The 72,089-nt window shown below is 40.4% G+C and overlaps 2 protein-coding genes and 1 long non-coding RNA gene across 4 annotated transcripts in view; all 3 read left to right on the top strand.

Annotated features, from left to right (window-relative positions):
- Nucleotides 1-5,598, top strand: part of LOC139911855 (uncharacterized) — a 16,681-nt gene extending 11,083 nt beyond the window's left edge. The window contains exons 13-16 of the mRNA XM_078289832.1: nt 2,016-2,189; nt 3,192-3,365; nt 4,123-4,169; nt 4,400-5,598. Of these exons, the coding sequence (XP_078145958.1) occupies nt 2,016-2,189; nt 3,192-3,365; nt 4,123-4,169; nt 4,400-4,998 (994 nt within the window). The 3' untranslated portion in view covers nt 4,999-5,598. The remainder of the gene's footprint in view (nt 1-2,015; nt 2,190-3,191; nt 3,366-4,122; nt 4,170-4,399) is intronic.
- Nucleotides 5,599-21,825: 16,227 nt separating this feature from the next.
- Nucleotides 21,826-69,058, top strand: dcbld1 (discoidin, CUB and LCCL domain containing 1). 2 transcript variants are annotated; one of them, XM_078289941.1, is made up of 15 exons: nt 21,826-22,034; nt 41,691-41,906; nt 49,106-49,252; nt 50,130-50,181; nt 50,892-50,964; nt 57,788-57,921; nt 59,397-59,419; nt 61,699-61,929; nt 62,760-62,881; nt 63,341-63,488; nt 64,412-64,510; nt 64,638-64,722; nt 64,815-64,864; nt 65,337-65,453; nt 66,475-69,058. In XM_078289941.1, exons 1-15 carry the CDS (start codon nt 21,944-21,946, stop codon nt 66,990-66,992), a joined length of 2,106 nt encoding a protein of 701 aa, XP_078146067.1. In that variant the 5' UTR covers nt 21,826-21,943; the 3' UTR covers nt 66,993-69,058. The 2 variants fall into 2 exon arrangements, with proteins under 2 accessions (XP_078146067.1, XP_071755560.1); XM_071899459.2 differs by having other exon boundaries at nt 59,379-59,419.
- Nucleotides 44,306-46,184, top strand: LOC144542758 (uncharacterized). The gene is made up of 3 exons (XR_013507444.1): nt 44,306-44,622; nt 45,197-45,266; nt 45,792-46,184. It is a non-coding gene; the product is annotated as an uncharacterized LOC144542758 (long non-coding RNA).
- Nucleotides 69,059-72,089: the final 3,031 nt, after the last annotated feature.

The following is a 72,089-nucleotide window of genomic DNA, read 5'->3' as shown; positions in this document are numbered from 1 at the left end:
TTGGAAGTGTCTGGGTCTTTCTCCGGTTCTGTACTCAGTACTGGTACACGAGATCTGTGAAGAAATTACCTAATAGGCCCGAGTCCCTCATGCTGTAGCTCGATGGAGACCAGCCGCTGGGTTGGCCAGCGCTACACCTTATTGTTTTGTCAACATGATTTAAGTGTAACATTGGTTTTTCACGCCCCCCATTCTATAGACATGGGTGTGAGCGGAACCATATCTGGCTGACTTCTTGCGTTGTTACAGTCGCCCCCTAAGCCAATAGAGCCCTGTTAGAGGGCGAAGCCTGTGTGAAATAGAATGATAGTTACATCTTGCAACTCTAGTTCTATGATCACAGGCGGAGCCCTCTAACAGCTCGCCCTGCCGCTCCACAAGTCGCTGAAGACTTAGTGGATGTTGAATGAGGGGCTGCTCGCCATTTATAAGTGCGAGGCCCCATAGGGGGTGTATAGGCTCATCCTGATTGGCTGAGCACGTGCATGCAAATTTTCAGTGCGCTGAGGCGACTAGATGAGTGGCTAAGCCCTGTCAGAGGGCTCCGCCTGTGATCATAGAACTAGAGTTACAAGAAGTAACTATCGTTCTGAATAGAGCAGCTAGGATTTTAACTAGTGCAAAGAAGAGATCATGTATCCCCAGGTTTAGCATCTCTCTGCTGGTTACCACTTAGATACAGAATTGATATTAAGATTTCACTGATCACATTTAAAGCATGGCTAGTTTTGTCCATGAGTTACACTGCAGAGCTCTTAGTTCCCTCTGAGCCGGAGACCAAGCCGGAGACCAAGCTGAGATCTTCTTTCTTACTTTCCCTCAGTCTAGACTCAAAACTGAAGGTGAAAACATGTTTGCCATCAGTTTCCCTAGACTGTGGAATTTTACAACACTTTAAATCTGCTTTATATATCTTACTATTCTTCTTTGTGGGTTTTTTTGTAAAGCATAACATAGCATATACCATTTGGTGGAGGCATTTATCCAAATCAGTATACAGAAGTTATTGTTTGTCTTCTTCACTAATTCTTCTTCAGGCTGAGTGGCTGTAAGCTGTCAGAGAGAAGCTGTGAAGCTCTGGCCTCAGTTCTCAGCTCCCAGTCCTCTAGTCTGAGAGAGCTGGTCCTGAGTAACAACAACCTGCAGGATTCAGGAGTAAAGCTGCTCTCTGCTGGACTGGGGAGTCCACATTGTACACTGGAAACTCTCAGGTCAGATCCATTTACTGTTTTTTTCAATTGACTCGACACATTTCTGCAAACTAAGATCTGTGCTCTCAAAACTCTGTCAGGTCAGGATTCTTCAATCTCCAAAGTGCGACCCTGCAAGTTATATATCAGGTTTTCAGAGCGATTTTACATCGGCATTTTCAATTTCAATTTCATTGGATAGAAATTTTTGGAATTGTCCAGCACGTTTTATTCTGATCCAGATTCATACACACAGCCATGAACATGAAGGATTTAGAGAAGATCATCCATGCTTTAATATCATGTCATTAGATTGCTGCACTTCTGTCTATTCCTGTCTCAGCCATAATTCACTGTCACATCTGCAACTTGTTCAGAATAGAGCAGCTAGGATTTTAATTAGTGTTAAGCAGAGATCATATATCCCCAAGTTTAGCATCTCTCTACTGGTTACCACGTATATACAGAATTAATATTAAGATTTCACTGATCACATTTACAGCATGCCTAGTTTTGTCCATGAGTTCCACTGCAGAGCTCTTAGTTCCCTATGAGCCGGAGAACAAGCTGAGATCTTCGGGTTTTTCTTACTTTCCCTCAGTCTAGACTCAAGACTGAAGGTGAAAACACATTTGCCATCAGCATCCCTAGACTGTGAAATTTTAAAACACTTTCAATCTGCTTGATATGTCTTACTATTCTTCTTTGTGGCTTTTTTGTAAAGCATAACATAGCATATACCATTTGGTGGATGTATTTATCCAAATCAGAATACAGAAATATTTTCAAAGTTCTTGTTTGTCTTTATCACTAATTCTCCTTTAGGCTGAGTGTCTGTATGATGTCAGAGAGAAGCTGTGAAGCTCTGGCCTCAGTTCTCAGCTCCCAGTCCTCTAGTCTGAGAGAGCTGGACCTGAGTAACAACGACCTGCAGGATTCAGGAGTGAAGCTGCTCTCTGCTGGACTGGGGAGTCCACACTGTAGACTGGAAACTCTCAGGTCATATCCTTCACAGTTTTTTTCAAGTTGACTTCACACATTTCTCCAAACTAAGGTCCATGCTGTCTCTGCTCAGGATTCTTCAATCTGTTCAACACATTTCAATCCTGCTTTACATGCAGGTCAATGTCAGTAAATAAACACCTGACCTGCGTAGGATTTAGTCTGCTTACATGATGTTAAACTAGTTGTGATGCCAACATTTATGACTGTTTTGTAGCCCCTGAGAATTACTTTCCATGAAGATATTTGACTATTTCCTTTCCTTCAGTTGCTGAAACCTAAAATAGCAGAAAGGACTTCTAAGATTCTTTCACAAATTGAGTTGAAGACTCTCAAACTGAACCAAATGAAGCCACAGAGCTGATCACTGGGTCAACTGATTGAGACAGTTACATTTTTCCCACAGCACAGTGGGACAGGTCAGGTCAGGCAGTCAGTCAGTCAGCCAGTCTGGGACACTTAGTGAGATGATGCACTTTGTCAGATGGCCTCTAGAGGGCGTCTTTGACTGTGAGATGCAGTGTTTCCCATACAGAGGCACAAAATCAAGTTGGTCAGTGTATAGAAATTTATCTAAATCGATCTCTAATGCACACATCACATCATGTTTGTCATTTGGAGATGCGCAGACCAGCAGCATTGTACTCAATCCACAGAGTCTCCCAGTGTGAAAACAAAAGTGAAACTTAACATTCCCCAATTTGCTCCAAATTTGCCACATGCACACGTCTTCTGCTGCCCTACAAACTTTAACGGTAGGTAACGTTATTATCTGGTATTTAAGTAACATTATGGAACTAGGTAATTGAACAGTGTCGCAGTGCTTCAGTGCATAGAATTGAACACACACGCCGTGGGTCTGTACAGGATCTGTGCTTGTTTTTCCTCCTCTCTGTTCTTTGACTGTATTGTCAACTATTTTCACAGCCGTATACTAAAAGTAGCTAACATGTAGCTTGTTGTGTTTGTGTGTGTGTGTGTGTGTGTGTGTGTGTGCAGGCTGTCAGGCTGTCTGCTCACAGAGGAAGGCTGTGCTTCTCTGGCCTCAGCTCTGAGCTCCAACCCCTCCCATCTGAGAGAGCTGGACCTGAGTTACAATCATCCAGCAGCCTCAGGAGTGAAGCTGCTATCTGCTGGACTGGAGGATTCACACTGGAGACTGGACACTCTCAGGTATGGAGAGGCAACGTCTGCTAGAAGGCTGAGAGCTCACACACATTTTCTCTGTCAGACTGGCTGCGTCCACACAGCAGCTAAATACAGCTGTCACTCCTCATTGGAGCTTCATCCTGTTCAGTTCACACACAGTTCAGTTATTAACGAGAGTGAAGCATTCTACAACCAAACTCACTGCCTGAAAAATTCAGGTGCAAATTATATGCGCTGAAGTGTTTAGCTTGTTGCTAGCAAAAATACTACTTAGACTAGAAAACGGTTACAGAAATCATCGGGCCCAGTGCCATTAGAGACATAAATATATGTAGGTAAAAACGTACCGACTTTGGAAATCCTGCATTAAATGTAGACTCTGACAGAGACGATTATGTGAAACCCCATTCATTTTCCCTACGGAGAAATTGCTATGGAACCGTGAGCCATATTTGGGCATGTGGGCATCTGACTTACGAGGTCTATTGGTCTGAAGTAAATGTTACTATGGTTACAGACATTATTTACATAGTGTGGAGTGACTCCTGTTACTCTACAAACACAGTCTAGTCATTTTACTCCTCTCTGCTCCAGTCTGTACCATACATATGAGCATTCACTCTGATTCATAAATTCAGTGAGAAGCTGAGGAATATTGTTTAATGTTGAATGGTGGATATGAGTGACGGCGTCTGGAAAATCACTCATATGGAAGGTTATGAAGGTTATTTGTTCCATTATCAAAGAGATTATGCTGGTCTGACTTTATTTAACCCCCCAGTGTGGACCATGGTGGAGTGCAGTGGTTGAAACCAGGTCTGAGGAAGTGTAAGTGTGTATTTAGTTTTATTTGTGAAAACAAAGCAGCACACATTCAGTTTCTATTTAAATAGAAAGCTAATGTGTGACATCTATTCATTCAAATCCTACACTGATGTGTCATCATGAAGCTTTTAAGAAATGAACAGTCAATGTGTTAATAAATCAACCAATAATAAACACAACAGGTCTATTACATGAGAAACTGCTGCTGTATTGAGTCTTGTTCTCTCCATCAGATGCCTGTGAACTCACACTGGACCCAAACACAGCTAACAGAAACCTCTTCCTGTCTGAGGACAATAGAAAGGTGACAGAGGTGACAGAGGAGCAGCCATATCCTGATCACCCAGAGAGATTTGACTGCTGGAAACAGCTGCTGTGTAGAAATGGTCTGACTGGTCGCTGTTATTGGGAGGTCGAGTGGAAAGGAAAGGTTTCTATAGGAGTGACTTACAGAGGAATCAGAGGGAGAGGAAGGGGTGCCGACTGCAGACTTGGAGGGAATGACAAGTCCTGGAGTCTGTACTGCTTTGATCATCGTTACTCTGCCTGGCACAATAACAGAGGAACAGACATGCATTCCCACTCCTCCTCTGACTCTGACAGAGTAGCAGTGTATCTGGACTGGCCTGCTGGCACTCTGTCCTTCTACAGAGTTTCCTCTGACAAACTGATCCACATCCACACCTTCCACTCCACATTCACTGAACCCCTCTACCCTGGGTTCTGGTTTGGGTTTAGGTTTGGGTTAAAGTTTGGTTCCTCAGTGTCTCTATGTCAGATTGAGGAGAGAAACACTCATACTGCTGACCAAAGACAGCTGCAGAAATTATAGTTCACTCTGGACGGGATCTCACACACACACACACACACACACACACACACACACACACACCTACATCCTAATGTGAAAATAGTAATGTTTGTGTTTTCATCAGTGTTTACTAAATAGAGTGTATTCTGTGTGTTGGGTAACTGAACAGGATTTTAACAACACAAACGTACAAGAATGTGGACATTTTATTGTGAATATGAAATGAATGAGAAATTAGAAGAATAGAACTTTATTGTCCACCGCAGTGGAAATTTGTCTTTGGCTTCACAGGTTGGTTAAAATAAACACAATAATACAACACACAAAGACAATATACATTGTCCAACAGTTCCAAAACATAAGAGCAGTGATGGAGAGTGGAGTTAGGAGTTCAGAAAGGTGATTGCATTTGGGATGAAGGACTTTTTATTCTTGGTTGCTCTTACAACTCTATAGCACCTCCCAGAGGTAACAAAACAAATTCCTGGGAGAGTGGGTGTGTTGGATCAGACACAATTTGTTGGGCCTTACGTCCGGTCTGATCATTATATATACTAGACCGTTGTCTCTGATCTTTGCCTATAATTTTGCTGGCCATATTTACAATTCTGGTCAATTTATTCCCCAAGTTCCCATACCATGCTGACATATTAAAAGATAAAACATTCTCAATAAGGCTTTTGTAAACCAACTCTGGTTACCGCTGATAACCAGCTCCTTTGTCTTACTTTCATTAATGAACAGAGCACTGTCTTGTGCATTGTCTGAGCATTGTCTATATGCAAACTCAAGTGGGTCAAACCATTCACATTTACTTAAAATACTAGTGAGCGCCACTGGTCTAAAATCATCGAGCTGTGTAGCTCAATGAATCAAGTTATGGTTGTTCATCTTAGAGTCTGTTATTGATGATTGACAGGTTAAACCTGCAATAAGTGATTTCAGACCCTATAACAACTCCTGAAACTAATGTGTGCTATGTGGAGATTTCCTTGAGACATAATTAGGGTTGGGGTTCGTAAGCATTTTATCGAATCTGAATCCAGTATCGAATCTGCTTATTGAATCTGAATCCTTTCGAATCCCTTATCGAATCTTTGTAGGTAATTTGCAGGGCTCGAATCTAACTTCTTTCACCACCGTCCCAAAAGCCCCAGAAACCTATTTTTAACCGTCCCAAAGTAGGCTACGCATTGTCCATCCCAAAATAAATATTATATTTTAAATTTTTTTTAAATCAAGTTTGTCTCCCTACACGCACATTTTGATATTTGGTAAACAAACAAAATGACTTTTAACTGCCACATGATTATTATGCTCATTAATTTAGTTAGGTATATATTTTAGCTTATCTATTTATATTTCGGTATTCATACGCAATTTGTTTGTTGTTTGTTGTCATTTATTTATAGTGGAAAGTATAGCCCTATATTATACATTTCATATATGCATTTTACATTTGATTTTAATGTGTCTTTACTTATTCAGATTTAGATATTTAAATGGAAAACTTACATTTACAGATGCTTTCTCCTGACTTTCGATGAGGTGAAGTCCTCGATGATGTCATCAAAATCCAGGGAGATCGTAAATCCATTCTCAATTGCCAACAGGGCAAAGGCGTTCAGTTTTTTTTCCCTTACTGTTGATCTCAGGTACGTTTTCACACGTTTCAACAAAGAAAACGACCTTTCTCCTGAACAGTTTGCAATCGGTAATGTCAGATACATACGAAGGCAAATGTACACATTAGGGAAAGCATCCCTCAGGCCTAGCTCTCTGAGCTTCTTATACATGTCCATGACTGATTGTTCATTTTTCACCATTGAGATGAACTGGCAAAACTCTGCTGTAAAGTCCTCCTCAAGATCATGTGGGTATATTTCCTTCAGATTTTCTGTCGCTGCATGCATTTCTCCAATGTCCATTGATTTGGCTTTTGTAAGGAAAAGCTCATTCCTCCACATTTTTGTATGCGTCTTTGGATAGTCACCACTATACGTTTTAAAATGTTGCGCCAGTATGCTCTCTCAGATTCCACTTGCTGTACTAAATTTGAATCTATTCGTGCATTTTTATTTCCAAACGATGACAGACTGAACACAGCACTGCGAAGGTCCATAGAATTTTCATGTTCATGTAAGCGACTGGAACAGTTTTTCCAGTCATTAAATCCAGTGGTAAATGCAGTGTCTCTTTTACTGAACAACTTGCAGCAATAACAGAATACAGAGCCAGTAAACGGCGAGTATACTAACCATTCTCTCGACAGGATTTCTCCATTTAGTTTTTTCCTAAAGAAATGTTCCTTAGTTAAGCTTCGGTTAGTGTCTCCATATATTCTCAGTGATGCAGAAAAATCCCCAATATTTTGACAGGGTTTGTCTGATGCAAAGTACTCACGCATTATGTTGTCAATTTTGTCCCACTTTGCTGGGTCAGATGAATAGCTTGCTATCACCCTGTCTGGGTCCAGAGGTTCTGTGAAAAAAACGTTTGGCTCACATTCTCCCATAGTCTTGTCCTGTGATGTTGATGCTGATGTTGTTGTTGATGCGTTGTTGTTTTTGTCTTTTTTTTTTTCATTGTTGTTTTCATCCGTTGTCCATCCTTGTTGCTTGTGGTGGTGTTTTTGTGTCGTTGTAGAGGAATCATCCTTGGTATCTGTCAAAGTTGCGACCCACTGCTGCTATACTGCTAATGTAACGGGGCTAAAATCACCTGCCTCTGCCGCCGAGTCGTCGGGTGCAGCGGAGACTCCGCCCTCCTCCTCCGCAGCGGAGGGTCTTGCAGTTGCAGCCGGTAATTGAGGCTGGCTTGTGGGCTTTGAAGAGCCCGAGAGAAACTTGTGTAAAGCCCCTCTCTGTCGTTTTCTTTCTTCCTCTTCATTTTTCTTTTTTTTTGCGCTTTGCTGTACCTGAAAGCATACCGAAAAGCTGCTAACAGTTAGCCTATATGTCGCTGCTGCTAACATACAGTGATGATCTCCACTGAACCGGAAATACTTTTTCCCGCACATTTGGCGCTAATGTAACTTTGTATGTTTAAAAAAAATAAATGAATAAATAAATATATAAACATTGAAATCAAGTTTTAGATCGGATTTTTATATTTTTAAAATATTTTAAAATAAATATGTGTTAAACATTATTTAATGTAGGCAGTTGATGTTCTTTACCCCTCTGTCTGGGCCCCCTAGTGGCAAGGAGGCCCTAGGCATGTGCCTAGAATGCCTGTGCGTAGATCCGGCCATGGCTGTAGTTAACCAGCTACATGAAGCATATGCAGTTCTATGCACCTACTTACTATTGTATATTTATTTATGTCGAAATTCTCAGTTTACAGACTGATAATGTCTATTATCTATGTAAATGGAATTGAGTCTATTTCCAACCAGGCGTGTTTCTGGGCACTCTATAGGGAGATCAACCATATAGAAATTTTGCTATGACAGAGTCTAGATACTAATAACTACTTGCAAACTCAAGTAAGCCTTGGTGTTTCAGTAGCAAAACTTGTGTCTAAGTTGCATAATGCAAACCTATCTTTATACACTGTTTACATAGGACTCCATTTGATCAGAGAGCTCTAATATTTATGTCATGGCTAAATGTTGTGAGGCGATTCACCATTGATCCAGTGTAGTCCAATCCCATGACATAAATCAGTACGTGCAGCAGTTTAATAATCGCTACAAGCAATACTATCTACACTGAGGCAACAGCATGTTCATTAACTTGGACTATGGTCTAGATACCTAGGGCAGAGACAGGGACTCTGTCCTGTGAGTGAGTACCGTCCTTCGGATGAGACGTTAAACCGAGGTCCTGACTCTGTGGTCAATAAAGATCCTATCGGCACTTATCGCAAGAGTAGGGGTGAAACCCCGGTGCCCTGGCAAAAATTCCCCCCAAAAAACAGGCCTTCCTTCCATCATGGCCACCTAATCATCCCTCGTTACCTAATTGGCTCTTTCAGTCCTCTACTCTCCACTGAGATAGCTGATGTGTGGTGAGCGTTCTGGCGCAAAACTGGCTGCCGTGCATCACCCAGGTGGGTGCTACACACCGGTGGTGGATGAGTTGAGTTACCCCCCTCCACCCCCCCCCCCCCCCTCCATATGTGAAGTGCTTTGAGTGCCTTGAAAAGCGCTATATAAATGTAATCAATTATTATTATTATTATTATTATTATTAGATGTGTGGCTTTAGTCAATGTTGTCAGAAAGTACTCACAAGGAAGAGACATTCAAAAAATTTATCTGTATATTCTGTAAGACTGGCTTGTATAATTAAAAACACTTAGTAATACAATATTGATATTTGTGACTGGAAAAACATATAATGCTGTTAAAATGTAATAACCAAGGTAAGGTGGAGAAAAGTAATTTGAGGGCAGTGGACTACTATGTGATGACAGATAAGATGTATTTAAGAGATGATCCAAGACAAATTGTTATATGTAGTGCAAAGTAAACATACGTCGGTCTGTGACCGATGTATGGACCATCTCACATTGAAAATGCTCAGCATTAAGTTCAGAATAAATCTCCTTACCTGGTTAAGCATGAGTAAAACCGCAGAGGCACAGGCTGTCTGGCTAGTGATATGTGGGATGAACTTGACTCCCTGTAAGAAATACAAGATAACGCTCAACACACAATAAACACGAGTGGAGCACAAATCACAAATGCAGAGTTTAGTCATTTTATTCCCCTCTGTTTCATGATCTGTTTGTTTTTCTTTTGTTTTTAACTGTTGTTTTTTAATTCTTTTTGTTAAGCACTTTGTAACTTTGTTAAGAAAAGTGCTATATAAATAAAGTTTATTATTATATATTATATATTATAGTCTATGATTTAGCAAACCCTTCTATCTTTAACTAAGTTAACTAGGGATGCCGCGATCGATCAGCCAGCAATCGGAATCGGCCGATATTCAGTATAAATATGAGATCGGAGAATTCCGATAATGCTTTATAGTCGCCGATTGCAAAAACCGATCGATGACACAAAACACGTGAGCCATTTCTCTTCTTGAAGTTCTTGAATTCATATTTCTTTAGGCTACATGTTAATTAAAAACACAAATCTTCATGGACAACCAGTAACGTCACAGTCCGTCACGCCCGCTACTTCCCCTCATTTAATTCTCTGCTTATTTAATGCATCAATTCATCGCATGCCATGTGTGTTTGTTTACATAATGGTCTGCACTCTGCACCACTGTCCGCGTTGGTCAAGACCCTAACAGCGGAGAGGCAACTGAAAAGTCTCATTTCTCTCTCTCTTAAGAACATAGAAAACAAAAACAAAAAAAGACTGAAACGGATATATATCTTCAGAGGATGTCTCCATTTATTTAACTCGACTCAACAACACAGGCAGGTGGCAACAGTCTGACTCTTGTGCTTCGGTTATCTCACTAAATCATGTTGCGCTTTAATGCGCTACCTAGAACGCACATGGTTTTGTGTACATAATGATCAAGTAAATATTGAGGTAGAAAAAAAGAAAATGTTGATACTTTTTAACCAGGACTCAATTTGATGGATGAAATGTATGTAAAATGGAAACTGACCTATAATCCTGCTATACCAGCTGCTATAACAAAACAAAAAAACTATCTATGGCCGATCGGTATCGGCAGATATGGCTCATAGACGATCGGCGATCGGCGTCAAAAAACGTTATCGGGGCATCCCTAAAGTTAACTTGCCTAACGTTATGCATGGTTTGTCCTTAGGGGCCTTCGTAGTCCAGTAGTTTTGCTATGCTTTATTTACAAATGTGTTTCTGTCACCCTCTAGTGGTCGGAAAATCGCTTATTGCAGCTTTAAAATATCTTTCTTTTGCAACTTTGTTTTATTTGGTATTTTATTCTCATCTCATCATTCCAAGCTAAACATCTATCTAGTTTTCTGTAATTGTTTCTCAGAATTAAAGTTTAGCCTAAATGGGGCTGCAGTCTTCTATTCGATGAGTGGAACTTCCTCAGCAGTATCTCCTTCCATTCTTCTTTTAATTTTCTACTGAGGTCATTCTCAAATGCCAGCTGGATCAGATGGGCTTTCCGTCTATGCAACATGCTGCGTCTGTGCTCAGAAAATACGTTCTTCAACATGGAGAAAGAGTTCTCGCACATAGCAGTTGAGGCCCCAAATGTCAGTGCGTGTTTGAACGCAGTCAGCACCACTGGCATTGCACTGAAAACGCTGGAGTAATCTGAAACAAGTTGGCCCAAAGTCACTTTCTCGTCGTCCTGGCCTGTGCACCGAGTTTGCAAAACGTGCAACGGTGAACTGTGACTCAACCATTTCGGTCTTCGTTAAATCCAGTAGTGGTTTCACTTTGCCGGCATCCAAAAAATTCTCACTGCCAGGGTCCAATGCATCCAAAGCTGCCATGTACTTGCTATTACGTTCGCTGAAACACAGCCATTTCAACGAGAATAGAGTCGATAATGCCAAAAAACAGCCGCTTGCACTCCTGTTCAATGTTCACTTGGCGCTGACCAAGACTCTCAGCCACCACGTAGTCTTGTAGAGACTTGCTGGCCTGTCGCTGCCGTTTTGGAACCACATCATCTGCACCTACACTGTCAGCCCACAGTTTAGCAAATTCAGCATCCGATCGTAGATTTTCAATGCAAGGAGAGGCACTTTGAATGAGCCGAATTGCAGTGATTAGATCCGTTTGTTCGGCTTGCAGCATCCTATTAGGTGGGTCCATCAGCCCCAATACTTTGTACATCACACAGGCAAGAAATTTGAAGGTCCGTTCTGTGATGGCCTTGTGAAGTCCAACAGCTTAAATTTTCACATCAGCACTTGTTCTTGTGGTTCCGATTTCTTTCAGGAAGTCCACAAGCATGGTGTGTGATTTCAGCACCACGGAGACCGTGTCAAGGTGTCCAGTCCACCGTTGATCCAGTAGCCTTTAAAGCTTCTCTCCGTTATACTGAATTGCACACGTCAAAAAAATCCCCAACTGCGCTCTCTGATGAAATAGCATGCACGACCACCAAATGTAATTGATGGTTAAAACAATGAATGTAGGGCACTTCTCTGTTTAACTTATTTTGAATAAGTTTCTGCATGCCTCCTTCTCTTCCAGACATGATGGAGACATCAGACTGAAGACATCAGTTCAATGATATTATTTTGAATTTCATGTGATGTGTATGTAGCATTTTTTGGAATTGTACTGAAAGCCTGCACTAGCTCTTGGTTTTGTCTCAGCGTGTAATCAAATAGTGACAGAAACAGTCCACTGCCCACTTCACCTTTGTTATCAACTGAATCAATGGCACCCCTCAATGGCAGTTCGTTTGAGACGAGGAATTCAATAATGTCTACAATTGCAGACACGTACAGGCGGTTTCGAGAAAGCTGATCGGAATTAACCGGGGTTGAAATCTCCTTGCCTGTGGAACATCGCAATTGCTTCTCTTTCCAAATAGCCACGCATGCTTGATGATCTTTACTGTTAGCATGTCTGCTAAATCCCTTCGCCTTATCAGTAGCATGCTTCCAATTGCTATAACCAGTTCTTGTGAAAACTGAGTCACTCCCTCCAAATTTCCTGCAGGGAAAGCAAAAGGCCGAATCTGCTTGCTCTGAATATTCAAGCCAGTCCCTCTCGTTGTACCAATTCGCTGAAAACGATCGCTTACAGTCATTCTTATGCTGTTGTTTCTTTGGAAACTGCTTGAGACGAACCTGGACTGGCTTGTCATCGCTGAGGTCCTCTGGCACACTAGACTGCTGCAAGTGCGACGGCGTCGGAAAGTCCTTGCTGCTGGCAGGCTGCTGCGAGTGCGACGGCGTCGGCGAGTCCTTGCTGCTGGCAGGCTGAGTGGTGACAGAGAGCGACTGGAGCGGGCCTGTGTTGTGGAGCCCAGGACCAGAGGTGGTTGTTGCAGTAGGAGGTTCTTTCTTTTTAATCCATTTCCGAATGTCCATGTTGAAATTGGGGGAAAAAATAGCTAGCTAGCCAATCTTCATAAACGTCTGTAGTTCTTCCTTGCGCGGGAGTCAATGTAACGCAACGTAACTTGTGTCTTGACTGAGGGGGCGGGTCCCCTCAGTCGGGGTGACTCTCTGAATTTTTACACACACCGTTACAAACACATGTGAGTTTGGAGCAAATTAAGTTCACTTTTGTTTTCACTGTAAGATTGAGTGCATAGCTACAGTCTGCTAGTGTTTCTCACACAAGTGGATGGGGAAGAAAGGCTTGTGTGTGTGTGTGTGTGTGTGTGTGTGTGGTGAGTTTACAAGCAGCAGCTGCGTGAGCACCGGTGAGATTAGTTTCTGGTGTGACAGAGAGCATAGCGTGACGCGCAGCCTTACAGATCGCTTTACATCAATTTCTATATACTGACCAACTTTTGATTTTGTGACAGCTCGTGCAGATATTGTGGCGGTGCAACACAAATAAACCTATGACATGGGAAACAAGCCTGCCGCCATTTCGTTTGAACAGACAACAGGCAACACACGCTTTCACCTCTGACCTATGACTAGTTCCTGTTTACTACCCCGCCCCCTTGTTTGACGGACAGCCTGCAGCACCTCCTACATATCGTAATGTTCTGAAAAACCATGAAGGTTCAGGGCTTTCAGAAGTTTGTTTTGGGCGGTTCTCAGAAGCACTTCTGACAAAGCATATCCAAACCCTAAGTCAGTTTATACAGAAGCTAGCCCAATTGTTCACATAAAAATGACGGCCGCTCCATCCATCCGAGAAGCATCGAGCTGCAGCCGAGGAGAACAAAAGCAGATTTAGACTAGCAGATTCAGACCATTGAGACCAACAGTTTTTGACAATGCGTGTATAAGGCATACTGTGAATTTGACATCCTTATGTGGCTTTATTATAGACTTTAGTTTTTATTTGTGTAAGAAAATCATAGTTGTATACAGTCTTATGCAAAATATTACAGCCTACAACAAATTGTTTTAAAAACCTTTATTGAGGTAGGATTTTAATTATATTTTTGACCCTCCAGAACACACAGCAAAAACTGAATTTGTGAATTTTGCTAGCCTGTAATAATTACATTAATAAGGAATTCTGTCTTAGTAATTTCCATAAGCGCAACATAAATGACATAGTGTTTTGTGACATTTAAAAAAAAAAAAAACACCCCTTGACACAAACCAGTCCACCAGTTTAACCCAAAATGCATTAGTAATTGTACATGAAAAAAATAACTTTTCTCAACTCAACTCTTAACTCATTTTTACAAAATATACATTCACATAATGTACAAAAGTTTGGTCAATATTGTAATGATAAGAGCTGTCGTGATGACAGCTGGTTCAATGTCAAGTTGAAGGTTTTACGACAGTAGTCGTGGTTGGTGACTCAAGTAAAGAACTGAGAATGGACTCTGAGTTGTGATTATTGACTTATAACAATACAAATATGTGTTACATATTTAATAATAAACACTAATAATTTATCATTTTAAAAACAACTTCTATTGATGTGCATTTTTAATATTTCCCCTCCAGAGTTGCATGATTTATATTATTTCCCCTCCAGAGTTGCCATATTTCATGTTACTCTGTGCATGTCAAATTGTTAATAAATCAACAAATAATAAACACAACAGTTCTATTAGATGAAAAGCTGCTGCTGTATTGAGTCTTGTGTTTTCTCCATCAGATGCCACACTGGACCCAAACACAGCACACAGAAACCTCCTCCCATCTGAAGACAACAGAAAGGTGACAGAGGTGAGAGAGATGCAGCCATACGATCACCCGAGAGATTTGACCTCTGGGAATAGGTGCTGTGTATAAATGGTCTGACTGGTCACTGTTACTGGGAGGTCGAGTGGAAAGGAGTGGTTTACAGTGACTTACAGAGGAATCAGAAGGAGAGGAGACAGCAAGCTTGGAGGGAATGACAAGTCCTGGATTCTGTACTGCTATGATGATAGTTACTCAGCCTGTCACAATAACATAAACGCACATACAAACCCTCCTCTCCTCTGACTGTGTATCTGGACTGGCCTGCTGGCACTCTGTCCTTCTATAGAGTTTCATCTGACTCACTGATCCACATCCACACATTCCACTCCACATTCACTGAACCCCTCTGCCCTGGGTTTGGGTTTCTATCCTCGGTGTCTCTGTGTCAGATAGAGGAGGGAGAGTTGCCTCCTGTGTAGAGAAACACTCCTACTGCTGACCAAACAGCTGCTGAAATGATAGTTCACTCTGTACAGGATCTCTCTCTCTCTCTCTCTCTCTCACACACACACACACACACACACACACACGTTTTAAGCTAGAAAGAGAATGAAACAAAGAAACAGACAAAAGAGAAAGCAGAGAGGAGAGAGGCAAAGAGTTTGACAGCTGTGCTTCGGGGATCTATCCTAAAGTGAGAGTATTGCACTTGTATGTTGCGGCTCATTATAGCAGGTAATTGTTGGCCTGTTCCAGTTTATGTTGTGTAGCCAAAGTAAATATATGGTGATGCAGTTCTGTTTTCAGCCACTAGAGGGAACAAAAGGATCACTTGTTAGTGCTGAATCTTCTTATGAGTTTCATACAGTAGTTTATTCTAATGCTGTAGCTTTTTCAAAAAGATTGTTTATATTTTAATTGTAAATTGAACAAAACATGTATTTCATTTAGTTATTTTATTTTATTGGAAAAATACAAAACACACTATCCAGTTAAATACTATCAAATTTGTGATATAGCCTACCAATAAAGCCACTGTATAAATCAACTGCTGAGAGAGAGAGGAGGAGAGAGAGACTTACCATTGCAAATTTGAGGACTTGAGACTTGCTTGACTAACATTGATAAAAGACTCGACTTGACTTTGACTTGGTATTCATGACTTGAGACTTGATTTAGACTTGAGACAGATGACTCGAAAGGACTTGACTTTTTTTTAAATTAAATATTTGCATTTTTCTAGATATTAAGAAGTTACGTTTTGTTTTTGAAACATGATTGGGTGACTTTTAGTTCAGTGCGCGCAACCCAGGCTTAAAAGACAGTGTCTAGCAGGACCTAGAAAACAATGCAAAACAGGATTGAGCTGAAAGCATGTTGAAAGGATTCTCCCATACCTGCGCTGATTTTCTCTCGAGCCTTATATTACCAGACCGTTTCTGATTCAGACAAGACAGCTTATGAATTGACAGCTTTTCAAGACATAGCTTCATACTCATTCCGATCACTTTCCTTATCTCGCCTCTTATCGCACATGCTCGCGCATTTAACGTAAGTAACGTCAATTACGTTACCCTTTTTTCCGGGAGGATTCGAATGGATGTGCTTGTTATTAACCCCGGGGCGCTCGGGCCTGATGTAGGCGGCGCAGCTCGTTTTTATATCAAGTCCTCTCCGGGCCAGTTTCGGTTTACAGTGGTGAAAATTACAAATGCACCCAATCATTGCGGGGGCAAAACAAAACGTCTTTTTCTGACACTTATGGAGTCGTATGTTTTGATAAAACTGTTGCTTCATCAGAAAGAACAGCAGTAAAGAAATAACCGACACAGGTCCATCTTTTAAAAACGTAAGCCCATGTTGGATTCGGTGTTTTGCGCATGTCAGAAACTTTTATTCTGATTACATACTGTGGAGCATGTAAACGCACATCTCAATGCGATCGTTATATTTAGCGCTCATGTAAACACTTGCGTGGCAATCTTCCTCCGGAATGATTTCATTCAGAATGAAAAAAAATGTCTCATGTAACCGCAGAATGGTCTCTCCCTCTCTCTAATCAACTGTGTGACAAATGCAATCCTGCGAGATCAGGCAAACAAGATGGTATTTTTCCTTGATGAGGATTCAAATTTCAGTGTTCTAAATTTATGGATGTATTAGTCTACACAATCCACAGCAGAAAATAGTAATCATCAGATAGAATAGGCTACTATGTTTCATTTTCGCGCAATTTGAACAATTGTCTATACAGTAGGTACTCGGGTGTGCCGCATAATAAATACAAAGTGGGAAACTGTTGCGGGTATAACAATCTATTTCAACATTCAAAGGGTCTTAGATAAAGATTTAAAAACTGCAATGATCATCCAGACATGCTAGTCACCCTCTACACCTAATATCAGTCATTTCAACTCTCTATTTTAACGTCACTCACTATCCTCTATGTTGAAAACTGTCAATGGAAGGCCTAATTAAAGGAAAAATGACAAAATGCTTAGAGATTAATAGCATACCAATATTATATGCTACCATATATGTCTGTTTTAATGTAGTAAGTGATTTTAAAATGTCAGTAGTGTAACCTAATGTAACCAGAGCAGTCTATATTTTTAGGAAGGAGGTTGAAAAGAAAAACATACCTGCAGCTCACAAAGGTAGCAATAGCTAGTGATTGGTGGACACACACTATATTACAGTCATATTCCCATTAAGTTAGTGAAGACCAACAGAAACAGAAATTTCTCAAGTATCAACAACTACTAGACATTTACAGTATCTATACCAATTGGTCCCATCATCATGTTTTGTCTGAGAAAACAATCTATTTCATTTTATCAACAAAACTATTTTGTTTAATATTTTTTGCCCAAACTAATATCAAAGTAGTACTGATAATGTTTTTAACAACATGTATTTTGCACTCAAAAGAGTATTGATAAGTATTGGTATCGATAAGCAGTATCAATAGTGGTATTGGTATTAATAAAATCCTAACCATACCCATCCCTAGTTGTAGAGACTAACTAACTAACTGGTGCAGTTTTCTCATGACATGGCTCGCCATTGTACCCCTTTCTCTCTTGTTTTAAGCACTTCTTTCATGGTGACTTGACTTGTGACTTGCTTGACCTGAGCAATGACTCGACTTGACTTGTTTGAGTCTAAACACAGTGACTTGGGACTTGCTTGAGACTTGAAGGTTAAGACTTAAGACTTGCTTGTGCCTTGCACATGTGTGACTTACTCCCACCTCTGCAGATTGGCAATAAACTACATTCTTCCACCAATTCTGGGACTCTGGCTGTTGACTTGGTGGGACGGGATAGGCAGCTCACATACACAACATAGATTATTCTCAGATTGTTTTTTTTAATCTTTCACAATCACATAAATCAATAAAACCAAAGTCAGTTTCGTGAAAGCTTTTATCTTTTCCATCAAAGCTAATTGAACCTATACCTCTTGGCTTTGCTAGCAAACAATCAAGGAGAGAAACTCAGCGGAGAATCTGGAAAATATACGAGATTCAGATACAGCGATCCTTCCTGGTCACCCAGTGAGCTGTTTATGAGAGCAGTGAACTTCAATTCTGTTACTTTTACGGTTTAGATTAGTCAAATTCTCCCTACGTGGGAGTCCAGACTGAGGCTGCCGATCTTTGGACGCGCCCTGTTGTTTGGACTGATCTATGCGATCGGCTTCAGCCACCCACCGGAGCTCCCCTGCACGTTACAAGCCTTCCACCAGATGCTCGTGTCCTCGAACAAAAAGAAGCTTTCGTCCAAACTTAGAGCCCCCGGAATAAAGGCGCTTCCCTGGGCTCTGTGCGCCAGGCCTACAGGCCTTACCTGTGGATTCTTCCCAGACTTCCTTCCCTCAAGCCTTTTACCTAAATCTTTCTCACCCAAAGGAAATGCGAGACAGTGCACCATTGTTTCATCAGCTGCCATTTAAATACATGCTTGACAACTAAAACTGTGCCGCCTTTTCCCCTTGGAAAATGGCCGGTGCATTGAATCGACATGGAAACGCGTTGGTTTTTTTTCACTCTGTGTTGTTGTTATGTTTGTTTATTGTCTTGGATCACGCTGTTGTTGCCCGTCTTGAATGTCAAGCTCATTGCACCTTTAGCAGGGCGGTCGCTCGCTCACTGAAATTTCACTTAATTCCTGTGAGCCCTTTTCACCACCGGGCATTGTGCCATTTCATAAGACAAACCTGAAATATTCATATCAAATATGCCCCACCCGCATTTCACATCTTTTCCTCATTTGAAAGAGGCTCAGTTTGTATCCAGGATCTGTAAACTTGCTGAATTGCTTGTCTACGGAGCCCCTCTGGTGACATCTCATGTTAATAAAATAATGCGTGGCCACGACTTAGTAATGTGTGGGAATGAGATAATTATGTCATGGCCATGACTTATTAAAACGTGGGAACAAGATCCTTATGTCGTGGCCACGACTTTGTAACCCGTGGGAACAAGATCCTTATGTTTGGTACTGAGGAGTAGCCGTTGTCCACATACAGCGCTGTGCGCCCTTTCAGCACCATGGAGTAGACCTGATTCTCGACTGTTTTGTTTGGGTGGCAGTAACAGATGTTGGTTGGTCACCAACTACTAGTGTAAATATGAGTGTTCTTCAGGACTGTGCACTGTTTGTTTTTATCTAAAGCCATAGTAATTAATACATAATTTCTTTAATTTTAAACCCACCCACACAGATCAAGCGATTCTTTTATGGTAATTCAGCCAATTGGTGCACATCACGTTAAAATAGACAAATAGAACAAATAGACAATAGAAAAATAGCATAGGGATGTTTAGGACTGCTCATCAGTCCATGATGAATATTCATAATTGAAACAAAAGGAATACAGAAAAGACACCATTTTTCAGAAGGTGACCATGGAGAGATGAGATCACTCACAACTACTATAGCTGTGAGTCCAGACGCCAACAGACCATCAGCATTACAGCTGAAGCCTGCATCCACAGTAAATCTAATAACCTAATGTAGAAAACAACACCATACTTCAAAACTTAATCTTTGGAATAAAAACAACACAACCAAATCAGTGTCTGGGTATTTATTTCTAAAACACAATATATACAGGGGAAACGGAAGTGTAGCCATTACTTTATTATATTAAATATTATAGCCACATCGCCCAAAGCGCTTGAGTAGCAAAACGGCAAAAAGAACTGAGCAATTAAATGATTAACAGTAACAAACTATAGGGTATTTCAAAAACATGGCAGGATTCCTGGAATGCGCTTTTACGCACACACTCATCACATATTTCCTATAGCCTCTTGTACAGTTATGATGATTGGTGCATGTCCATGTTTATTGCATGCACATCCGTTTAACCTGGTTTGGACATAAACAACAAGCATCATCATGGGCCAGAAAAATCAGACTCGTTCCTTGCCTACTAACAGCACCACAGCAGCCACTGTATCATTACGCACAGCCATTAGCACCACTATATATTGTGAGCCATAATAGCTTATTGATTGATCACGCATGAGTAGGTCTAATTTATGATCCAATATGTGCGTTATTCTTATTTCCACATTACTGTACAATTTGGTGATATTACTGTTTATTCGCACTAGAATAAAAATCCTGCTTGGAGAAAAAAGGATAAGGATGAAAATGAACTTGTAATCCTAGAAATACATATACATGCATATATATATATGTATATATATATATATATATATATATATATATATATGTGTGTGTGTGTGTGTATGTGTATGTATTTGGGTATATATGTATGTATATGTATGTGTATATATATATATATATATATATATATATCTTTTTTTTTCTTTAATGCACATACCTGTCTGTGTAGTATGCACAGATACATGCATACATATACATATATATATATATATATATATATATATATATATATATATATATATATGCATATATATATATATATATATATACATGCATACATATACATATATAGATGAATACAGGAAATTATATCGAGGATTGCAGACTCTTAATCGGAAGACTCAAGTTCGATTCCGGCGGGGACATTCCAAATAATTAAGTTATGTAATAAGTTGCGAACGGATTTGCATGAAACTTTGTGTAAAGTTTGATCATGTGGCAATTAAGGAAGACCTGATTAACCTTTCCAACCAATTGGCCAAAGGGGGCGTGGCAGTGGGCATGGCTTCTTATTAAAAAGCTTGCAACTTTCAAATGGATTCATGCAACACCATGAAACTTTGTGGAGAGTTTGGTCATGGGGCAAAGAATTACTGATTAACTTTTCACACCTATTGGACAAAGGCGGGCGTGGCAGTGGGCGTGGCTTCTCACAAAAAGGCTGACCATGATTGGTCAGAAATTATCCTATACAACAAGATTGGCTCTCTTATCATACACATTCCATTTTATGTAATGCATGTGTGATAACACATAATTCTTATATACACGTATGATAAGAAATATTGCTTATCATGCTTATCATCATAATATAGCCTATAGGACGTGTACAATACGAAATGTACAGAACAGAATGTGGTTGTCCTAGGGCTGAAATGGTTTAGATTGGCCATTAGCAAACGCGTTTGTTATAAAAATGAATACACATTTGACCCATCTGGCTTGCCATAAGTGGTATTAAATTAACGTGTTATTTTTTAATGTGTACATTGTTGCCCTCTTAAAAATGTGTGTTAACAGGTGTTTCCGAACGATCCTCTTCTGATCCTCTTAACGTGTTTTTTTTTTTATTGTGTCTAGAGAGAATAAATGACCATGTCAACAAGCAGGTCTATTTTGCAATTGTTTTTTTGCCCATATTCCATATTCTACTCGCAACTTGTGGCACACAAGTTGCGAGTAGAATATGGAAGGCCGAAAAGTCAAAGAAACGCCAAAAGTCATTTGCAAATAACAGTGTATGGACAGTCTGAACGAAGACATATCAGCACATAGACATGCTGGTTCTTCCAGCAATCTTGCCAATGTCATTTGCAGTGTGATACACTTGCACAACACTAGGTTGCGACAGTGAGCTGAGAGTGGAGCTGGCAGCGACTCGCTTGGCGCTTGCGCATCAAACCCGGAAGAGTTTATGCAGCAAAATAGAGAGAGACCGCGAGGGAGGGAGAGAAGGTGAACGACTTAGCTGGACAGATTGGTAGATAGTGAAGTAACGTTATCAGCAGCAGTATTTGTTTCATGTATACAGAAAGCCAACAACAACTGCCTGATGCTCCGCTATGACAGTGTGGATGTACAGAACTATATCCGACAGCCTTCCAGGCTTCCTTGTTGCTTTATGGATACTGTACACACAAGGCGAGAAACTCGGTAAGTAAAGCGAACACAGTGTACAACAAATAGGCCTAACTCACCGTTTGCTTAAAATTGAGGTTGTCGCCATGTAGTCGAGACTTAACTAATTCCTGTTTGATATAAATCGGATAATTCGCAACGTTGGCTATGCAGCGTTTTTTTTTTACATTGCACCCTACATAGTTTTATAGTTTGGCATGTTGACCTAGCCCCGATACGTACCGTTCTGTCGTAAGGGGAGAACTTCAACGCATTCAAAAATGTGTCAATTTAAAGTTGACTTGCTTATCTGCAAAGTTACACAATCTTAAAACAATGACTTGAAAACTTTTCTTAATTATTAGGGGACACCCATCAATTCGGCATACACACAACACACAGAGAAGCTCTTATTTAATCGTTTTTTAACTTTGAGAATCGGTTGTCCTGTTCTTACCATGTTTATCCACCAAAAAATGCACCGTGGAAGACGGTAACGAGCAGTGTGAACCACTTACAAGAGTTAAAAATATTGAAAGTGCAGTCTGGTGGATTATATGTATGCCGAAATGAAGAGTGGTTCCTAATGATTCAAAAAAACGATAAGCAAGGCCACATTATATTGTCTTATTTTTTAAATGTGTGGTTTGAAATTTTCTTTCTGAGAGAAGGGAACATATCGAGCTAATGATAACCACAGCAATCAGATGTCAGCTAACAGTGCGGCGCTACCAAGGGCACTACACTGGACCATGAAAAAATCTCATCAGTTACATGGCAACAAGTAGTTAATAGGAGCCATTACAGATGACTGGTCAGTTACCGTTGTAGGCAACTGTAGTTAATAAGAACCATCCCAGATGACTGGTCAGTTACACTGTAGATTACTGTGGACAGTCAGCAGTCATTGAGTCATTGAGATAAATTCTCTGGGGAATATCAGGATTTGTTTTTACAAATGGGTAATTTTACTGTGTTATAGCAGAATGTAGCCTATTTTCCAACTTGTTTCACATATTCATTGCATTAGATGTTGGTTTCAGCCAAACAACATCAACAAATCAGGAAGGAAGAACATTTCGAGCTCATGGACGTGACAAACCGTGCGTTCCAAAGCTGCTGCTAATACAGTGTGAATTGTTTTGCCCTTTTAACAATTAATACCAGATATTGACTAAATTAATATGGCTATCTATGCGTTATTGTCACTGCTGCTGGTGCTTTACCTTTGAAAAAGGTCTTCCATTGAAAATTATTTTCCAGCTGTTTATAATGATGTCAGAAGAGTTTAGGGAAGCAGTTCAGGGCCAAATTGTTCTTAAGTCCAAGGAAGAGCCAGCGTTCCCAACATCTTTGGGAACGTTTGAAAAGGGAAAAGGCGAAACATACGGTAACATCAGAAGACGCTGTCTGGGATTCTCTAAAAGAGTGCTGGAATAATGTGGATTCTCAAATTCGGCATAAACTTGTAGAATCGATGGCAGACAGAGTGCAGGCTGTGGTTAACAGTGGACATACCAAATATTGAGAAATTTTGACTTTCAGTAAAGACTAACAAACTTTATTTGACATAGTGAAACATGATGTAATTTTTGATTGATAAATATAATTTGAGCAAAAATGTGTATTCGTTTTTGATAAATGATGAAACAAAAAGAGTTCTTGGTAGTGGACTCAGACTTTTGGACCCCATTGTAGTTATGGAAAGTCATGGAAAAGTCATGGAATTTTTCAACAAGGCAACGGTGGAAACCCTGGCATAATCAGTTTGGCTGGCATTCAGCAGCAAAACTCCTGTCATATTTCCATTTTATCAAAGCCACCTTGTCAGGAATTGAGCTCTGAATTAAATTTTCTGCCCTGTGCTTTCTAGGTATTCTGTTTGTGCTTTGTTATCTATAGGCAACAACACAGCATGTGTCCTAACTTTCCCTCAGCTTCTTTGTAAATGTTGGTTCCTGATTGGGCTGAATGTAATGATCAAAATGGACACTGATTAGATCAATCAGCCTGGCTGTTTGGTTGGAGAGATTACTTTAACCTCACAAAGGCTACAAGTAGGACTCAGCATCAACCACGCATCCTTTTAACAGGGTATCCACAGGTCCTTAAAAAGTCTGATAAAGCCTTGTATTAAATTATCTAAACTTAAGGCTGTGAAAGTATTAAAATGTCTTAAATCACATTAGATTAATACTTTGATCATGTTATGCAGGTTTATTTTCAAAGCTGCAGTAAGCGATTTTTCTGACCACTAGAGGGCGACTGAAACCGCAACACATTTGTAAAACACAGCAAAACCCCTGCACTAAGGAGGCCTACGAAGGACAAATGGAAAGATAGGATGCCAATAAGTGGTTACCAGGTCTCGCTTTTCTAGGACTTTCTCCCACTGAAGGTTACATGTCTCACAGTGACAAGTGAAGACGTAGGTAGCAAGTTTAGGCTACTAGTTTAACAACTTTACTTGCTCGATTCATCGATTCCGCCATTACGAGAATTTTTTTCAGGAATGGGAGGGGGAGAGTGCCACTTTTAAACAGCGAGGGAGGAGACAATTTAGTTTTTAAAAAATGAAAAGCTACTGAATGGCCCGGGAGGAGTTTAGTTCCGGAGCGGAATTTGACAACAAGTTTTAGAAAAGAGGTGAAAACAGCAACACAGCTGGCCTGCGTGTGTGCATATTGTTTTATATCATTATGTCTCCCCACAAAAAAATCCCCACATAGCACACATTAGTTTCAGGATTGGTTATAAGGTCTGATATCGCTTATTGCAGGTTTAATTAAGTTCCAGTTTGATGCAATGATAAAATTAGATGATGGGAGTGATATATATTCAGTGATATTTAGACAGAGTTGGAAAGTGAGACAAATGCCAGGGAATTGTGCAGTTTCACCAAAAGATGTGAATGGGACCAGAAGTAGTGTTACATTATTTGTACTTCCACTTGGTCACAGTAAGTTTGACCCACAACATGGTTAATACAATATGGCAACATGTTGGACATCACATCATGTCTCTAAACATTTCATTTTCAAGTGTCATTTTTCTTTCAAAATAGGCTGGTTTTAACATACGGTATATTTGTTTATATATTTAGATTTTTAAGTTGCTCTTGAATCCAATTTCAGGTAGCATTAAAAGGCCTTAAATTCTTGGCTTTCTGAAACTTCAAGATACCCTGTTTAGGCCATAGTAAGGGTGCTCCGATCGATCGGCCACCGATCGTTATCGGCCGATATTCGTTCTAAATAGTTTGATCGGTGGTCTCTATAAAGGCCGATCAGAAGCGCCGATCAGATGACGCAAAACACGCGAGACAATTTGCGCCGCTAAAATGGCTTCACCGGTCTGGCAGTTCTACCAGGTGTCTGAAAAAGACAATACATTTGCAAAAATGTTAGGGAGAGACAAGTTGGGAAGAGATCCAAACAGAAGTAGTCTCTTTGTGCGGTCTCTCTCTCTCTCTCTCTCTCTCTCTCTCTCTCTCTGTCTGCGCTCTCCCTCTGTGTCGCTCTCTCTCTGTCTCTCTGTGTGTGTGTCGCGCTCTCTGTCTCGCTCACTCTCTCTCTCTCTCTCTCTCTCTCTCTCTCTCTCCCCGGACCCGTCTGTTCGCCTCCCATTGCATACACGGGCGTGAGGGATTTTTTTTTTTTCCATGCCAAGAAGACGACCGGCTGAATTCCCAAAAAGAAGAACTAAGGGTTATTAACGTTATTCGGAATACAGCTGGGTTTCCGAGACTAGCAGATTAGCTGTATATAGGCTACTGTAGGCTACAGTATCCACTGAGTGGACTGAAAACGTTAATATTTACTTTTTAACTCTGACTCTGAATGTTTGCTCCCTCAATCCAGATTAATATTGAAAAATATTTGTGTTATGTTGCAGTTTTTATAGTCTCTAAAGTTGGAGTAAATTGATAAAGGCCCTGTGTTTTCCGTCTATTGGAATTGATTTTTGTTGCCTCAGTAGGCCTATATATAATTTATTGTTCTAACTTGGTGTGTTGTGCACATTTAGCTTTTATTCTAATTTTTATTTTATAAAATTGTATTTATTTTATTCCACAGGAAAGCTATATTTGTTAAGATCTAAGCTGCTCCCAATAACCAAGCGTAGGCTGCTATGGTTTAAGTTGTGTCTCTAAGAGAGAGAGTGGAATATGTTGCACATGTTGCCTGCCAATAAACAGTTGTCAATTCATGATACTTTCTCATCTCCTAATTTTAATACTTAATATACAATGTTGTTAAGAATAGTTAAATAAATAAATAATGCTACACGACAGGGGCGGAAATTACGGGGGGGACAGGGGGGTCCGGACCCCCCCTTCCTGGGACTAACAGAGAGTTGTCCCCCTCAATATATCATTGTAAACATAACTATATAATTTTAAATAATATAATAATATGCATTGAAAGCACTTGTGCTAATTATAGACGCAAAACAATGCGTTTTTAAGTTTCGAAAGATTGCGTCCCCCCCTCATACGCCTCACAGTGGTTTGGTCCACTGCCTACCTGCCTCCCCGAACCCCCACACACACACATGAACCCCCCCCCCACACACACACACATTAGCCCTCGGTACGAGTGTCTGTGGAGGATCTCTGGAAGTGTGTCAGTGGTGGCTGACCTCCAGTAAGAAGCTACTTTGCAAAGGTTAACTTAAAACAAAGGATGTGTCAGACATTTTTCTTTACTTCTACCACTCAATAGAATAAAACACATTCACAATTGTAACCAGACTACATTTTGTTCCATTACCTCGCGGTTGAATCTCGTGCGTCAACGTGTTGGTACGGGGCAGCCGCGTCTCCTAATGCATGTATGTGTATGGAGGCAGGAGGTCTATCCACAATTAAAATCATCATAACTCACTGAATTTTCGACCGATTTTCAAGCGGTTTGGTTTGTTACAAATGCCAGACATGTATTTATGATACAGGATACTTGGTTAAATTAAAATGCGGGTTTTCATACCAAAATACTTTATCTTTTGTAGATGGTAACAGTAATATTTCTATAATATAATATTTAAGATTAACTTACCCTATGTAATTAGGTTCTAAGTATATTATTTTTTTCTTACTGCATGTAAAATGGCTGCCACTATGTTATTTTGTTCATAATTTTGGAAATAAATGAAGACTTAATTAATAAAAAAGACATAATTACAACAAACATTATGTTAAAATATAAGTAAGTTTCTGGCAGGCTTCATAGCGTTCTGGACTTTTACACACTGACAGCAAAACATTAGAGATCTGCTTTTTCGGGAAAACTAAATCTAATTAGGCATATATTAGCTTTAGTTCAGTTAATGGGTGTTGCATCTCACCTACTACTGTAAATAACCTGCATGCTGTGTGTGTGTGTGGGGTGTGTGTGTGTGCGTGTGTGTGTCTATTTGTCAGCCAGTCAGTTAAAATGGCAGAGAAAAGAAAAACAGACATCCGATCATTTTTCAGTGCACCGAAACGCCAAGTAGAAAGACCCCAGTAATATCAAAGGCAATTTGATAAAATCTTCATAAGAAAGGAATGAAGTGCTTATGGAAATGTTTCATAATGGACCTCTATATACATTTAATACAACAGTACTTTTAGAGGCACCTTTGGTGTCCCCTTCAGGAATTGCTCTTGAGAAATTTTTCTGTTTATTGTCCCCCCCAACAGTGAAATGAAATATCCGCCCTTGCTACACGATGAATAGAAGGCTTCAAATAGACCCCGTGATCGGTGATCGGTATCGGCCGATACTGCTTCCAGCGATCGGTGATCGGCCCCAAAAATCCTGATCGGAGCACCCTTAGGCCATAGACTGTACAAAAAAAAAAAAAGACATAGTAAGAGTGATAATCGGCGACCTGTCGATCACTGGACAGGCAACCTGTGCAGGGAAACAACCCCGTTTTATATCCAGTAGGCTATATCCCATTAATGACACAATTATTGTGAAAATCGCCATAAGGACACACATTAGAAGAAGTGAAATTAGCAACTGAGGCCATAACCTCTTGTGGAAAAAATTAATTGACTTCATAATTTTAGCGAGAAGTTGGGTTATGGTTAGGGCTGGGCGATATATAATATTGATATTGTGATGTGAGACTAGATATCGTCTGGGATTTTGGTTATCGTAATATTGTGAAATAATTTAAATGTTAAAGGCCATCTTACAGTAAAGTGATACAATTTTCTGAATTTATTAGCTTGTTGTGACTGAGTAAAATGAACAATGATTGGCTTTACCTGCTCATCATATCCATATTACTATTACTGATTACACATTACTGATTGTTACTAATGATCATTACTAATTTTAATAATTTTCTTATTTGTAAATATCTTATGAAAACACAAATACTCATTACCCAAAATATCGTCACATTATTGATATTGAGGTATTCGGTCTAAAATATTGTGATATTTGATTTTGTCATATATCGCCCAGCCCTAGTTGTGGTCCCATTGACTTTTGGGCCTGGTTTGGAGTCTTTTTGGAGCCAGCCCTGGTGCCGCTGCCACCACTGCTGTATTGGCTTCAAAATTCACCCATGGTTTTGGGCTCTTGGTTTTAGGCTCCTTGCACATTTTTTTTTTTTTTTTTTGTAAACTTTATTTTCAGATTTTCAGATATACAAAAATACCACAACAACAAACAGACTAACAAAACAGGAGACAGGACCTAAGAAACTTATGAGGAGAGGACAGGACCAAAATATAAGGTCCTCCCAAATGAAAGAAAAATAATGTACAGCTGTTATCGTAAAGATAGCAAAAAAAAAAAAAGAAAAATAAATAAGTACATCCAGTAAGTACCATATCTGTTGTTACCACCTTTAAGCCATAGTACAGTCACAGTATCCTAAAATCATGACCGTGGTCATGCAAAGGATAGGTTTTCTACAAACTCCATAAAGGGGCGCCATACCAGGTTAAAGTTTTTGCAAGATCCATGCATGGTGTACCTCAGCTTCTCAAGTTTCAAGTTTAACATAACTTCCTTCACCCACTGTAAGAAAGATGGAGGTGTTTTTGACTTCCAACCAAAAAGAATAAGACGACGAGCCAAGAGTGAGGCAAAAGCAATTGCATTTGCTTGATGAGTGGTAACCCTGTTTTCCACAGGACATACACCAAAAATAGCTGTGATTGGATTTGGATCAATAGTGATGTTACATATATTTGAAAAACACTCAAAGACGGATGTCCAAAAATCAACCAGAGATGGGCACGACCAGAACATATGACCCAAAGTAGCTGAGCTTTGATGACATCTCAAACACTGGGGGTCTACTGATGGATATATTTTTGCCAGTCTCTCATTGGAAAGATGAAGACGATGAAGGATTTTAAATTGAATGAGACCATGCCTTATACTGAAAGACGAAGCATGTATATGTCTTACACTGCGATGCCATGTGTCGTCAGGTAATTCACAGCCAATGTCCTGTTCCCATGCAGATTTAGTTTTCAACCACAATGGAGGGTTTATATTTTGGATTATGTTATATACTCTGGAGATTGCACCTTTAAGAGAAGGACTAAGGTCTAAACAAAATTCAATTGGGCCCTTGGTGGGAAGTTGTGGGAATGAGGGGAAATGTTTGCTGGCAAAACTGCGGGCCTGTAGATATCTAAAGAAATGAGATTTGGGGATACTGTGGTCTTTACCTAGAGCGTCAAAAGAGGCAAATACACCATCAATAAAAAGATCACCAAAGAAGACAAGGCCATTTCTATGCCACATTTTAAATGCTGTGTCAATTAATGATGATGGGAAAAGATGATTAAAAGACAATGGGGAAAAAGTACTGGTGTGACAGAGGTCAAAATGTGTCCTGAATTGAGACCATATTTTCAGGGATGATTTAACAATGGGGTTCTGGATAAAAGTGGTAGGCTTAATAGTCAGAGGGGAGCTCAATAGAGAAATAGGAGACGTCGGGAGACTGGACTCCAGTTCCATGATAGACCAGGAGGGGCCCTTGTTTTCTTCAAATGTGGATACCCAATACATACACTTTAAGATATTAGCTGCCCAATAGTAATGAATGAAATTAGGAAGGCCTTATCCACCATCAGATTTTGGTCTCTCTAGATATCTTTCTCATGCGTGGCGTTTTCTTATTCCATATAAAAATAGAAATTAGTCTGTCTAATTGTTTGAAAAAAGATTTTGGCAAGAAAGCAGGAATCATTTGGAATAGATATAAAAACCTCGGCAATATTGTCATTTTAACAGAGTTAATACGCCCTGCAAGTGAGATAGGTAGAGACACCCATTTTGCTAAATCCTGCTTAGTTTGTTCCAGCAGTGGTTGGAAGTTGTGCTTGGAAAGGTCTTTGAATGCATGTGTGACCTGAATCCCTAGATAAGTGAAGCACTGTAGCTCTGTTTTAAAAGGAAAGGAGTCATATGTTATTGTTTGAGCCAGCTGGTTGATTGGAAAGAGTAAGCTTTTGTTAAGGTTCAATTTATAGCCTGAGAAATTTCCAAAAGTCTGCAGCATATCTAAGAGGATAGGAATAGACTCTGTTGGATTAGAAACAAAACAGAGCAGGTCATCCGCGTAAAGCGATACCTTATGGATAGTGTCTCCCCTCTTAATTCCTGCAATTCTGTCCTCTGTTCACAAGGCAATTGCTAGGGGTTCTATGGCTATGTCAAAAAGGTTGGGCGATAAATTGCAACCCTGCCGTGTCCCTCTGTGAAGGGGGAAATAGTCTGATATGACCGCATTTGTGCGGACTGACGCCATAGGAGATGAATAAAGAATCTTGATCCAGGAACAAAATTGTGGGCCGAAACCAAATCTCTCTAGAACAGTAAATAGATAGGTCCATTCAATTCGATCAAATGCCTTTTCAGCATCAAGTGAGATAACAATCTCAGGCTGTACTGTAGAGTGGGTGGAATAGAGAACATTGAATAGGCGGCGCATATTAAAAAAAGATTGTCTGCCTGCAACAAACCCTGTTTGGTCAGGGTGAATTATAAGAGGTATCACTGTCTCCAGGCGTCGTGCAAGAGCTTTAGTGAGGACCTTATAATCGCAGCACAATAAGCTTATTGGCCTATACAATACAATATCTCGAATCAATATCTGAAATGAGGTGAGATAGCTCTGAGAGACGCCTGAAACGTTGTTTGTTCTCGTATGCAGCATATGAAATTATTTGACCTCTCAAATAGGCTTTTAACGCCTCCCATACAGTGCAATAGGAAACATCAGGTGTAACATTAATTCTTAGAAAATCATCTATCTGCGCTGCAATAAATTTCTTAAAGGCACTGCTGGACAGTAATAGTGGATCAAGGCGCCAAGTGCGCCTAGGCGCTATACTATCTGGAAAACGGATAACTAATTCGACAGGACTGTGGTCTGAGATGATGATGCTATGGTATTTGGTGTCAGCAACATAGGATAGCAGTCTGTTGTCAAGCAGGAAGAAGTCTATTCTGGAATAGGAGTGGTGGACTGGGGAGAAAAAAGTAGTTGTTTTGTGGTGGGATTCCTCTTCCTCCATGGGTCTGATAAATTATAGGAGTCCACAAAAGAGTTAATCACTGCGGCAGATTTAGAAAGGACACGATCAGACTTTGTACTTGACCTGTCAAGTTTTAGATTCAGAACACAATTAAAATCACCTCCTAATATCAGCTGGTGCGAGTTCAGATCTGGTAGGGTAGAAATAAAATTGGAGAAAAACTGTGGATCATCCCAGTTAGGACCATACAGGTTAGCCAACACAACAGGTGTGCTGAATAGTTTCCCCACAACAATAATATAACGGCCATTATCATCCGAGATTACTTGGGATGAGACAAATTGAATGCCTTTTCTAATGAGGATGGCTGCTCCCCTAGCCCTTGCACTAAACCTGGAGTGGTAGATTTGGTCAATCCAGCCTCGTTTAAGTTTGGAATGGTCATTGGACCGGATATGTGTCTCTTGGAGGAATATTATATCAGACATAAGGGATTTCAGATGAGCAAATACTCTACTACGCTTAACCGGGTTATTAGCACCTTTTAAATTCCAGCTCAGTAGAGTTGTAGAGCCTAGGGAGTTAGGACCTATGTCAGACAAAGCCATGACAGTAAACAATGAAGGAAAGTGACACAGTGATTATAATCAGAAATGTGTAGTAGGAAATAAGAATGGCTACGAGTTGGTGGATTTGGATGCTTGCATAGGAAAAATAATAATAAAATAAGCAGAAAATGATGAATGTAACAAGGAAGAAACATATAAGTGCAAAAAGCACTGAACCGTTCTGCCGGCCTACATATGAGGCCGCAGCTAACCCCCCTGAACTAGAGCTTAGTACTAACATGTCAAACAAAGCTAAACCGTATCTTAGTATTACACTGCTCAGGGCATTTTAACATTATTTACATTCACATACAACCGTTCCGCTCGTTATTGAATATAACCACACTGAGGCCGGTATCGTAGGTAGTGTATGACGGCAGCTAGTCCAAGTTCTGTCGTCCAACAGCTAACGCTATGCGTGCCCCGTCCCCTGGCTCAAACAGGTGAGGAGTGCCAAAAGCCAAATCCCTTATTATATACACCCATCAAACAACATTATAAAAACAGAACTGCAAAGAACCATATAGAACATGGGGTAATTCTTAAAATATGAACAAAGGAATGACAAATGACTGAAGTGGCACTTAATGAGCTCAGCAGCGCACAGAGATTACGGCTAGATAATCATGGCGGGGCGCATAGACTGCAAGCTAGGCTAATAATAGGACCAGACTGCTCAGCAATGGTTTTCCACTTTACCGGTAGATCACTGTCCATCAGCCCGGGGGTGCAGGTGTGCGAGGATGTACTCTTTCGCCTTAGCTGGGTCGTCGAATGACTTCTGCAGTCCCGCGGGAGTGGTGATTTTCAATATTGCCGGGTAAAGGATGCCACACTTTGTGTTCTGACATCGATGTAGAAGCCCTCTCACCTCGGTGAAGGCTGCCCTCTTCTTCATCACCGAAGCCGTATAGTCTGGGTGGATTCTAATCTTCTGGTTGTTGTGGAGAATGGGGCTGGCGCGTGATGCCTTCTGTAGTACTTCCACTTTCTGCTGGAAGTAGTGGAATTTAACGATGATGGGTCTGGGTGGCTCACCGCCTCTCGGCTCTGGCTGGAGACTTCTGTGCGCCCGGTCGAGTGTGGGTGCGTAATCCAGGCCCAGTATATCTTGAAGCAGTTTAGCCACAGATGCCACAGAGTTAAAAGCACCAGATTCCTTCACTCCAAAAATACGGCAATTTGATCGCCGTTGCCTGGACTCCAAGTCTTCTGTTTTCGCTGTGAGTTTGGCAACTTCAGTTGTGATTTGGGTTACTTTCCCCTCCAATGTTACGACCCGGTCTGAGTAGTCGTTGGCCGCCTCTTCCACACTGTTCAGGCGGGAGCCGTGCGCTGCACAGTCCGTGGCAACGTTCTCAATGGCCGCTGACAACTCCGTTTGTACGGACTGAATATGCCCTCGCAGGTCGGTGGAGATAGAGTCGATTTTCTCATTTAGTGTTCTGGACAGGGAAGCAATTCTTTCATCAATTCTATTAATTACCGAGGCCTCGGTTTTCTGGATTGCCGCCATTAGCATTGCTAGGTCGATGGTGCACTCACTAGGCGGCACAGCCTCAGGGGAGTCCGGGGATTCCATGGCCTCCATCTTGCCACTTTTGTTTTTCTTCATTTTTTCAAACAAAATTGTGTTTAGCGGCGTAATCTATTGAAATTGACTAACTCCGGTTTAAGATCTTGATGGTTTGACGGAGGATGTTTTGTTTCAAATGTAATAAACGGAATAATTAACAAATATCGATTACCCTGAGCGGGAGATCGGTAAACCTACGTCTTTACATGTCGTTGCTCCGGACACGCCCCCTCCTTGCACATTTATGAGAAACACACATACACAGATCCACAGAGTGACAGAGGAAGGTCCCCTCTTTGTTGCTGATTGGCAGTAGTACTATTTCTGTTCGAAGGGGTTATTGCTGGTTGGGTGGCTACTGAACAACACCCACACAGTAAAGGTTCCGCTGGTTGTTTGGGGTAATGGTCGACAGGGTGATAGGGTGACAGATAGAGTCAAAGAAACAACATTAGCTTAACAAAAGAAAAACAACTTTCCCAGCACTTAAAAATTCTCTAAAGAGTACATTTTTCTTGTCGATGTGTTTTTCTGACAATCAGGAAGACTATTTATTCACTGCAACCAGCAAATGCACCTAATTCACATTGCATTTTTGTACCACTTCAAACTCCACTTCAAATTGGCTTGACAGTTGGATGGAAATGGAACTATTGATGCATTCTCCTTTTGCTGCCTTTGTTTCAGCTTTTCTGGCATATACAGCCACTGTTTAGGTTTCACTCTGGGTTAGGAACTCATCTGTTCTGGGGAACCTGGTAATTGTTGAACAAATATGATGTTGTTACTTGCATGGATGTGGGTGTCGAGAAGGACAGAGAAGTAGAAAGAGGTTGTTATTGGCCCAAACATCCTCTATTTAAACAATAGCCTGCATGAATGACACTACTTTTGACCTTACATATTACCCAGCCTAGATTCTACCAACAATATGACACAGATGATGTTTATCTATCTACCATACTTCCATGTCTTTTTTTTTTTCCAAGTAATGGTCATCCATCAACTAAAAAGGGTTTAACACCAGTTTTCCAAGATAATTCAATTCCAATTTCTAAAGTAAAGAGAAGACTGTCACGATGCATTATAATGAAGTAGTTTGGTCCGTTTCTTTCCTTGCTTGGTACTGACATATAGCCTAATTAGTCTGTATACAGTGAAGTTTTGTCCCTGGCATTCACTTCAATCAAACATGCTAGCATTGGATTTAACATCAGTACTTTTGACTAACAACCTGTTCAGTCTCACCTGCTGGTATGTCAGAATTAATTTCCTCCCATCTGGACTACAAACGCTGCTGTGTGTCGAGAGTGTTTTCTATTTGCAGATTGTAGTAGGGCTGCAACTAGGCTATTTTGATAATTGATTAATCTGTTGATTATTTTTTTAGATTAATCCACTAAAAAAAAAATTATCTTAGATTTCTCTTACTTTTTTCGTGAGGTGGACTCGTATGAGTATGCCATGTCAGATTCACCAAACACTCATATCTTAGATACATATACAACATACATATCATATGTTTGTCAAATAACATGGTGATTATTAGTGTTTTTATGTTTTCTCTTTGTATCGAGCGCATGTATACTAACCTGCAGGGATATTGTTGAGATTTTATGCACCTCTGGTAAAATAAATTACGCACTACCTTTTGAAAAAGCCTGCAGTGCTCCCTTGCTATTTTTTCCTGTGATTATAACCACTGTCAAACAGGATAATCTCAACATGATTATACATTACGAAGTGTAATGTAGGCTATATATTGAAACTCACATTTTCTTCAAAGTAATGAACGAGATGCAATCCATTAGTCAACAACAATGTTTTTTTGCTTTGGAGAACGGCAGGTTAATTGTACATGACTCGTACGACAGGTCTGGACCACTCGTAAATGTTGTTTGTAGCTAAGAGAAAATTCAGTATACGCTAAAATTGGTGAATGCGGCAAGTTCTCTTAAATCGCTCGTACGAGTGACTTAAGAACGAACCTGTTTGTACGAATGGTTCTTGCATGAGACCCAATGAGTATGCATAGTAGCACAATATTTATATGTAACTCAATAGCCTACATTGTTTTAGCTAATAATTGCTAATGTAAAGGCCAAGTACTGAAAATATCACTAAATCACTACTAAAATAAATGGACATTGGGGATGCACTAAGAATACAAGGGAAATTTTACCGATACTAAATATCTAGAACAGTTTTGCCATTAGCCTGCTTTTTGATCGGGTTCATGGCACAGACCAGTATATTTTCCTGCTTTTTTTTATACAAAATCCCACCTGAAATCATGAAAACACCATTCAACAGAAACTGCAAATTGTAAGCAATCTTGATAGAGGAGGTGTTGTGGGTGCAGTTTTTTATTTTATTTTAAGAAGGCCTTCAACACAGTTAATCAAGTCTTACTTTCAAAATTGTCAAAATTAAACTTTTCTCTTGATGCCCTGGCTAGGGCACGCTATTTATAGGCAAAGATTACCTCCAAAACATATACAATCAGCTGGAAATTAATTGATTGGACAGTGACATTGTAACTGAAAAATAATACTGAAAAGCATGAAATGAAAACACATTGATATCTAGTAGTAGTAAGTTAAAGGCAATAGCTATATGTTTTAGCATAAAAAGGCTAAACAATGTCAGAACAAAACTGCCCAATCGAAGTTGGATATGTTGTAAGCACAGACACGCCTGCAAGCAACAGACTCCAGTGTTACGCAAGGCTCCATATTGGGACCTAGTTTATTTAGTTTATATATCAGTGATCTTCCTCTAGTATGCTCAGATGTTAATATCTAAATGTATCCTAATGAAACAGTCATTTACACCCATGCGAAGACCAAAGAACAAGCTGAAGCCAAACTGACAGCTGCCATGAGCAAAGTGTCAGATTGGCTCGCTTATTCTTGTTTAACTCTTAATATGAGTAAAACTGTCTGTATGTTCTTTACAAGGAGCAATAACTCAATTGATCCAGGCATCCTGCATAATGGCGAGGTCATCACTTCTGTGAAACATTTTCAATATTTAGGCATTGTAATTGATTCAAACTTGTCTTAGGTTATTAGCAATGTTAAAGTTAATCTAAATAATTCGAAATGCATCAGACATCAGCTATCCTTATCAGCTGCAAAGCTTTTTGTTCATTCTATGATTTTTCCTCATTTGTCATATTGCATTGCAACCTGGTCTCAGGCAGGTGTGACTACACTTAAGCCAGTGTACTCTATATACAAACAAATCCTGAAAGTGGTAGGTAAAAAAAAAACAGGGATTACCATCACTGTAAAATTCTAAGGAAATATAATTTTTTAAACTTTGATAATTTTTTATTTTATTCAGATGCATGTCTTACTGTATACAATTATCAATAATCTTGCACCTCCTTTAAAAGGATGCCAGACCATCCTTAACAGCAATGCTAGCTTCAGAATACCTTCCAATATGAGAGTCTGAAAGCCTTGCAGCTTTTAAATCAAACCTAAAGCTCTGGCTTAAGTCAACGCAATCATGTCACCACTAGCTTTGCTTTGTATGGCTAATTTTATCTGGTATACTCACTACTATACATTGTTTTTTTTGTTTTTTTTTACTGTTTTTTACTGTTTTACTGCAGAGTTTCCGTTATATACATTTTGCCTATTATTGCCGCCGCTGCTTCAGAATTTTATGACATGTCATGAAGTCGCAATTACACGAGTCTGCAGAGGGCTTTTAATTTGAAACGACGGATACAGGAAGTGGCGACACCTGGCCGAGGCGAGAGGGAGAGAGAGAAAGAAGAGAAAAAGAAATAGAAGAGAATGGTAGATTAAAGCTGCGTTCACACAGTGTTTTTTTATGTGGAAAAAGCACTGCCTGGAGCGCTTTTTGTGAGGAGAAATAAAAAGCGGATCACGGCAACGTCACCTGACGTTAGCTGAGCAGCTGCTAGCTCACTAACCAGCTGGTTAGCACTTCTAGCTGACAATACAGTGTTGTGTAACAAGCAAAGGCTTACCAGATATTTCCAATACATGTCCAGTATAATCCACACTGCCTTTATGATCGCTGTTGCGGTAATGGAAATTCACTTATTACAACGTCCCATTTCTCCACCGGCACTTTCACTTTCTCCATATTTGTTGTTGCTATGGGAAACGGCCAGCGTCTCTGTCATCATGATTGGTCAGCTGGGAAAAAGCGGTTCACGTCACCCGGTGCTTTTCTGAAAAGTTGAACATTTCTCAACTTTTGAAAGCGCTCCGCTCTGACGAAAAAAACGCCGACTGCAGCACTTTTCGGGAGCGGCCGCCTTTTGTATGCCTTGCGGCCGCTTCCCATTACTTTTAATGAGGAAAGGGCGCTGGCAGTTGGGGAAAAAACGCTATGTGTGAACGCAGCCTTACTTCAATAAACGTCGGTAAAATAATTGCCAACGATGTTTATATAAGCTATGTATTAAAATATTCCTGATTGCATTTTCAGATGAGTTTGTTAAAATATTTCTCCAAGAAGAGAAAGATGCCTGATGTCGATGAGGAAGATAGTCAGGTAACACTTTAGCTAGGGAGGGGCTCAAGGTTCTTAGCTATGCCCCGAAGTTTTGAAGGGAAAGAAATGCCTTCTGCTTCTAAAATATGTAACGTTAGTGGTGGCTACTACAATATTTTAATGTTCTTACAGGTTGCGTGATCAAATATTTGTGATGTGAGAGAATTATCTAACGTTAGGGGGCGATCACACCAAGAAGCGTTGCTAGAAACATGTCGCCAACAAAACCATTGTTTTCCTATGGTACGGCGCGCCTGGCGCGCTCTGTTCTCTTGTGTCGCGTTTTTCTGGCGGTTTTTAGGCGCGCATAAAAGTTAAAATGTTCTCAACTTTTCAGCGCAAGGCGTGGAGTCGCACCACTCGTCAATGTCACATTTGGGCCAGGCAGCCAATCAAATCAAGCAGAAGGCGGGCTTTCCTTCCTGTTTTGATGTGGTTTGATGTGGTGGGAACGTTGGGACACTGGCAAACACAGATGAAAAGCTGGTATTAGCGGTCTTTAACCCGGTCGCACACGCAGCCCTGCTCCACAGGCGCACCAAGCTGTTTTGCCCGACAGCAGCCTGCCTAGGCGTTTTTGACGCGGCTGCGCCTGTAGACGCCCCTGTAGACGCTTCTCGGTGTGATCGCCCCCTTACTCATTCTCAAATAGGGTTGCCACCTTCAATGTGGAAAAATAAGGGACACCTTGCCAGCGGCCCCATGCCCGGGGGACACAAATCAAGCAGAGGGTCTGGGGGTCCTCCCCCATGAGATTTTGAGTGTCAGACACTTCATTTCCTGCATTCTGGTGAATTTTTATGCACCAATTTGTGCTTTTTATGCATCAATTTCAAAGTCCTCTGCTACTCTCAACATGAATGTAAAGGAAATGAAGAGTCAATAAGAGTAAAGCACAGTTGCATCAATTATATTAAGGATTAAAACATCAGATCATAGACATGGGCAAAATGTTTGGTCTGTCAAAATACACTATTTGGTATATTTGGAAGAAGCAAGAACCCGTTGATAAACTCGGAAATAGCAAATGACCTGGTAGACCACAGAGACCACTATGGTGGATGACTGAACAATACATTTATTTGTGAAAATAAATTAACAATACATTTATTTGTGAAAATAAATTAACAATCTTTTTTTACTGTCAAACTGATCAGAACAACTCTCCTGGATGTAGGCATTGAAATAAAGATCAACCTATTCCAGAGTGAGGGAAATGTGGAGAAACAAAATAATTACTAAAACTTAAAAATTAAAAACTGTACAGTTTGCCTTGTACTCGTTTCCACTGACAGGACTGACCCACTCGTGCTCCGTCTGCCACTCAGTTCTGTATTTGGACAGCCTCTTTCCTTTTACGGGCGGACTTGAGCTGGAGGTAACGTTATTCGCCGACATTTTTAAAAACCGCGCGTCTGAGTCTCCGTAACCAGGGCAACGATGACGTTGAGTGACAGTGACAGACAACTTGCCTGTCATTCTGATTTAATACTTCTCCGCTATGTCTCGTGAAACTCTTTTGGTTTTATTATTTCTCATGTCATTCCAAGCATGTGAAAACGTAGTGTATGCATTAGAATAGGGTGTGCACGAAAATACGGGACAAATCGCGTCCCGTATTGATTCAGTAAGGGACAGTGCATTTTATTTTGAGTGGAGCAGGAGAGCAGAGTGAAGCAGGAGAGAGGGCAGAAAGTGAGGAGAGTGGAGTATGTTCTAAAGTTTGTTTTGCAGTCAAGTGTCACTTTATTTCATATTTTTTAATTACCTATTGATATTCACTCCGACCACCGGCGTACTACGCGTGCGCACCACCTAGGTACAACAAAACCCTTTCCCCCCGCTGCTAAAAAAAATCCTAGAGGAAACACTGTACTGTATTCTATAGCATGTCCTGTGCTTGTGTGTGTTGTTTGCATTTCCTGCCCAGGGACAACAGAACAAATTAGCTGGAAGCAAACTCTGGTGCAATTTCTTAAATTGTGCATTGTGCCTGTAAAAGTAAACAATGACATAAATAAATGAGCATCAAAACTTTTCAGAGATATTAAGGAAATTTAATGGAATTTGAATCAAAATTTGCATGTAAATACTTGAATGCAAACCCAGCTAATGTTTATCCTCTAACCCTCTTTCTGTCTCTCATTCTATGGAGCAATGTCTAATGGTTTAGATGACCCTGTTTAAACCCAGGTATTAAAATTTACTGTGTCTGGATATCTTATCTGGATAAGGAAAAGTGCATGTTGACAAATAGTTTTGCCAAAAATGAGATTCAATCACAATGCGGGCAGAATGCAGACATTCAGAAGGCATTGAACTACCAGGGGTAAATGCAAGAGCATGATTGGATCGCTCATTATCCAAATGTGCAGATGCAGATGACATTTTAATACCAGGTGTAAATGAGTTAAACTTGTCACTGGGTTGCCTCAGGCACCAGCTCACCGGCTTTTACCAATACACAGGATCTGATGCAACTGCTTTCCACTATTAACGCTTACACTCCCCACTAGTAACACTTAAATATGCTGCAGTGATGCCTGTATCCATGTTGTGACTAGGGTCAGGTAATATCAGTTTTTCATAAAATGATATTGTCTCCTTATTTTATGATTTTTATCATGGTATTGTGAAAATAATCTCTCAAGGATGCAAGTCAGTCATGCCTTGTTTATATCATAGTATAAATATATCATTGCTTCCATCCTTTGAAGCTGAAGAGCTGCCAAACAGCTGCAGTGGCATTTCTCTTTAATTTCCCTACCTTCCTCTCAGAATGCCACTGAAATTAACACAGTTGGAGGACTGAGGAGTGCAATACTATTGGCACAGTAATACACAATAATTATTAATACTAATAAAAAAAAAGAATCTAAAATTATTTGAAAATATTTACATATGGCCATATTCCTCACTAGACAAAAAATCAGAACAATTAGGCTATAGTACAGTTTGTCCAGATATGTTAGGTGTCCAAATGAGAGCCATTTAAGTGATTCAGTGAACCTGGGATGCAAAACCAAAATTACTGTTGTTCCTATGGCTCAAGATCAATATTCTCAAATATGATTGTTTTCCAAAGTCAAAACTAGAGAACCACAATTCTAATCTATGATATAACATTACTATAAAACTAAGTTGCTCCATAGACAATAGGGAGGCAACCTTAAAAATCGGATTTATTAATCAAAACGTTCATTTTTAATTTTGAGCCAGAATATGTACCTAGTTTACGAGAAACTTATTCTCTGACTTGTCAGTCATCTTTTCCATTTCACCATCTATGGAGGTGGGTATGACATTACAGAATATGGGGTGGGGTCGAGGCATTTGTCTCATTTCTGACAATGGGAGATGGTAATAAATGTTAAAAATAATACAGATTTGGCTGTCTTAGGGCGCAGGGATAAATTTGGTGCTATTCTTAATTCAGTGAATTCTCTATTGTTTTGCTTCCTTTATAGATGATGGTTGTGGCCATGCACTGCTGGGTCCTGACAGTGGGGTCCTGTCTTCTAAAAACTACCCCAGCACCTACCCCAATAACACCTGGTGCGAATGGCACCTTCGGGTGCCAGCGGGAAGCCAGTTGGTGCTGAAATTTGGCGATCTGGATATCGAGGCACAGGACTGTCAGTCTAGCTATGTGAGGATCCGGAAGGGCTATGGAGCAGAGCACGGTGAGACAGCATGGACCCTGGATGATTAAGACCTTGGCCCCCAGACTTAAAAGCAGCACTTAATTTCCTCAAGAGCAGCCTTATGTCCATTTAATATTTGAGATTCTCCATGTGCTAATGTGTCTTAGGGCAAGATCACCTCACCTTTTCTTTGGTCCGAACCAGATGAGGCTGGTCCATAGGGGCAGGGGACGATGCACCTGCTCTATTTTTTGAGAGGAAAGAGGGAAAAATATAACTGTGAAATACGTTTGAAATTAAACCTTGAAAAACCTCAATGTCATTTATAAAAAAAACATTCTTCTTTTCCCTTAGGGAGAAAAATCCACTACTGAAATTCTGAAAATCGAAACGCCTCAACAGCGACTCCCAAAGGCAAGAGGGAAAATGTAGTCTAATGCAGAGATTGTGAGGAGGATAAACCCTGCTGTCCTCCGTTAGCGCAGGTGTTATCAATTTAATGGGTTTAATTTTCTTCCTTGTTACGTATAGTCTACATAATATATTGCTTCAACTGAGGAGATCTTCCCTTACTGATCAGCAGCCAGAATATAATATTTACATCATCCATGTCCAATCAAGGAGTGTAGGATTTTCTACCCATCTGACAAACCCATCTGATTTTTTAGTAGATTGGTGTCAGATAGGAGAACAATAGAGAGTAGGATTCAAAGTGCATATTGTGAATAAAAAATTTCAAACTATCAGGACCGGTGGACAATTGGGGCATCCTGGTCTAAGGTCTAAGGCATATGCCACATAACCGCGACGCCCTCAGTTCGAATCCTAGGACCTATGTTGCATGTCACCTCCTAATATAACCCTATCCAGTCTGTCTCCACCGTGAACTTAGTGTCATTCTGACTTGCAGTTCATAAGAAGAAGGTTTTTCAAAAAATCCAAAATGGCAGGAACATTTTTTAGGTGAACTTTGAAGGTTATAGAGGCAAAATTTTCGGTGCCATTTTTTTGTTTCTCTGTGGCAGTTGACCCAAACTATCTAAATGTCAAAATGGACAAGCAGTTATCAATGTATGGATGAGTTATTGGACTAAATACAGGAAAAAAAATAATGAATAATAGAAATTCCAGCAGTTACAATACACTGCTTTGCAGTGGAACCCTAATTACACTGGTATTATCTGTTAATTCTGAATGTATGCTATTGATTTGACAGTTTTTGTTGATTAACTGTGTGATTATGCTAGAAAGCGATAAGTGAAAGTTTTAAGTGGTTTAATGGGCTTTTCCTCTATTCTGATTGTTTTAAAATTAACCAATATGAAACCTGGACAGTGAAGCAGAATTGAACCAGACGGGAACCAAAACATATTAGTAATATTTTCTACTTTCTATCATTAGGCAATCATATTAGTAAAATATTCTACTTTCTATTTCTATACTTCTACTTCTACTATACTTCTATACTTTGAAGTAGGTCTTTATTTGGATAAGTATAGGTTGTTCACATTTAAGGCTGATTTATACTGTAGTTCTGCGCTGAACTGTTGCCATAGCTACGTCGTAGGTCTTTGCAGTGCTGGTGTAGCCTGCAGAGGCTGCTGCCATTGCTTACGTGCACCTCCCCCAAAATATAACTGTACGTAGGCCGACATAAGATCGCAAGAACTGGGTCCGCTTCGAATTTCCTCCTACCTGTATCTGGTTAATGTCCGCTGAGAGTGACAGCAACATGGAGCAGATCGAACAGAGACTAGCTGAGGAGGTTTCACAGATATGTTCATTTGTACGATACCTCATCTCCAAATTATAAAGATTACCTGATGTCACTGAATTCGTGTTGAGAAATATCCCAGAACATGGGTTTCCAGAGATGCCAACTGTTACGGTTTACCCATAGCAACTATGGAATTCGACCCTCTGCTACGGGGCTACGGGGAAGATCGCAAATCCTACGTTTTTCTGATTTCCTAGTCCAGGCAAAGCAAGTGCTGCACCTATGGGCCCCACCAATCAGAAAAATCAGCTTAGAAATCTGTGGAGTTTAGTTGAATGAAGTGAGTATCTCTGTATGAAAAAATGCACCCATAAGAAATAGATTTGATAGGGCTTTATTTAATCAGTGATTGAGCAAACTATAGCACTTAAATCTATCATAATGGTGTACTTGTACATTTACTTGTACATTTAGGTTCCTGCTTGTAAAAGTTTTGCAAGTTTGTAAATTCAGGTCTATGGTTGCAAGTTTGTACATTTAGTACATGGCAAGTGTCATGTCAAATGCTGAATAACCCCCATGTTAAAACTAAGTGGAATATTGCTTTAAATGTCCCATAACATACACTTTCCAGTGTTATTTTTCATGTCTTGGACTCCAATAAACAACGTTTGTGTGGTTTAATGTACCAAAAACACTCTCAATCCGTTTTTTACACGTTCATGCCCCAGCATCTTTCAGAGCCTTGCCAAGAACAGGCTGTTTTGGCTGCTGTGTCTTTAAGGCTCATTAATATTAACGACCCTCTGGTCTGATTGGCTAACTGTTTCTTGAGTCCAGCACGGAAATCCATGCCCCCACCAGCTACAGGCGATTAGCTGTAGGCTAGCGAAAACGCCGGTAAATAATGGCAGCAGCTCAAGATAATCTGGTCCAACCTTACATGTTTGAGCCAGAGTCTGATCCTGAAGACAGCGAGAGAGAAGACAACAAACAACCGCAACAAGCAGGACGATTACATCAGAACGTTTCTGAATGGTAAATACATTTAAAAAATATTTTTTATCCTTTGTTGGTGTATTATTTCTTACAAAAGAAGAGTGCGCACTATCAAGCGTACAATCAATGTTGTGTAACTTATGCTACACATTCTGAAAGTGTGTTTTTTGTAGGTGTTCCGTGTAGTTTCGGTTATTTCTATGTTATTGTCAGAAACAGATTCCAATATAGAAAAACGTAAAGACAAGGAATTTCTCGTATTCCTGGTCAGAAATGGCAAATAGAAATTTTATAAAGGACTTGATATTCCTTTTCTCCTCCTTTCTTTCAAACAGAAAATGAAATAAACAGGTTTCTTGACACCCGGTTATGACCAAGAAATACACGGGCCTTCTTTAGCGTAGGCTACACTTCGACTGCTAGAACAAGTACATTTGTTTTGTAATAGAGAAAAACCCTGAAAGAGATGTCAATGCTGCCTGTCAGGGGAACGTTGAACTGATATGTTGCTACCTGGGAATTCTCCATACCCTTGTAGCTACAATGTGATAGATTGGTATTGTAACTTACCAATAAAGATGACCTTTTCAGACTATACTACATCTTTCCAAAGGTGCACCTGTGGGAATTGTGCCAGGATGCCCACTGAACAAGAAAACGTATGCTGCAAGGAGACACCCAAGGTGCCTACACTACATACTTGCAAATAACTATCTGTGTTGCTTGCATAAATCTTTACATTCCTTCAACAAATGAGCATAATCAGATTAGTGTTACATCATATTTCCCTAATCAATAGGTTATAAGACGAATTAACCAGGTACCAGGCCCTCCCACATGTATGATCCTTCACCCTGGCCTAGAGCCTGTTTGTTTGAATGTGTATTCCCTGCACTCAACATTTACAGAGCTGACTATGGGCCTCTAAGGCTTAGAGGGATAGAAGAGTTAAGTCTTGCCATTACCTTGCACATACATCAATATCTAGTTGTGTACATACCTATAGGGGTTAGTAATACAGAATTTATCAGCAAATGAAATTTGAAGATCAAGAAAAATGTAATGTGACAACAAGTACTTGCAATAGTAAAGAATTTTATTATGATACATTTACAAAGAATGAAAAACAAATGTTATGTCAATGGTATAACACAATGTGTTGACACAACTGCTCTATAGCCACACTGTATGCTCTGCCCTTCCATCAGGTGTTACAGGCATCTGGCATACAGGAGTTTTGTCAGCTGGTGCTGGGGCTATCTGGGCCGGAGGGTCAGGGTCGTCATTCCATCGTGTGTGGTCTTACATATTCGACGTGAATTCCCTGATGCAGCTGGCCAGTATGTTGGATTTAGACCTGCCCTCGACTGAAGCGAGACACGTAGCCAGCAATGACTTCATCCTTTGGCGATCTATCGTACTGGGAAGAGAGAGGCTCTGGGATGTGAATCTTCTCTACCTCCTGCATGCAGGGTGTGGGGTCATGGAACACCTTTTTGAAAAGGAGTTCCATCAGTTCGTTGATGTAACCTGAAAAACATTATTTCACCAGCATTACTAAACTGTAAATATGTAATTTTTATATTGAGAAATAAATACAACTTTTAATAACTCACAGTATGTTGGCTCCGTTTTCACTGGTTTTGCAGTGCATTCACCCTTTTATGCCTTGGGAAATTTCACCTTGTAGACAGGCTTTCCGGCAGATGTTGACGCTTGTGGGCGGTGAGCATTTTCATTGAAATGCATAGCTGCCAGGTACAACCTAAAAACATAAATATGTTCATTATACTTGAATACAATTTTATACAAGGATCTGCCTCATTGTTATTTAGGTAGGCTAAACTATGGAAAGATATGAAAAATGACACCAGTTAGCATTTAGAACATGGATAGATGTCAGCGTCATAAATTCATTTTTAAAAACCTTATAAAATACTTCCTATTTGGCCAGGTGGCTTTCACAGTTTGAATGCAGTGGGCTGTCAGGACATACCTGCACAGCATTCCAAGAAAAGGAAACACCACATTCTTGGGTGCGAAGCGTAGTATCACACTGTGAAAAGCCTCTAGAGAAGAAGTCTGGTAGTGTGGGCTCAGCTTCTCCACATCTTTGAGGACTCTCTTGCTGGTCAGGACCTTCTCAACTTTGAAGAGTGCCTTTGAACCTGGAATAACCAAAACATGATGATGAAATGGATATAAAAGTTAGGAGGCAGGAGAATGCGTGTACCTTCGTATCAATCGTTTTACTCATTTAAATGCAATAAATTAAAATGTGACTAATTTTGGTTAGTCTGTGATGCAAACTATAACTTGAGCAGAAAATATAACAACATACAAATGATTGCATTTGGAATACACACCTGGTTGGAACCACTTGCTGCGGTCTGTAGACGTTCGGTCTGGATGTTCACACTTTTGGAAGATGGGGTCATCGTGCGTGTGGATGTCTTGAATGTGGTTGATGAGTGACTTCCACTTTGCCACTTTCTCTGGTCCTGATGTAGAGGTGGTCGCACTCCAGTAGATGTGGTTCTTGATGCTACGCTGCCACTTTTTCACCAACTGACAATCCTCCTCTCTGCCGATCTTGTTTAACTTCTTAGACAACCCTGATAAAGTACAGTTTGATGAAGTGCAAATTAAAACTTTTTTTTACATGACCACATGTAAAAGTGGACACAATGTACAATTAAATCTCTGTGAACCACGACATTAGATGTTATAAAAAAAAAAAAAGCAAGACAACTGTTACCTTTCTCCAGATGCCAGACATCATAGAACTGTTTGATGTTACGCTCCTTCAGAAATTTCTGGCTCTGCGGGTGATGGTCAGTGACAAATGTAGTCCAAGGTCAGATCACTTGCCTCCAGAAGTTCCAGGCTTCTTTTCAGACCCGCCAGCTCCATGTGGTAACTACCTCCCACCTCATTGCTCTTATGGTGGAGAAAAAAAAATACAAAGTATTTATTGATGTGTTCAAGTAAGAAATGTAGATAGCCTATATCGTACATAAAACACCGTTGTTGTGGATAGTAATCCATACAGCAACATGACGATAACACATAAATGAATCACTGGCGTGGCGGATATTAATCCACAAGACAACGCAACGTGTAAATAGCCTATATTGTACATAAAACACAGTTGTTGTGGATAGTAACGTAATCCTTCCAGCAACATGATGATAACACGTAAATATAAGTATTGTCAGAGCCATTGTGACACTACTTTGTCTTTGCGTTGGTCAACAGGTTTATCACCAGTGTACAGTATACTCTGCCTCCTCAATAAAACATAAAATATGTTGCCGAAATACTTACGGGTTGCAGGGTTTGACTTGGACTGGGTTGCGGGTTTGGCGTAGGGCCCAATAAAGTTGGAATGGCCGTATCCTTCAGGAGTAGCTTCTTGGCAAATCCCGCATTGTATTGCGCCTGGTTGAGGAAGCAGTCGGTGCTAAAATGAGCTGAACAAACACTCAAATTCTGGCTAACACTCGGTGGAACTGGGGAAAAAAGAAACTTTAGCCACTCGTTTTTAGTGTTTAGATCCTTTGGAAGGTTGTGAAGGGAAACGTTTGTTTCCCGACAGCCAACAACGGCACAATGCTTTCTGGACATCTTTCTGCTGTTTCTGCTATGCTATCTACGTGCTATGCTATGCTAGGGTTTGGTCTTCCTCATTCAGTTGCCGGGTGGGCGATGAGGGACGGTCCTGTAGGCGGGCATATGAAATGAGCGTACCTTTGTGACGTCACAAATTTACGGAAGTCAAAACAGCTCGTTTGGAGGCATATTTTCTTTACATGGCTGGTGTGGATTTAGCTGGGGACCATGTGTTTTGATACTTCCATGATGTTTAGATAGCACATCCAACTCCTTTATAATCAAAGAGACAAGGGAAATCCGGTTTTGCACGTTATGGGACCTTTAACAAATGAAAAAATAAAAAAGTAAAATAAACTGTCTACATTTAAGGGCTTAAAAAGTATTAAAATGTCTTAAATGAAGGTATAGTAGACATCTTATTTAACCACACAGTGACAGGTTTCTTTGCACTTTATGTCCACTTTTAGATTAATAGTGTAGTAGTACAATATGCATCTTACCGGCTTTCCAAATGTCCTTTTTCTTATTCTGCACCTTTGTAGTTTTACAACTTTTTTTAGCTATGCTTAATCAGAAATTGGCTGTTTTTTGCAGATCTTTGTTTGTTTATTCTGGTTGTTAAATTGGTCTTAAATTTAATTCCCGGCAGCATTAAAACATTCTTAAAACATAATAAATTTGGCTTTCTGAAATCTGCAGATACTCTGGATTAATCTGATTGGTGGCGTGTCTTTTCTCTGAAATAAACTGCTGCTCCCTTCATATAGATTAGGCTTATTGCGTAGCCCTAAGACACATTCTAGGATACTAGGATGCACTGCATTCCTCAATGCTGGTTGTCTCCTGTGTAGAGTTCTGCTCACAACTGTGTGTTATTGACATTAGCTGTTAAATCTCTTTGTTTCAGTCTATGGAAGCTTCTGTGGTAGTCTAAAGTCCTACCCCAGAGAGCCCCTCCACACAGAATCCAGCCAGCTCATCGTCCAGTTCCGCAGTGGAAACCACATCTCTGGCCGAGGCTTCCTGCTGTCCTACTCTACAACCAGCCACCGAGGTGAGTTTGTTATTGACAGAGATTGTCGGACAGTAAGGGAAAATTCCCTCTAACGTTACATTCAGACAGAACATGGAAAAAATTTTGAGGCACCAGATGAAATTTTTAAACTTCAGACTGAAATTTATTTGATGTAGTAAAGCGAAAGCCAATTAGCATCAAGCAAGAAAAAAGAAATAAAAGACTGTATCCCACATAGTCTCATATTTATGTTATAGGCCTAGTCTACTTTATAGGTCTGGGAAAAAACATGAGTTTGTTTTCCCAAGCTTACGGGATTACGGAATACAGGCCTGTTCCTCGCATTAGGCTACCTTTATATTTACATAAGGTAAACAACAGCAGAAGTGTGAGTTTAGAGAATAAATAATTAAAATGAAACATGAACTAGTTTCAGTACAAAGTGAATTTTAGGGCAACAAATATCCTACAATCAAGTGTTTGTTGTTATCTAGGCCTATCTTAAAGGTTTCTGGCAAGAAATATGAGCATGCTAACTTTTGCTTCGGCTTTAGGGCACTACAGAATGGTGAAACAATATTCCCTGTTGTACTGAACACCAGGGTTGTAATCATATATTGCAATATTTTCACATGACAATATTGTGATATCGTTTTTATAGATATCGCCCAGCCCTAAATCAAAATGGCTAGGTCGTCCTGCTGCTTTCTGGTCCTTACACTGTATGTCATGACGCTAATTTTGCTGGTTATTTTTCAAGTCGAGTAAAGTGAGCCGAACCTCGTTAATGTTTATCCCAGATGGAGTGAAGGAAGCAGGGTGGTCATCCTGTTGTTGCTGCTGATGTCCTGTTGTTGTGAATGGCTCTCCTCTGTCAGTCTGGCCTATTTTTAACCACTATTGTGTTTCCCCACAGATCTACTCACATGTCTAGACAGAGGCAGCTATTTCTCAGCACCAAAGTACAGGTGAGATATAGGCTGGAGTTTGATATACAGTATGGACCAGTCGTTGTGGCTCAAGTAGTACTGCTGAGTAGCTGTAGCAATAGCAGTAGTAGCACTAGCAGCAGCAGTAGTTGTATTAACAGTACTAGTAGTTGTAGCGGTAGTAGGAGCAGTAGTAATAGTAGTAGGAGTTGAAGTAGTGTATAAAATGAAAAAAATGGGATGGAAATATGCTATTCTGTTCCATTCTTGTTCTGTAGCCAAAAATGGTTTAGTAGTGTAGTAATAGTGTAATAGTTTTAGTAGGGTAGTGTCATTAGTTAACTACACATCATAATGACAAACAACTATAATAGGAACCAATTTAGTTGAACTACCACCAAGCTACTGCTTTCTGAGGTAAAATCAACAATAAAATGTCAAGTCAAAAATGTTTCAGCTGAATAGTATAAATCCAGTCATCCTGTTTTTGGAGTAGAGATCAGTAAGGCAAGGCAAGTTTATTTATATAGCACATTATATGTAGCACATACACAAAGGCAATTCACAAGGTATATAAGACATTAGATAAGAAATACAGGACAAGCTAAATAAAAACAAATAAAAAGAGAATAAAATGTGTAAGAAGAGTATACGTATGGCTATGTCTCTAAACTATTGGTGACCTCCCAGCTGTAGTATGCAGCTGTTGAGAACTAGTTGTGTTGTTCTGTTTTTGTGTCCAACATTAGGAAGTACTGTCCGGCTGGATGCAGAGGTGTGGAAGGGGATGTGTCTGGGGATGTTTCTCACGGATATCGACATGTAAGTTACTGGATCAATAGTCTTTGCTATCTTTTGTATTGTTGGCACTGCCAGTTTTAGCAGATTTACCATCAGATCCAGTCTAATCATTAGAAGCAGTGGTATAATGCTGTTGTCTGAGGAAAATCTGTACTTCCAAAATGTCAGAGTTTCAAGGAGTTAATAAAACTTCCTTATTGTCAGACACATGCATATTTGCCATTATTCAAATTTCAGCCTTATTTTCTGACAGACAGGCGTGCATTTTTGACATTATTCAGTTGATTCGGAATGGTATAGCCTACATGCCAACAATTTGGTTCCAGCACATAAAGGACCACGCCATCTTTGAATTCAACACAGTTAAATACAGTCGTCAAAATTGGAGTCACAAGGTTTTCATGTGACAACAGCATTGATCTCTGTTTTCACCATCATGATTATCTCTATAATGTAAAACATTAGACGCTTCAGTCTTTCTGAAAGCTTTCATAGGAGTAAGTATTGTTTGTGTTGTGTTTTGCTGGGGACCCTGTCAGTGCATAATAGGGTTTTCCATATCGAAAACTTCCCTTCTTAGTCACTCTCAGACAAGCCTACACATGTTGATAAACTAGCTAATCTGTTTATGTAACCAACCAATTTCCCACATTTCTGGCATCTCTGGCAGTTACATCACACAGGTCAAGCAGTTAAAAACTAGATTGTGTGTGTATGCATACAAGCGTGCTAACCGTGTCATGTGCTTTGACTCAGGGCATTTAGGGTTTAGGCCCCTCAGATTTCAAGAGTCAAGAGTCAAGTTACAATATTCTTACGCACATGGGTGCTACCCATAAAGCTGTTTTCACCAGTTTTGCAACTGCTGGACGTTACGTTGGCAATAAAGAATGTCCCTGTTTTGTCTGTCTTGTTTGGGTAGCCTATCATCTGCAAACTGAGCAAAACATATCTGGCATGGAGGGATCAAACTGTGTCTTCAAGGGAGGAAAGTTTCTCCCTTGCTTACTTTATAACACTATGATAACACTATGTATATATACAGTAGGCTCACATGTTATAAAGTCTACTCCTTTTTTGCCAATATTTTGAATTACACTTTATTGAGGAGGCGATTTGTCAACAGACTGTGATTGGTGGGTTCAGGGTCGATGCACAACTGGATTAGTCCACTTCTCTAGACATTGCAGAATGGAGACACATTCAAGTAGGTAGACCTAATTTAATGTACCAAAAATCAAAACCGCCCCATGACAAGTAGATCATGGAAAATTGAGTAACTTGTCCGAGGAACCCTCACTGATGTTCACACTAATAAGAACCAGGCAAATCTCTCTCACGCGTGCGATTGGATTAATTTTCATGTTCGCATAGTACATTTTTAATAGCAAAATGCGATAATATTGCTGCATTGTACAGCCCTGATTCACTGCGATTCTGTAAATTATCAACATTCAGCAAATTCTAGACTATGCCATTTACCGTAAATCCTCTAATAGTGGCCTGTAGTCAATTAAAAGCTGGGTCTCCGATAATGGCCGGGGGCGTGGTCGACACGAACAAATAAAGGCCAGCCTCAAATACAGGCCGGGGAAAAAAACAAAGGAAACAAGACTAGCCCTCGGCGCGCCAAAACCTCCAACGGCGATATGATATAACTGTATAGATTCTATTCTTAGCTTCAGTTAGCTTCAGCTTACATGCAAACAACGGTGGATACTGGTAAACTTCTGGTGCCTGTTTGTAACTGTAGTTTGTAGTAACGTACAAGTGCCACAAGATGGCTCGGCCGGCGGAAGTCTCTGGAGCATGCCGTCGTCGATTACCGTAATTATCGGTAATGCATTGCAGTAACAAAAAAACAGCTACCTAACGTACCCCAACAGAAGCAGATCAGAAAACAAGGAGGCTTCGTACTAAAATATGAGCAAATATACTTATCAAACAGAGGGAATTAGAAATAAAGGCCTGTCTCTAATATAAGCCTGCTTCCAATAAAGGCCTGGTACCCTCTGCAGTTGAGGTAAATAAAGGCCCGGGCCAATATTAGAGGATTTACGGTAGTTGGCTTGTCCGAACAGTCACCAACAGAGTTTGTAAAACGGAGTGTGATTGAGTCTGGGCAACGCAAAACAATTACGTTGTGAAAGCAGTTTGGAAGTAGTCTGTGTGTGAGTGGTCTCTGCCTAACTATGATGAATGAATGCATTGCAAAATACACTGGGATTGTGTTAGAATATCATGATTCTTACGATCTCTCTGTAAAGGCAGATCGTGGAGAAATTTTCACAGGTTATGATCTAAGATCGTCATATCGCCCACCTCTACTGCCCACTGTTTTTCTCAGTGGACACGCGGGCACTACTGGGGATAGATGCCCTGGCTCATCCAGTGTTCTCAATTAGAGTTGTTCCGATACCGATACCAGTATCGGAAATGCCTCCGATACAGCCTAAAATGCTGGATCGGGTATCGGCGAGTACGCGAGTCTATGCACCGATCCGATATCACGTCATTTATTAGCCCCGAAAAAAATCAACTTTAAAGTAGTTTCACCCAGATAAAACGGCCGTTTTCACAGAAATCAATTCTTCTTCGCCGCTCTAAAACAGTAGCCTACACAGCAAGTTGCGCTGTGCTGCCACTGGCAACTACTGTTTCATTTACGCTACACAGGCAAACAACAACACGTGCGGTGCTAGCGGAGAGTGTAACGTTAGTCAGAGCTAGCAAAATGTCAGCAATTTGGCAATATTTTACACTGGAAAATCCCACCAGTAAAACGGCAATGTGTACAGTATGCAAGGCTTTAGTTTCGAGGGGTGGCACTAGTGTTACCAATTTCAACACCAGCAATCTTATAAAGCTTTTGAAGACGCATCACGCGAAAGAGCACGATGAGTTCACCAAGGCAAAGGGGGAAAAAAAGGACGAACTGCAGCAGCAAACGTTGGAAACCGCATTCCAACGACGTGATAAATTCCACAAAGACAGCCCAAAAGCGACAAAGATAACCGACAAACTTGTCGAATTCATTGTTCTGGACGACCGACCCCTGTCGGTCGAAAATGTGGAATTTCGCCGCTCATTTGGAGCCACGGTACAGTTTGCCAGGTCGCAAATACATCTCCGAAACTGCCCTCCCCAAACTATACGAGACAGTGAGGGAACACATTTCATATAGGCTAAAAGACATGCAGGCGATTAGCTTTACAACTGACATTTGGAGCTCCGACGTGTGCCCAATGTCTTTGCTCAGTTTTGACTGCACAATAGGCGGACACGGATTCGACATTTGCTCTTCGAAGTGCGGTGCTGCAAGCAAACGAATTCCGTGGGTCACATACTGGCACATCAATTGCCGAAACAATTGAAGGGATGCTGGTAAAATTGAACATCCCCAAGTCCAACGTTCATGTTGTTTTGCGCAACAACGCAAGCAACATAAAGAAAGCGATGGACGTGTCGAGTTTGGGATGCTTCGCCCACTCAATCCAGCTGGTGGTGCACGAAAGGCTACTATCACAGCGAAGTGTGAGCGATGCGCTGGCGAATGGTAGAAAGATAGTTGGGCACTTTAAACACTTGCCACTGGCTACTACACGCCTGGAGGATATCCAGAAAGATTTCCAAATGCCCACCAAACGTCTGCACCAAGACGTGGCGACGAGGTGGAACAGCACGTTCTATATGGTGGAGAGTCTACTGGAGCAGAAGCGATCGATTTCATCATATGGAGCTGACCACGACCTGCCAGCGACCCTAACAGCCAACTAGTGGGCTTTGCTGGAGAAAACCTTCGCCGTTCTGGCACCATTTGAAGAACTGACCAGACAGATTAGCTCCTCCACCTCCTCTGCAGCTGAAGTTATCCCCTCGGTCACGGTGCTAAAACAGCTGCTTGCTCGGGAGAACCAGGAGGACACGGGTATAAAAACGATGAAAACTACCCTTCTAGAGTCTGTCAACAAAAGATTCAGAACCATCGAGGATGAGCCCTTGTATGCAGTTGCCACTCTCTTGGACCCGCGTTTCAAAGACAGGTATGTCTAATAGTATGCTTATTAAATGTAATAGTCCATATTATAAACAAAACTTAGAAATAGTGTTCTAGATATCTAGACATTGCATTGTTATTATTTTATGCACATGCATCATATGCATTACTATTGCATTAACCTATGTCTGTCACCATCAAGAGCTACTATGGAGGAGGTTGTTGTTTATTTTACACATTTATTTATTATGTTTTATTGTTATTTCAGATACTTCACAAGTGCAGACAGCATCAAGCATGCAAAGGATGCACTGACTCAAGAGGTGGAGAAGTGGAGGAGTCATTGAGGAGGACCACAACTGAGGCAGCAGAGCCAGCGCCGGAAAGGCCCTACGTATGGAAGCACAGCCAAGCAGCAGCAGCAGCAGCAGAAAGAGCAGCTTGAAGGGCCTGTTTGAGGAAATCCTGCAGGAGCATGATGAGGAACGTGGGGCGAGTAGCACAAGCACACAGGTTCAAATACAGACATATTTGACAGAGGAAACTATCCCGCGCTCAGACAGCCCATTCCAGTACTGGGGAGGCAACCAAGTTCGGTTTCCCACCCTAGCTGCCACTGCTGCAAAATTTCTCTGTGCTCCTTGTACCAGTGTGGATAGCGAGAGACTGTTCAGCACAGCCTCCAACATTGTTGATGCAAGGAGGAACAGGCTAGGAGGAGAGAGAGCAGAAATGCTCATCTTCTTGAAGAAGAACCTGCCATTGCTCTTGAAATTGTGAGCAATACTAAGTTGCTACTGCAATGTGTAGCCTACTTGTTTGAACTTATCTTTTGTTTACTGTGTAGCTGCTGCTCTTTTGTTTTACACTGTAATTGTAATTCTTGTTTATTTTTGAATGTTTAGTTTTTAAGTTGCTGTTGCACTACTGTTTTATACTGTTACTGTACTATTTAAATGTCTTATTTTACTAAATTGTGGCTGCACTTTAACAATTTATTAAAGGAATTGTTATTTATTCCTAGATTGATTTATTTATGTTCTTTTTCAGTTATGACTGACTGTCAAACTAGATAATAAAAGAAAGTTCTATGGCATTCATTCTCTGTATGTATTTGTTCATGTTTTACAAAGGGTTTAACCTGAGCCAGGCCATACAACAATGATAGCAATCATATCGCATCCATACAGGGTTAGTAGTATACAGCTGTTAAAAAATAATAATAATATACGTATATATATTTTTTTTAACGCACTGGTATCGGATCGGTACTCGGTATCGGCCGATACGCAAGTTCAGGTATTGGAATCGGTATCGGGAAGGGAAAAATGGTATCGGAACATCTCTATTCTCAATAAGTGCTCGCTGCCATCTAATTAGCCGTTAGTGCCACAACGTCAGCCGGCTAAATTTTTTTGTTAAATTGTTTTAAGTTGCGACATGTAACAAACGGATTATGATCGCACCATTACCATTATGTTGGATCTTCCACCAATCCCATATAATGTACTATGACAGACATTTGCTGGTCCCTCCTCTTGTGTTTAAGGCAATATTGCACTTAGTTCTAACATGGGGGTTATTCGGCACTTGACCACCATGAAAACCATAATATAAAGTACTCACCAAGATCGGATGTAGCTGGACGAGTTTGTAGCATTGGGATTTTTACTTCCCATTCATTTGAATTGAGGCCTCGAAAATAGCCTGAAAACTTACATTTACGTTTGTGAACATATTCAACAACTACTTTCAGTTTAAAAGAATTTCTAGTGAGAAATTAGCTCAATAATGCAGACCGATGTCCTAATAGGACAAAAGTTCTTTTTTTGTTTTTTTATTTTTTCACTTTAATGTTCGTTTCAGATGTGAAATTAGTGTTATATTTCATTCTCTGTGGCATTAAAAGCTATTGAGAAGTCTTAGATGTACCTTGATGAAACTTGCAGACATCCGTAAATTGATTGGAAGGTATTCCAAGCTACTTACATGATGGAAATAACTTTTTTATACACACCCCAAAGTGCCCCAGACATCCAGTTCTTTATTTAGCCTGCAGGGTGGGGCTAGGGCCATTTTCTGGGAGGTAATTCCACAGGTATGTTCCTAAACTAAGCACCGGTGTCCTTTGCTGCACACGGACAAGCAGAACGTCTGAAATTCTATCTTGACGTTGTAATTACAGTAACGTTGGCCTGAATCAATGCAATCAAAGTGTACCTTTTTTCCAAGGCGTAGTGACATGAGTAAGAAAGCATGAGTTAAATGTAAACTAGAAAAATAAAATATAACACACACGCACAAATGCATTACTCCCCCTGAAGTTCCAAGTCCATAGAAAAAAGTTAATTCATTCCTGCACACATATGATCACCTCTGTATTAGTTTATTTTTCGTAAGGCCTTTCTCAATTGTATGGACTTGAATGTAAATAAGGTCTGAAAGGCATATTTCTTTCTCTGCTGTATGCTGTTACTATCTGCTGATGCAATGAGCTAATTTCCACATGGAAATCATTAGTTTCATCTTGAAAATGGCTGAGTGATTTAGATTGAGCTCTCTAAGAGCCGTCTACTGACACTGATGAATGAAGGAGTGCTGCATTGTCTTGAGGTTAATTTATCCTTTCCTTTGTCATGAGAACAAAGAAGCTGTGGATGAATAGATGGAGATGGATAGATGGAGTCTGTAAAAGATTACTGGTAGATGACATCTTCCATTCGATGTCTTTTGTCCTGCTCTGTCTGTCTGCTTTATGTCACATATCTGATTGCTCATTTCAGGCAAAACCACTTTGTCTTTATGTTTGCTCTAAAAATATATTTTTTTCCTCCATCTTTCCTCCAGACATCAGTGCTGTGCAAGGCAGCAGTGCATGCCGGGGTGATCCAGGACAAGAAGGGAGGGTGGGTTTCAGTAGAGAGTCGTAAAGGCTTAAGCCATTACCCAGCCTCCAGGGCCAATGGAGTCCAGTCCAAACAGTGAGTACTGACTAGTTTAAGTAATCTTATAGACTTGTCTATCAATTTGACAGTAAGAGGAGGTAAAAATGGCTCAGGACTTAATAAGTATGATTGCTGGTCTATATTGGCAAGCCCAATAAATAGGGTTGTTGATGGAGAAATGTGTACCATGAATGACCCAGACAACACCGGGGAAGCCCACTCTATCCATAAATACTGTTTTGTTGGTTCGCAACATGCACACGTCCAGTGGGGATAAAATAAATTGCCTCACAATATGAGGCTGTGAATGAGCTCTAATGAAATCAAGATCAATCACAACATCATCCCCTAATCTGTAGCACTGTATTAACTCACTGTCATTCAGCGTTTGGAGAACATTTCTCTTGCCTCCACCTCTTGCAGCAATTTTGTCCTCTGCTTAAGAAAATCCTAAAAGTCCTCCTTCCTACTCTTAACAGTTTTTCACCTTAAGAGTTGTCTTAAGGGCTAAGATGCTTCATAAATAGCATTTATCTTTTTAATTTAATCTTATTTTTAAAGGGAAATTCTTAGAAAATGTCATAATGCTAAGAATTTTCTTCACCACGAGGACCCACTCATAGTACAAGGAAGCTTTGTGAATACAACTCTAGGTGTTTAGAACAGCAAATCTAAAAGCTTTCATGAACTGGCTATAGGTTGAATCACTAGTGTTACACTTGTGTTACATCAATCACTGATAGAGAGTAGCAAAACGGGAAAACTTACACACACATAGTTACAAACTCTACTTTATTCTGTCGATGTTACACCGAACGGCCAGATTTTTGTTTTTGCCTGAGTAGTGGGGGAGATTTGAAACCTATCCACCAAATTTGATTACAGTCTGGGCTTACAGTCTCTGAAATCCAGATCGTTTTAAGGCAGAAGAGGAAGAAGAATGCTAACAAAGACAATATGGTTCCAGCACCTGCGGTGCTCCTAATAAAACACATTTGTGCACACTCTGATCACAGTCTGATCAAAATGTCTCATTAGAATCAATTCAGGTTAAGGGCTTCCCATAGACAGCTATTGTAGTATTGTTCAATTAATTAAATATGTATATATATATTAATTAATAAATATGTAATCAATCAAACTGCAATGAAAGTAAAATATTGGACCCATATATCGGTCTAACACTGGATGACACTGACTGGACCGTATCCCATTTTTAGTAAATGGAAAATATTGGCCACAACTATCTACATACAGTATATTTGTATAGCGTGTTTGTGTTGCAGAATGTACAGTATTAAATGACATAACAGCAGGTTGTGGGTGCAGACAGAGGAAGAGGCTGTGGGGATCTCTGGGACAGCCCTTTGCGAGCACAATGGCTATTGACTGTGCATTAACAGAACTACCATTTATCACAACGATGGTGATTAGTGAGGCTACCAGACTGACTTTGATGGATAATATGCCACTCTCCCATTCTTCTCTTTCAGCGGCTCTTTATCTGACAGCCTCTTCACATTCATCTCCAATGGTAAGAATGCTTTCATCATCCTTCACAACTAAATGAATGCTCTGGAGCTTGTGGGATGATATCTTCACCTTCTTAACCTTATGAACCAACACAGAGAAATGAGATCTAGATCACATCAGTTCATTAAATAACTTAATGATGTTTTTGACTCTGGCTGGATTTAGTATTTGATGAAGTATTCCAATTTAAAATTATTATGAAATTAAAATGAAATTAAACATTTGCTTACAGGTGTGGGAAGTCAGTGTAAATTATGAGTGGTAGAAGCATGGGAAACTCTTAATCTTTGGTTTGTTTCCAAGAGTTGGTCTCAGCCTGGTATTGCTACCTGTAGGGACTAGCTTTGACACACACACACACACACACACACACACACAAACACACAGTTTCACCCTGCTATTCAGTTTTACCTGTGTGGACAAGCTCACCAGTGTTGGGGAAGCTACTTTTAAAGTCTACTATTACAAGCAACAGTTACTTCCCACTGGAACATGTTGACTCACAGCAAAGCTACCCTAAAGGGAAATAAAGTTTTGTTAACTTAAGTTACTTAAAGTAGTTCAAACTACTTTATAAAAATCATATCTATAGCTGCAATGTCTGCAGTATGTCTGATAAAATCACTGCAAAAATACCACTGAACATAGGCAGCAGCTTATCACAGTCAGAGAAACCTGCAATTCCTTTTTAATATAAATTCAATAGACTACTAAAAATACTACCCACATTTGATTTTAGTTGAACTAGTTTCATTTCTAACCATGTGTTCACACTGCGAGCAACTTGGTTGATGGGTTGCTCTATTTTAAGTGATTGTGGGTGGTGCCAGAGGTTCAGATTGCATCTATGTAATGGTCTTGTGCAGCTACAAAGTATAGTTGATATCAAAATTAACCTTAATTAACTCGGTATAAACACTGTCACCGTTATCCATACCTGCAGTTAAATACCTGAAGGCGTCCTGAAAGGACAGTTCCGGGAGTTCATGTGCAGACCTCAGTGGTGTCAGCGGTGTTGATGGTATAGAGTATGGGTCACATTCTCCAAGGACCACAATCTTTTTGGAATATTTTTCTCGTTCATGTAATGAGAGGTGAGACGTAGCACTGTCCATGGTTGTAGCTGTCACTGTTTGAGCCATCAATATGGCGGCAATAACTATCCGGGCATGATTAGGTCATGATTGGTCATGATTAGGTCAAGAACTGTTTGATAAAACAGTTTTTCCCTGTGACAGTAGTATTGAAAGCTCTCACTCGTTTTGAGGAGTCCATACATGCTACAGTTTCCCTGCAGTCTTTGCAGGGAAAGAAACCAGGAGTAGGTGCATCTCCTGCCTTTAAGGGAAAATATATGTATTTGCTCTGACCAGATAGTGCAGAATTTCTTTGTCACTTGTAAATAAATATGTCTGTGTAAGTTCATTTTCAAAACATCTAGGTGATAGAAAGTTTAAAAAGGATTTGTTATTATACACTGGACTACTGTAGTTTGTAGTCCAGTGTTTTAAAATAAATCCTTTTTAAACATTGTAAATAAATACTTTTCTTGCATGGGTTCTCTATTTTATCAGTGTGGGTTAATTCAGTGGGTTAATTTTCCCTATCAAACTGCACCATATCCATCATATCAGAGGTGGACAATACCAACTGGACCAGATTAGGCTTGGACCGATATCGAATATCGTGATATTTTTAGTGAATATCACTGTATTTCCCGTGATATAGAAATATCAATTTTCCCCACCCCTCCCGGCCATGGCACCATGTCTTGCTTAGATCACAATTGTACAGGCTTTTAAATTTATATACCTATAATCTACTAGTGGTAGGATAGTAAAAAAAAATAATAATAATAATCATATTTAAAGTGTATTTTTAATTCAAGTGGGTTCCCTTTTCCGCAATCAGCCTGTTTTTCTGGAAATGGCAGGAATGAGCAAATTATATCAAATGGCTATTGTTTCCTCCAGTGCTTGAATAGTAAGATCAAATTTCTAGGCTGTTAATAAAAATAATAATAATTATTATTATAGCCCAGAAATTTGATGGAATTTGGAAGAAATAAAATGAAATACCCCCCTAAAAAAAAAAATGGGGGAAAACATTTTTTTTTTAAATTATATCGTATATCACGATATTTTGGCGGAACAGTATCGCAATATAAAATTTTGAATATCACCCAAGCCTAGACCAGATCATATTTTTAATAAACGGCCAATATTGATCCCAGATATCAGTCTAACTATTCTGTCCTGCTGTCCATGCCTCTGTCATCAGAGTGTCAGAACCAGTCAGTGCTGAGGCCTGCAGCCATCACTGCCAGTTCATGGTGGCATCAGGGTGTGGAGGCGAGGCCACCCAACAGCAGCACCCACATCCAGGCCCAGGACCGAGGCCAGGCCCAGGCGCTGGCTGAGCCCAGAACTTCTACCCCAACCTGGGTGGCTGAACAGAATGGGAGCATGCAATGGCTGCAGCTGGACCTGGGAGAGAAGAAGAAGATCATTGGTAATGGATTGTATGCTGTCACATAGAAGCACAGAACACATACACACATATTATTGACATAGACAGTGTCCAAGCTGTATTTATTTTAGTCAATTTATTGTCATTTTTTAGAATGATTAAAACCCAGGCATTTAAAAGCAGAATATTTAGACACTGCATTTAGAGTGTTGGAGAAATGTACAGTAATTGTTCAATTTCAGTGCTCAGTGTGGGCTCTTGGCCTTTCAAGTGTAAAGGAGGGAATCAGGTATAGATTGGAATGGATTTATCTTGAAAGAGAAAGCTCTGTTCTGTGTTATGTGTGAGCATGGCTGTTGGTGTAACACTGCATGGCCACTAGTGGTAATGTCAGGTCTTTCTTATCGTCATAAAATTGTGGATTTGATGTTTACTACAAATACCAAACTTTTGTTATGCACAGAATCAGATAAATTATGGTACCATGAATAATAATGAATAGAGAGTTTCTGAGCTTTAAGAGACTGAAATTCATTTAAAATAAGACAGAGATTTTATAGAATGATGGGTGGAAATTTTTCTCCCATAAGTCCTAATAAAATGTTGTTACTGCTCACCAGACCAATTTCATAGGCATTTCCATGCTTTTTGCTGACTTGACATGTACCATAACCACTCCTGAACATCATAGTGGAGAGGAGATTGTACAGATTGGAGAGAATATGGAGAAATTGAAATATTGGTGTTTTGTGTTGTTTGTGTCCCTCTTCCTGATGTCCAGTTGGTAGAGATTCACAAATGATTCAATACATTTACAAATGTATATAATTCTTAGCTAGGTGGATGACCGTGCTTGTTGAAATCCTCCCTAGGTATCGTGACCGCGGGTTCTACATGGCTTCAGATGGACTACTATGTTAGAAGTTACAGGATAGAAGTAAAGGAGAAGAGCCGCTGGAGAGCCTATGCTCCAATCAACGCAACAGACTATCAGGTCAGCTCATCATCACTGCTCATCACTGTCATGACGTGATGCGCAGCGTTTGAGATCACTTTAAAATGTACACTGTAGTGTAGAAAATTCCAGGAGGCACCATTGCCATGACATCACTTTCACAGTGGTTTAAATCGTCTGGTCCTTCTAACAATTAGTCCAGCAGAGATTGAACCTCTTGACCCTGTCTGCATGCTTTATTCTTATGCTTTATTTATATGTAACTCCCTTTCTGGAGGAGTGAGTCGTTTGTGTAAATGGAGAGGTGTACATAAAAAAGTGGCCACTGAGTGTAGGTGGTCAGTGTGTGCGTAAGCACTGGGTTGTATACAGGAAGAACAAGTAGTAGCGGGAAATGAAAGAACAGATGGAGGAAGCATTCATTTCTTTGTGTGATATAGAGTGAATGTCTCTCACTCTCTCTCTCTCTCACTCTCTCTCTCTCTCATCTATCCTCAGGTACTGGAGGGGAACCAGGACAGCATTCAGCAGAGCAAGACCAGCCTCCATCCTCCCATCGTGGCTCGCTTCCTCCGCCTCATCCCTCTGTCCTGGAACCAGGGCATCGCTATGGCCGTCCAGCTACTGGGCTGTCCTCACATCAGAGGTAGGCTTCCACCGATATTGGTTTTTGAAGGCCAATACCGATCCCAATATTTATGTATTGAAGGCCCCAGTAGCTGATATTTTGTGCCAATATTCAATATTTTTAAATTTGACCATTTTCATGCCAAAACATTCCAAGTATTCAGTGTTTGCCCCAGTGTTTATTCTTGTCAGAGCGAGAAACAGTATTTAGACCATGGGATATGAAAACTCTGTATTGAAACATAGACAAATGAAATTCTTGGCCATACAAATTTGATTAGGTGTTAAACAGATAGGTTTTTGTACATCTTCCTTTTGGCATTCTTCATTCTAACCAGTTTTTGTCATTTAAATATTGATGTCTGCTTGTTTCAAACGCATTGCATTTCATGTGCTGAAATAGGGAACAATGATAAAATAACTGAAACACTTAATATAATAATTTAAAATAAAATAATTTTTCCACTTTGGGTACTGGACTTATTTCAGACATTTTCTACTTCATGTACAATTGCATCTATCACCAAATGATCACTTTGATTAAATATATCTCCCAAGCATCTCAGCAGCCCACTACATCATTTACTCCAGCCTACATAAGAATTTAAAGTCTCACTTTTCAATATAAAACCCATATTGTCAAATGTACATTACAAATGGCCAACCTATTAATCTCGTCACTCAGTAGTCATTATGTTATCCAAGACTGTAAACAAATGACTTGTACCCACTTTGTCATTTTAGTTAAGTGGTGTTGTGTTATCTGTATCCATGGCTGTCAGAGAAAAACACATTATTTCATTACATTACTAGCCAAGATGCTCACAAATGGATAGCATGGAACTGGAGCTTAGTTAGTTTTCATTTGTTAAACTTCCAGGTTATGTTCTTATTCTTTCCTTTGTTCTGATAGTATATTCTCATCCTGCTTCCTCTCTCCAGTCAACGCGTCGTCTCAGCTGACTGAGACTCCGCCCACCCAGCCCAGACCAATGGTGAACCAGGGGATCACCCAGCCTGTGGCCTCACATGATGACCTAGGTGTGTAGGTGTGTGTGTGTGTGCCAGCTAGAATGAAAATCAGCAGCACTCGTGTCCCACGGACCAGAGTCTGTAACCACTGGTCTAATAGCCATGGCTGACCTTCCCTATCTTTCTCTCCCCACAGTGAAGCTCGCCATCATCATCGTTCCCACAGTCCTGTCACTGCTGCTCCTGCTGACTGGCATCTGTGTGTTCAAGATGCTGCACAAGTACGTCTGCAAGGACACACACACACATACACTTGGTGTTTGAAGTATGCATTGCTGTCTAAGCCCAATTATGTGTCTGTCTGTCTGTCCAGGAGGCAGACTAAGGATCAGTCTTATGGTTCATCTGAAGAGGAGAAAACAGGTTAGTAAAGGACCGTCAGGAAACAAAGACAACACAAATGTCTTCAAATAAGGGCGAATAGATAATGACAGAATTTTCATTTTTGGGTGAACTATTCTTTTAAACTACCTATTTATAGTTTCACAAGTTTCGTTCACTTTCCTTCTTTGCATTTTTAAATTGGTCTTAAATTAAAATTATACCTGCCGATGATTTTATGAATAGACTCCAGTCGTGTTTCAATAACACGAGGTACGTACGTGTGTGTGTGTGTGTGTGTGGTAACAGACAGTCAGGCCTGATGATCCTGTCTGAAGGAGACTGGTACTGCAGGTCTGAAAAACCTGACCAGATCCTGTCTGTCTGTCTTTATTTGGTGGTTTGATATTTTCCTCTGCCAGTCTACCTCATCAGGTTGCTCAACTCTTTTCTTCTACTCTACCCTCCTTCATTCTAATTAACCTGTTGTTTTGTCTCACCGGTGTCGGTCCAGGTTGCTGGAAGCAGATGAAGCAGCCATTTGCCAGACACCAGTCCACTGAGTTCACCATCAGCTACAGCTCTGAGAAAGATCCCATGCACAAACTGGACTTTACCAGCACTATGGCAGGTTAGGACCATTGCACACACACATACACACACACAACCTCTGGCCTCATATATTAAAAATTGCTTTTGTTGTACCATTTTTTGCTATGAAATTGTGTTTATTGGATTTTCTAAAGTTGCTAACAATCCATAAGGCACTCTTAAGTTCTGTAAAATTTCAAATGCTATTGCCTTGTGTTTTTTTAAATATTTTCTCTGTAAAGCACTGTTTTAGTTCAAGGCACTTATTGAAAAAATGTCATATGACTTAAGTAAGATTTTTACTGCCTCATAGCACAAAATTAACATAATATATCTGTGGGGGTTGATAGGGTTGTTGATCAATACCAATGGCTCAACGATTTGGCCTGCTTGGCCAGCGGCTGTGATTTCTGCCTTTCAAAACTCACTTTCCAGCCCACACTGTGTTTTGGAACAAAAACTCCCCGCCCATTTCCATTTTAAGACACTCGCAATCCAACACATTTCAGCTTCGAAAGCTAAAAAGCCTCATTCTCGTGACAAAAATGCAAATGAACACTACTACAAAGTAGTAGTATTATTACAGTATTTTGCATGGTGATATACTCTTCCCTAGACATTTCTGTTGGATCTCTGCTTTAATTAACTAGCTTACTCCTCTCTGAAAATGTGAATTTATTGTTTGTTAATTACAGGGCACTGTAGCTCACGGGGGTGGGAGGGGGCGATGACACCTGGCCGCTAAAATATGATATTACAACAGGGGTCAGTGCTGTACGGGAGGCAGGATTGTACCACGTGTGTGTTTACATTAGGGGGACATTTGTGAACAGGGGGACAATCCTGCGTGGAACATCAGCTACACTATGCTATATTGCTAACTGTCTCTCATTAGTCTAGCTCTTATCTTGTTATTATGTTCTATTTTAATTCCTGTTATGTACTATTTCAAGATTTAGTTGTGTTTTATTTCTAGTTCCAACTTCCCATTACGTTAGATTTCTTGTTCCTCTTATGTTCTAGGTGTATTATTATAACTCAGTTGTTGTTCTGCCCTTCAGAGTACCAGCAGCCTTTAATGATCGGCATGGGAACCGTATCCAGGAAGGGCTCAACCTTCCGGCCCATGGACGCCGACACCAAGGACGACGCTACTGACCCAGCAACACACTACGACTACCTCCACACGGCCAATCAGTATGCACTTCCCCTGACCAACCAGGAGCCAGAATACGCCACCCCAATCGTGGAACGCCATGCCTTTCGAAAGGACAACTTCCTGTCCGATCCAGGAAATTACAGTGTGCCAGGGGTGGTGCTGAGCAGGGGGTCAGAGGGTGCCTACAGGAACCCTGGGGCGGGGGGGTCCGGGGACTACCAGACCCCCCAGGTTAAAAACTCAGACAGGGTGGAGGTGGGGTACGACTGCCCCAAGGCGTCCCAGAGCCACAGCCAGGCCCAGAGACCCCATGACAGGCATTCAGACTACCAGCAGCCCCAGGCCAAAGCGTCAGTTCTAGATAGCTACTCCACACCAAAAGACTGCAGCAGAAGCCCAGAGGATGTACTTCAGCCCTGAGGATGGCTCACCAGGTGAACCTAAACTCTACAGACTTCATGCTGGATATCATCCTCACTCCTAGAGGGATCACTGACTGTTGGGATCTATTCATCAAGTCTGGACTCATGGTTGGAATTATCTGTGAATGAGGTCTACGAGATGTCGAAGTCCCAGAGATTAACCCTGAGATCCAGAGATCTGGGTTGTTGACTAATCTGTGATTTATCATGTGGTCGTCAATCTATGACAATCTCTAGTCTCAGAGATTGTGCGTGAGAGAAGATGAGTTACCAAGGATCTTTCACTCCTTTTAAAGGAAAAATCCACCCTGAAACACTTCAACACTGGTAAAAAAGCACAGCTATTGGCGTGTACCTTGCATTTCTGAGCCTGTTTTGTCGTTTGGCAGGGTATTTTTCTTATTCCCCCTGCTTCCCCCTGGCCAAATGTTTGAAACAAGTTTGAAAGCAGAATTTTTTTTCAGCTATCTAAAACATCAACGGTAAGCATCAGGTTTTGGTGTCAGTCCCTCAGGATCAAAGAGTGAAGGCTTCTTGCTAGAGCCGGCACTTTGCACTAATGGTCAACAATCATCACTACGGAGAAATCCTTCATAGAAGAGGCAGAGAGAGACCAATTTCTTCACCGCCAGTAGCCTCAATAGATCAGAATGCAACACAGCAACAAAACATGTTGTGGCTTTGCAATTTGGCTTTTTTGTAATTTGAACAACTAGCTACGGCACACCATGGCATTGTTTTCTCTCACTTTCTGAACTGTAAAAACTATCGCTATCACTATCTTCTTTTTTAGGGGGGTTGTCAGGCATTCTGGAAAACGGGAACTCACTAACTGAGGTAAAAGTAGACAAGGCAGGTTGAGGGAAAGTGGGTACGCCAAAAACGTAAATCACAACACATCAGACAATATCTAATAGTGTAAGAGGGTGGATGTTTCCTTTTTGAGGAGATGAGTTACAGAGGATCGTTCACTCCCTTAAATTGTTAAATTATTCTTTATGGATTGTTTGTCTGGAGACTGGTGTGCTTTTCTGTATATTTTGACAGAAATTTGCATATATTTTGCTAGTTGTTTTGAACTTGTAAGACTGCAGGACTTGAATGTCCTTCATCCCAATACTGATAAAAAAAAAAAACTATTTTAACTTGTTACTGTTTCTGAGAGGGTTGTGTGGATTGGTGCTATCCATAATAGATAAGGCATCTCAACCTCTTTGTTCAGCCAGATTGTGAACAGGACTAACCAAGGCATAGATCAATGGTTCAGACTTATCATTGTGACTCTTGAGCTCTTCATACATTGAAATGTCTCTACGCACACAATACTCTATACTTTAAATTCTTCATACAGTCACAATATCTACAAAAATCAACAAAAATCTTGCATCTAATGTGTCTCAAATCCAGGTTTGACCATGCAATGTCAGGTTTCTTTCAGGTTTGAGCTGAGCATAAATTCCTGAAATTCTCATCCTCAGCAATAAGAAAAAAGTGGTTTTACATGTAGTTTATTTAAAAGGTTATGTAGCTTCATCATTTTCAAACTTTTTCAGTTTGCAGTTGAAACGAAAGTGAGTGAAGGTTTGTGTGCAAAGGATTGTAGCAACTGGTAATGTAATAACTGCCACATAATGTAATAACTTGTCAAAATTTAAAATAAATATACCTCTAAATGGGTTGGACATGTAATAATGCCTGTTACTGTAATAAATTGCAAGATAATGGAATAAGATCACATTATTACATTAACCAGTAATCAGGGGTGTAACATAGTTTTAACAGATGATGTAATTACATTGATTATGTAAAAACTTGAGTTATTATATTCTTCTTTTCTTACAAGAATTATTATAGTAGTCAATATTATTATTTTGACAAGTTTTACATTAACTGACTGCTACTACATTATCATTTTCTACAAGGATTAAACTGAATTATCTAGGCTTTGGATGTATCCCCATTACTGGACATTTAACTGGGCTAATGTCAATGAGTACTGTACTGTCAAGTTCCTGTTTTAATGGATCTTAATTTAAAACCATGTGAAATGGTATTGTTGCAAAAGTCTTATTTCACTTTGTGTCATGTTTATTTCATTATATAACTCTTGGTGTGTACATACTGTGCATAGGCTGTATATAGTTTAACAATCTGGGAGAGCGGACGGCAGTGTGGTCCTGTTTATTCCCATATTATGTTATAGTGGACAGACTGTATGCTGTGAAACTATCATACATACAGTTTCCACTACATTCCACTACATCCATTCAGCAGCGATCACCACCACAGCAGAAGATTTGCCCTACTGCTCGAGAAACACTGGAAAATTCATCTTTTGACTCTTATAGCTCATGTAAAACAAATATACAGCAATTACAGGACAATAATGTCACTAGACCAATATATCAGTTTGCCTTTGAGAGTGCGTTCACTCCAAGCATGTTTGGAGCAGTTTATTCAAACTCTGGAGAGTTTCCTCCTATAGTTCGGTTTGTCCGGCCATGTGAGAACAATACCATTTGAACTCGGATGGCGCCAAATATCTGCACCAAGATGCCTGAAAATGCATGTCTCGGTCCTCTTCCAGTGCGGTTCATTAGGAGTGACAACATAAAGACTGCAAGAACTGTGATTGGCCCGCTTCATGTTTCCTCCTACCTGTATCCGGTTCATGTCCGCCGATGCCAAAGACAATGGAGTAGATCGAAGAGAGACTACCTGAGGAGGTGCGCAAATATATGAATTTGTAGGAAAACCTCATCTCACTACTACTTCTGCTGATATTACTTGCGTGCTTCTGCTTTGACGCAGAAGCATAAAGGGCAAGTTATATTTCTGTGTCGTAGCTATGCTAGTAAGATACGGCAGCAGCCTCTGCAGGCTACGCTGGCACCGCAAGGACCTACGGCGGAGCTTCGACGCAGTGGTATAAATTACCCTTAAGTTGTAACCAGCTACAGGAATTTACCCCAAAACGCATGGGATTATGGGTAGAGACGGATGTGGACATGCCTACTAGCAAAGCAAAATGAAGTCTGGGCCAATGCTCATATGCAGCTATTTCTTCATGTGTTCTTACCTGGTACGAACACCAGAGAAGAAGAGCATAGGCAAGTCCATCATGCTTAGCTAAAGTTATAGGGACCTGGCGGGGTGACAGGTTACCAAAACTCTGTCTAATAACCAAGCTACTAGTACTAGCACTACACATGCATGCATACTTGTGTGGAATCTGATCAAAATGTCTGAGAATCAATTCAGTAGTAGTAGTACTGATCAGTTCTACAATAAATATGCAATCAAACTGCATCATATCCATCATATCAGAGGTGGATGAGACTGACTGGACCAGATCCCATTTCCCATTTAATAAAAAATAATATCACACCCATATCTCTGAATAACCGTAATTATATTATACAGTATATAGTCATTGTAAAATGCTAGGTAGGAAAGTAGGAGTGAAAGAGGAACTGAGGTTAGCTAAACTTTTACCCTTTAGAAAGTTTGGAAACCGCATGTAGCAGCCTCCACTTCCACCTCTCTCTCTCTCTCTCTCTCTCTCTCTCTCTCTCTCTCTCTCTCTCACACACACAGTCAGTCAGTGTGTTGAGGAATGTGACAGTGTGGTGTCGGTGGGTGATCGAGCAGCTGTAACCTCCTCGCCTCACCATATGTGTGTGTGCATTAGCGGAGACTGTCTTCATAAGTGTAACAGTATAACTGTGAGCTATGAGCTGAACTATGGGCTGTGGCTGTAGTGATTCTATGGGTGACATCCTGCACGTCCACCTCTTCACACTGGAGTGGAGATTCCAGTTCACACCTAAGATCCCTCTCTCTGTCTCTGTCTCTCTCCCTCTTTTTCTCCCCCTCCCTTCCTTCCCTCCTCCTGGCTATGTAGCTCATCCAGCTACATTCCTGTCATGTCTCTTCTTGTATCAGTATTACACCGCTGTCTGAAGACTCTAAAATCCTCAAGTGAACATCAGCAGAGTCAAATATCTGTGTCCTGATACCGGACATTATCACAGTGTGATTTAGCTGATCTGAAAAGGCAGACAGTTTGATAAAGCTAATTTTCTATTTTGTCTGTTGATCTGCAAATACTTCCCATTTGACTTTTACCTGGTGAAGTTTGTTGAGAAATTATCTCTAAGCTTCTACTGCCTCCTAGTGGGGAGGAACTGATACACTTGTTGCTATCTCCAGCCAGTGAAGGCAAGGCATGGAGAACCAAATGTGATATTTATGAAATAAATAAATGTTATGGTCCACCATGAAACTCAATATTCAAATACCATTGGTAAATGCTAAATGCTATATTATTTACAATTTAGACATTTAGTAGACACATTAACACATTAACAGGGTAAGTATGAAAACAAAAAGTGCTACAACATTAAACAAGAACGTAAAAAATCACTCCTATCAGCAGTTATGTCAATAAGCAAGTGTAAGTATGATAATCTAATAACATAACAACAACTAAGTGCCAATGCAACATCTTGGGTCGAAATCGGCCTGGAAAATCCCATCTCTCCCATCCAGGGGTGGACTTAGTGATTTTGGGGCCCTAGGCAAAGACAAGTATGGGGCCCCCTGAATCCCAACTCTCTTGCTTTTTAATCCATCCTTTCTATATATAGACTTGGGTAGCTTCGCTTATTTTATTTTTCCCATGGCGCAGCCGAGGGCATAACGCAGCAAATTCAGGTCAGGCAGTCAGTCAGTCAGTCAGTCAGGTAACGATTAGTGAGATATCGCCTCGTGAGATGGCCTCTAGAGGGCGTCTTTGACTAAGAGATGGCCTCTCACCTATGGGCTAAATGCCACATTCAGGGGCGAATTCACAAAAGGATTGCGCGGCTTTTGCTGACGCTAAACCTGTGCAAATAAGACAAAAAGAAACCATGTAATTCACAAAGCACACGCAAAGGGTGAAACGCACCACTAACTGCGCCACCACGCAAATAGCGTCTCGGTGCTCCTGTGCTATTTGCACGTATTTAAATTAGGTAATATGCATACATTTGGCGCAAAATTGGCCCCTTTCTATGCAAATGAGCCTCATTGCAAAAACAGTCCAATTCAC

This window comes from Centroberyx gerrardi, chromosome 18 (assembly GCF_048128805.1).
Source record: "Centroberyx gerrardi isolate f3 chromosome 18, fCenGer3.hap1.cur.20231027, whole genome shotgun sequence".
Taxonomy (NCBI): Eukaryota; Metazoa; Chordata; class Actinopteri; order Beryciformes; family Berycidae; genus Centroberyx; species Centroberyx gerrardi.
This window is presented reverse-complemented; position numbering and strand designations above follow the sequence as displayed.

What these genes read in the sequence shown, in the direction of transcription:
- dcbld1 (XM_071899459.2), top strand. Translation starts at nt 21,944, where the DNA reads ATGACAGTGTGGATGTACAGAACTATATCCGACAGCCTTCCAGGCTTC. An exon ending in CTTCACATTCATCTCCAATG is followed by an intron (nt 59,420 to 61,698) that starts GTAAGAATGCTT and finishes CTCTGTCATCAG; the next exon opens with AGTGTCAGAACCAGTCAGTG. An exon ending in CTTTACCAGCACTATGGCAG is followed by an intron (nt 65,454 to 66,474) that starts GTTAGGACCATT and finishes TCTGCCCTTCAG; the next exon opens with AGTACCAGCAGCCTTTAATG.